This window comes from Pelmatolapia mariae, linkage group LG8 (assembly GCF_036321145.2).
Source record: "Pelmatolapia mariae isolate MD_Pm_ZW linkage group LG8, Pm_UMD_F_2, whole genome shotgun sequence".
NCBI lineage: Eukaryota > Metazoa > Chordata > Actinopteri > Cichliformes > Cichlidae > Pelmatolapia > Pelmatolapia mariae.
Window position 1 is genome coordinate 21,565,176 of NC_086234.1, and position 64,812 is coordinate 21,629,987.

Here is a 64,812-nt window from a genome sequence, read left to right on the forward strand (position 1 = left end):
GCCACTTTCAGTCATTATGCAAATGTACTGTTTATAAGGCTGGGAAACGTTTCGTCACTTGGATGAGTGACGAAACGTCCCCCCCAGTGAAAACACTACTTCCAAATGAACAGACACAAGTTTTTGGCAGGCGGCCTTTAGTAATTTTTTTTTTTTAATCCAATGTTATTTGCACAAAATCACAACAACTTTAGCCTGTCATAAGTGTGTGCTCCAGGTGAGGCTCGAACTCACAACCTCGGCATCGCTCTGCAGGTTACTGTCTTATAAGTACCACGCGCTGACCGATTGCGCCACTGGAGCCCTTGAAAAGTCTTCTCGAGGTATAGACTCGATGGCTTTCTGAAGGTCTTTCAACGCTTTTCTTTGGACATTGGCTGCTTTTTCATTCATTTTTAGCCCAGTCATTTTATTTGACCATTTCGATAAGAAAGAAGTCACTGAATACTAAAACATCAATCATTCAAGTATAAAAAGACACCTAACTATAACAGACAATTTAGCACAGAACCAATTTAAAACAGGTTCTTTAGGGACTTTGTTACTAGTACATAATTCATTCCTATTTCTTTACTTGAATCTGCAGAAAATAAAAAAAAGCTTGGGCTATCTCTTATGGTGTGCAGTGTGCATTTAAAAGATTTGAAACAACTGAAGATGTCGTCGACAAAAGATGTGGCATGGGTAAAAACTATCCACAGGACATGAACGGTAACTGGAAGAAACAGAAAAGAATTCGAGCCTGAGAGATAGATTTGACCCTTCATTTGATCAGAAAAGGAAGGGAAACAGGGAGAAAAGGCTGAGATATGGCAAATTACACAAGGACTGGACTGGAAATGAAAGTTATTGGGTGTTTTGGAGTGATGAATCTTTGAAGTCGTCATAAATATTATTGAAGCAGCTTAGGATCATCTTGACAGAAAACAGAACAAAGAAGAGCTTTGAATTTCCTTCAAGAAATCTGGAGAACTATTCCTGAAGACTACTTAAAGAAATGAAAAGAAAGCTGCTTAGAAGAAGGCTGTGCTGAAGAATAAAGGCACTCATACCAAAGACTGACTTTCAAGCTCATTAAAATGAGCTCGCCATACTCCGTTTTTGCCTCATATACTGCATTTACATGGTTATTTGCATGTTTCAGTAAATCATTGCTTTAATTTCCCATTTTCCTTGCAAAATATAAAGAAATGAGGGGTGGCTCAAGACTTTTACACAGTATATTCAGAATTCCTTACATATTTATATCTTCAAAATTGGGTAACTCACAGGAAGCGAGAGGCACACGGATGTATAATTAGTTCTGAAAACCACAGAGGAAAAATGTTGGATTGAACTGTCCCTTTAGAAACGACTGCCCCTCACCAAGCCTGGTTCTGCTGGACGTTTCTTCCTCTTAAAAGGGAGTTTTTCCTTCCCACTTTTGTCAAAGTTCTTGCTCATAGAGGGTCATATAATTGTTTTCTTTGTGTTATTTTAGGATCTTTACCTTACAATGTAAAGCGACTTGAGGCAACTGTTGTTGTGATTGGGCACTATATAAACAAAACTAAATTGAATGGAATTGAAAGTATGAAAACTTTCATACTGTTACCAGTTTATGAAGAAAATTATATTCTTTTCCTTTTTTGTGTCCGTCTGTGTTTAATATATAATGATACACTGTCAGATTTTCATATTAAACATATTAAAATAATCAGTGAAAGTAACGTAAAGGTAATCTGAAATGGAGATAATGGCATTTTAGGGGAGGGACTTCATAGAGTAATCCGTTCATGGCTGAAGTGAAATAGACAGAATGAGATTTTTTTAAAACATGGCCCGTTTAAAGCTAAAGTTTGAACTGCTTTTGTTTGATTCTTTTTTAATCACCAAGTTCATCAAGCAGACCCCAGTTTTTATAAAAATGAAACACCCTGGGGAGGGATCTACATGCTGCCGCCTGCAAAGGTGACCCAGGAGGAGAGCATAGAACCCGAAGACCCCAAAGACCCCGAAGAACCTGAAGAACCTGTAGAAACTGAACCTGAAGTAGAAATACCAGTAGAAATACCAGAAGATGACATCGCTCCAGGTGTGTTACACTTTTCCTCTAGGACACAAACTAGTGTTTATATATGTCAACACTTGGTTCCCTCTTTCTTTGAATATTGTGTAACTTTTTGGACAAATATTGCTGCAACGAAATATTTCCTTGTATACTGAATGCACCTGTTTACCTAGCTGTATGTACACGCCAACACCTGCATTTGAATAAACCGGTGGGTTGTTTTGGTTTTTAGTTAAGCTCATTCCAGTTTTTCTCTCTTTTTGTCTCTTTCCCTGGGAAAGTTGAAACTCTGTGCAGAGACGCCGGGCTCACCCAGTGTCCGACCTGCAATGAGCTCATCATCACACAAACCCAAAGGAAAGTGGGCGAGACAACTTGGTTAGCGTGCTGCTTGTGCTCCATGATAGGGTACGTCTTTTACCTGAGCAGGATGATGTCAAAAAATTCATTCATTAAGAACGCATGCACACGATACAAGGCACACTGTAGCACTAACTAATAGCACCAAAAACAGTCGCCTCAGATTGATCTGTGACCTTTCCTTCTCTTTCTAACAGCTGTGTTGGCGGCTGCTGTATAATCCCTTTCTGCATGAAGAACTTCAAAGACGTTCTTCACCAGTGTCCACACTGTCAGTCCACAATACACACCTTCAAGCCATTCTGACAACAAGATTACTGGAGTAACAACAATACAATCCTCACTTCCTGCACTCGAGAGACCTTTTCCTGCGTCTTGGGGCTGCTTGGGTCCAAACAGCCTTTGTTGCCCTGCAGTATTGCTCTCAAACTTTGACCTGTGAGCTGGAATAATATGGGACTGTGGACAACACCTGGAGAACTTTAGAACTTTTGTTTTGGCATTGATGCTACATCTGTACTGTCCAAAGGCTCAGGATAGGAGAGCTGCTGTAAATAGTTCCTCTCCCTGGGAAAATCTGCTCATAATTCAGTGAGATGTAGCTAAAGGAAATATGTGTTTGCTGCACAGTTATCTGCTTATTCTATCTTCCAGTGAGCAGATGCAAATAGTGGTATTCAAATATTACTCCCTTCAACAGTTTGACCGCTTCATGTTTGTTCATCTTAGCCAGAAATAACTTTGAGCAAACTCAAATCTAGGATCAAGATCTTCATGCTGCTATTTTTAGATCAATTATCTGACCGGTTTCCATGATGAATGTATTTGTTGTACATACAGTTCTGTACAGATGCAAATGATTCACGCAGTGCCACAACAGCTTCACAAAATGCTGTTTGCTATGAGATAATCACTCTAACTCAGTGACTGAATGATCTCCTATTACACAAAGCGCTTGGTGATAGTAGGGAGGAAGAACTCTCTCTTATTGTGAAAAAGTATTTTCTCTCTTCCTGATTTCTTTTCTTTTTTCACATATTTGTCACACAAATAAATTTTAATAGTAGTCAAAAATAACCAGAATAATTACAAAATGCAAATTTTTAATGATTTCATTCAAAAAGGGAAACGGGCTAACCAAACCAGGCTGGCACAATGTGAAAAACTAATTGCCCCCAGTTTTTAAATCATGAATTAATTACATTTTTAGCTGATTTCAGTTTGTCTAGCTACACTGGAGGGCAGCACAGTGGCACAGTGGTTAGCACTGTTGCCACACAGCAAGAAGTCTTTCTGTGTGGAGTTTGCGTGGGTTCCCTCTGGGTACTCCGGCTTCCTCCCACCGTCTAAAGACAGGCAGTTTGTGGGGATAGGTTAATTGATTAGTCTATATTGCCCATAGGTGTGAATGTGAGAGCGAATGGTTATCTGTGTCTCTATGTGTTAGCCCTGTGACAGACTGGCGACCTGTCCAGGGTGTACCCCGCCTCTCGCCCTATGACAACTGGGATAGGCTCCAGCACCCCCCGCGACCCTGAAAAGGATAAGCAGAAGCGAATGGATGGATGGATAGCTACACTGGATCACCACTGGAAAGGTTCATGATTGAACCATAAGAAAGAGACTGAGCAAAAATGGAATCCACTGCTGAACAAAACGGAAAGAAAGGCTTCATCAAACGTTTTGATGATCCCCAAGACTTTTGATGAAAAGATTCTCAGGATTGATGAGACAGAAGATTGGAGTCCCATTACATCTGGTGTAAAACCATCACAGCATTTCATAAAACATCAAACCAACAGTCAAGCATGGAGGTGTTGTGTGATGGTCTGGGGCTGCTTTGGGACCTGGATGACTTGCTGTAAGTGACGGAACCATGAATTCTGCTCCCAGGAGAATATCCCTCCATTAGTTTGTGCCCTGAAGCCTAAGCAGACTTTGGTTTATGCAGCAGGACAATCGTAAATAAACCAGTAAGTCCACCTCTGAACGGCTCAAATTACTAGTAAGGACTCAAATCCAACTGACATACTTTGTAATGATCATAAAGAGGACATTAATGTTCAAAAATGTTCAAATATGGCTGAATAACAACAACTGTTCAAAGAAGAGTGGGCCAAAATTCCTCCACAGCGATGTGAAAGATTCATTGATTACAAACGCTTTACTGCATTTCTTGCTGCCAAGTGTGGCACAACCAGTCATTAGGTTTAGGGGTAATACTTTTTCACACAGGGCCAGGTAGGTTTGGATAACTTTTTATACCTTAATAAATTAAATAATCTTCTAAAAACTGAACTTTCTATTTAGTTGGGTTATCTTCCTTGAATATTAAAATCTGTTTTTATGATCTGGAGCATGAAGTGTGAGAAATATACAAAAAAATTAAGGAAGTAAAAATACTTTTTATTGACGACACTATATATAATACTGTATATTGACAAAGCTGACCATCTGTGTGCGTTTTCGTAATTGTTACTCTTGATGCAAACAAATGCACTCACCATCCACTTTGATACACCTGTACAACTGCTTGTTAAGATATAGGAGATTTAATCGGCCAATCACATTGCAGAAACCCAATGCATTTAGCCAAACACATTTGGGGGAAAAAAAAAAACTGCTGAAGTTTAACCTCAGCACCAGAATGAGTTAGTAAGGTGTATTAAATGAGTGTGACGTAGTTGTTGGTGCCAGACAGGCTGATCTGAGTATCTGACAAACTGCTGATGAGCTGGGATTTTCCCCACACAACCATTATTAGTGTTTACAGACAAAATATTTTTCCAATACAGAGAAAGTATCCACTGAGCGTCAGTTCTCTGGGTAAAATGCATTGACGTCATTTAAATGTCACAAAGCTCAAACAGGCTCTCTAAACATGACAGAGGTTACTGTCCTCAAACGGCCTTCACAGTCAGCAGATCTCAGTCCAACAGAGCATCTTTGGGACGTGATGTAGAGTCAAATAGTTCAGATAATGTCAACAAATCTCAACATGGACCAAGAGGTTTTCACAGTACACCAATTTTTTATTGACACATAAAAGCATACAGTACTTATATACATCTTTTTGAGTATTTACAAAATAGAGAGCCCATGGATGTTACACATGTATAAAAATATGCATTACATCTATATAAATATGTACACAATGTGCAAAACATATGGCGTTACAAACAACAAGAGGCATGGCATGGGAGGCGGCGATAAAGAGAGGGGACTGGAACTACTAACAATGCGAAGCCTTTGTTTTTAACCTTTCAGCGTCAATCTGCGATTGAGGATGGAGCCTCTCAGTGCCTCATTTGTAAATTAAATATCCTCCACAGAGCTTTGTTCCACCAACAAATATACAGTGTTCACAGGATGATAAACATAGCAGGTGAATAAAGAGAGCAGGAGCAGGCAGCTGAAGTCTAACAAGCAAACGGCAATGTTCAGAAAACCTGCAGGAATTCTTCCACGAGAAAAATGAGTCCCGACACATCCCTCCCTCCCCCTCCGGGATAACGAAGTGCGTCTGAACTGTATTACTCTGTAGTAAAGGCTCTTACACGAATAAAATCAAGGCAGGATCTGACATACAGTACAGCATACGTCGAGGGAGAGCAGCTATTATTGCTTTTAGCTGTCCTTGCCTGGGCCAGTCAGCAGCCACAATAGCGAGCTGGGAGTTGTGTCGCATCACAAACGTGTGGATTTACTGCAGCAAAGAGATTTATGTTTATCTGATATGAAAGATTTTGTCTTAGAAAAAAACCAAAAATATACACATAAAACAAGATTAAATGTTTAATCTTTTACTTTTATTCTACAAAGAGAAAAGAGATACAAAAAAATAAAAAATGAGAGTGAGAAATGTAATAATGTTTCACTGCCTTTTTGGCAACAACGTATCGGACGTGACAGCCTTTAACGCTGACAATCAAAAGGAGGAGAAACGCGGTGAACATGAATCAGCCAGTGACTTTCACCGTACATCTTACTCGTCGAAGTGCGCTCCACAAAGCGGAGGTAAACGAGAGAACGAGCTCATCTCTGAAGGAGCGTGGGCTTGACGAGAGTTTGTTAAAACAAGCTGAAAGACGAAACAGCAGAAGCTGAGAAGAAAGTGTGTGCAGCATTTGGCGTTTCGCTTTTCGTTTGGGATCCAAGCACATCTGCGAGTCCTGGCCTGATCAGGTGATACAATGTGGGACCGCAGCAGGAAGAGAGTCCGCTCCGGCCTCCACATCACTGCTTTTACAGGCAAAAAAAATCTAAACATTTTTGCCTAATTTGCTAGTTTTTTTTTTCCCCTGTTTCTGTTACCCTGAAGTATCAACAGCTGCTGTTGACGATGTGCCGTGAAGCCACAAAAGAAGTGAAACATCGCCCTCTAGTGCCTACGACCATAATAACAGGATAAAGTGGTTAAAATGTAAACGTGATTTCACTGACTGATATAAAAAGAACATTAAAAAAAGTCTTATAATATAAAAAAGTCCCACACAGTTACACTGCATCTGTCCCAAAAACATAAACAAATACAAAGAATTAATATTCAGGTGAGTGAACTTTGATGCCTTCAATTAAAAGGCCGCCTTCACTGACTACTTCCTGCTGTGCATCACACTGTAAAGGTGTCTGCGTTTCTCTTTTTTTAAAAACTTTACTCCAAATGAACGACACAGATAAAAGAAAAACAGTAAAACAGTCATCGGGAGCCTTACAAAGAGACAAATTTGGAATATGCAAAGCAGGTTGCAAATGATTGGACTTGGGAGATGTTTTGCAAATTCCTTTAGACAACTTCAGGGTGGCAGCTGAGTTTGAAGCAGCCAGAGACCAAACGCGAGTACGATCATGCACACGGAGACACGGCTGTACATGCAAGAGACTGAAAGACAAAGACAAACAAACACAGTCACACACACACACAGACACAGACAGGCATGCTTCTCTCACACACTGCCCGGAAACTGACTTTGTCTACAAGCCACAGCAGCTGATGTATCGCCCTTAAACCAGCGGAATATTATTTTAGAGTATTCAGATTCCTCCAATCAGCAGTCGATCCCGTATTGAAAAGGCTTGTGAACCAAAGCAACCCATCTCTTTTTAAAAAACTAGAGCAATTTCCTCTCCTGTCTCACACACACACACACACACACACACACAAAGTGCAGGCATACTGCGGGACACCCAGATTTAAAGCTCAAAGACATCTTCCGATAACTGGCAGCACACCTATTACAGATGTGTGTCTGCAAATTGATACTTGTTCCCTTTCCCGTTTCGCTAATCAGAAGAAGAACGAAAAAAAAAGCTGCCAACTTTTTTTTTAGAGTCAAGTCCCACTTTTTGATATTGTTAAAAGTACATTCACAATACGCGACTTGGACAACTGCAGTATCTGCGCAGCCAGTGGCAACGTGATCTTATGTCACAGTTGTGACGATCGCCTTGGATATGCAGCGTTCACATTTCCTTGTTCTGAGGTCAGCAAGGCGCGTCGTCAGATTTGTGCGCCTCTTTAGTGCATAGCTCTCACGTCGATGGGAGGAGCCGCCGCCTCCTCCTCTCGTCGTGTTGTTCTTTAGAGTCATTGGTTGATCAGCTTGACTGACGGGAGTCAGGAGAAAACAGTCACATCTGTTACAAACAAATCACGGACCAGTGTGAACAGAGGCTCGACTTCATTCAGACATTCCTTCACACCTCAGTCTGGCAGCTAGCTGAGTGTATAACCCCAGGCTTAGCATCGGGTGCGTCGTTATAGAGAATCAAGTCTCCTTTTACTTTAGTCTGAGCCTCCAGTCATGTTGTAATCACCAGATTTTCTAACCCTGCATGTGACAGCACTCACGAGTGTAATTCATATCAGACCTTCAGGAACTGTCTGACACGTTGATCTATCACGATGAGTAAAACAGACGCAGTTTTCCTCTACCTCTACTAGAAATGATCCCCTCAGCTCAGTTTTCTTAGTGTGGTTTAAACTCTATTTACAAACAGTCTGTTCTTCCATTCAGCATTTGGCTCTGTCTCCTTGGCTCTGTTTATGATTGCTAAAATCATGACATCAGACACTAAAAAGTCTATTCTGATTAAAAATCCCTTTATTGCAGCGCAGCGTGACCGCAGTCACCTTTCGGCGGACGCTTTCCTGGCCACTGAGTCGTTACGGGACTCTCTCCTAAAGCTGTGCAAACTCCTGCTGTAGTTCTGCTTGGATCAGCCTCTCTTCCTCTAGAGTAGTGGGAATATTACAGATGGTATGGATGTACTGGTAGAGTGGTATGGCACGTAAAAGCCATGTTTTCTCCTTTTATGTATTATTATTACTATTCTTTTTTTATTTAAAATCTCTAAAGCTTTCCCTTCATCCATCCATCCATCTTTCACACTTCTCCATCTTCATCATCAAAGCCTCCATCAGTCCCAGTGCAGGTCATGTGTATCCAGGAAGTCCGTTGGGATCCCCAGTGGTGTAAGCATCCCGCCAGGACCCGGCGGCATGGTGAGGTCCAGCCACTCCATGTTGTCCAGGGCCGGGTCTGACAGGCCCATGTTGAGTGAGGACGGGGGCGAGGAGGAATCGCAGAAAGACAGCTCTGACGTGTCCATGGGTGAGAAGGGCTGCTGGTCCATGAGCTGGGCCTGCAGCTCCTCCATCAGGCCCTGCGTGCGAGGGTCTGACGCAGACGGCGTCTCGGCCAGCGTCCCCTCTAGAAAGGCTTCCAGCTGATTGTCCGTGGCCAGGGACGAGAGACTGGGCAAGCACGGGTTCACAAGTGTGGAAGGAGGGGCTACCTGGACCTGCGGGGGCCGTCTGGACAGGACGGTGTTGACTGGAAGGGTGGTGATGCTGGCTGTGACAGGGAGTGTCTTGGGGTGAGACACCGGTGAGTTCTGCTGGATAAACGGAGTGATTTCTGCAGGCGGGAAAACAAAGATCAAATAAGGATGCAGATTAAAAACTGACATATTTAAACACGTTAGTTTGTCCACAGTGGATCTAAAAAAAGAACTCATTTATAAAGTGATCTTACATCGTATCAGTTTTTAAACAGAGTTCAGGCTGTAGAAATAAATCACATCCTTTAAGATCAGCTCAGGTAACCAATTATGAGGCTTACTTATGGGTCAATAACTTTCGGGCTACTGCTCATGAAAAAACAGCCATTTCAAAGGATGAATTTCCTTCTTTGATCATTGATCAGCTCGTGTGCTTTAAGTTATCGTCTTATTGCATCAACCAATCTCCCCTAAGCTTCAGGATACGGACTCTTTCCCTGATCTCTCCCTCAAATTACAGTTTTAAATGATTTGTTCCTTTAATGCTCACAAAGCATCCACACACTCATGTAGCAAAGCAGCACCGAGCCTTTGCCCCTCTGAAAACATGAGCGCTTCGCAGTTAAAAGAGTAACATGTGACTCTCACATGTCACACAACTTTGTTCTGGAGTTGTCAGCTTTGAACACTTGTACAGAGTTTTTAGTTGGACACACCAACAAAGATTTCAGAGAAGTTATGGAGGTCGGTGTGGCTGTGTTAGTGCTCTCTTTTAGTTCTTCTTCACTTCTTTCAAGATTGTGTGTCACTCTCTTTGTGCCCACTCACAAGCAGAATAGCAGTGGTGCTTTGTGAAGTGGATTTTTAGGGATGTGCATCTCTAATTTATTGAGGAGGTTTATTTTTAAAGGAGGAAAGCCTCCACGAACGCCCCTTCTAATCTCGTCTCATTAACCTTAAAAACAACTCCTAGAAGCTTTTATAGAAGTCGCTGTCATGGTGAATTCAGAGATTCTCTCGCTTTTTATTAGTCTACAGTGTGAGGATGATCGGAGCATTTTATGACTCATCAATGCAGAAAAAGTCAAATTCACATTTCCAAATTACTTGAGTAAAAGTAACCCCTTTTGGCAGTCTGCGGTTTACACGGTACGTGTTCTCTGTCATACATAATATCCAAAAGGCTGATATCAGATCAGCCGCAATCAGCTCGAATCTGCCAATTTAAAATGCGTGCTATCAAACTGACATCAAATCTGCCCACACAGCAGCTTATTCACTGTTTCTCTGACACTTGGGGCTTTTTAAACTTCTTCACACTGAACAGAACGTTTTGCTTTGCACCGTCAGTGTGCACCAACTTACCTCCGCTCTCTATAAGGATGTCAAACAGGTCGTCCATTTGCTGGCTGGTTGCTGTGGGAACCTGAAAAGACATTTAAGGACGTTAAGAGACTCGACGCTGTAATCAAAAACGAAAAAGCTGCTCAAGGCTGGAAAAACTGGAAGTATACGCCTACGTTTTTTATGCTTCTCTGTACTCTGCACACATCAGTTTCAGTAGTGTGTGTGTGTGTCAGCTGTGGCTTGTTTTCATCTAACCTGTGAAACGTTGTTGATGTGAAGACTGCGGCTCTGTTTGATGGCCTCCTCATAGCGGGGAGGCTCTCTGGTCTTAGGAGGCTGGGGAACCAGGGAGGTGGGCTGGAAGATGAAGGTGGGCTGAGGAGAGGAAGGCTGCAAAGATGACAGAGAAAAGATCGAGTCAGATAGAGAAATATGTGAAGATCTGAAGAGTTTAGTTCAGAAAAATGCTGAATTCCTTATAGACACCTTATTGAGGGGCCCGTTGGAGATTTGATGGTTGGGTGATGCTCGTGGAGAGAGCTTATTCTCTGGGGAGCTCCTCAAAAAGCAGTGGGGATTCATCTCAGGTCTACTCTGGTTCTCCAAGCCAGCAGTGTTATTGCACATAGTCAGAGTCTGCCAAGACATGAGAGAGTCTGACATCAGACCACTGTGCATCACGGGTCTTTGTGGCTTTTGTATAGAGCTATAGAGAATAATTACTAATCTAACTGGAACTACTAATGAGACGTGACTCACTTGTAGCAGCGGCTGCTGGCTGGGTGCCATCTCCACCTTGGTGGTCTGCAGCTGAGGGACTGAGGAATGGACCAGGCCTGGGTTTGAGACTGTGGCCTGGAGAACAGGCTAGTGCAGAGGAAAGACATGCGAGATTTTAAGACCTTAACTTTACAGAGGATGAGTCGAGATGGTTCTTTCTAGGTTTTATATTAAGATTATCATTAATAATGCCAAGATGAGTTTATAGTAGATCAACACGCGCTTACTCTGTGACACCCTCTGCCATGCTACGCCACTGGCTCACTCACCTGCAGGCTGACGGTGGTGCTTGGCAGCTGGATTGCAGTAGCGTTGTTGGGCAGTGACACTGGAAGGAGGATCTGTGTTCCAGCTTGGCCAGTTGCTGTCAACAAAGTCTGAGGCTGACCCAACACCTGGGAAACACCACCCGAGTGGCTGATGAAGAACTGCTGCAGGCTGGGGGGTGCGGGCTGGGACTGTGGCTGGGCTCGGAGTTTGGGACTTTTCTGGGACTGCGAGAGGAGCTGTGGGCTGCTGGTTACTTGAGGCTGACCTGGGGCCTGGATTTGTGTGATGAGCTTGGTTTGGGTCTGCAGCGGCTTGCCAGAAGAAACAGTCACATCCTCCAACTTCACCACACCTGCCACAGGTGCTGAGAGTGCCTGTGAACCCAGGATTGAGCTTGGGATGGCAGCAGCAGTCGATGAACAATTTGACAGGACTGCACCTTCGACTTTCACCAGGTTAGAGTTGAGGACAGGAGGAACAGAGTTCACAGCAGCTCCTGGAGCGATCTTGGGGGACATAGAGGCAGAGTCACCCTGACCTCTCTTCTCCACTTCCAGTTGCATCTTCAGCTCCTCCACCAGCTTCTGCTCCTGCTCCAGCTTCCTCATCAGCTCTTCTATCTGCCGCTCCTTCTCGTGGAGCCTTCTGTCCTTTTCCTCTGGGACTTTGAAAGACGGTGAGGACTGTGGCCCTACCGAGGTCAGCATTTGAATTTCAGACAGACCCTCAGACATCCCTACATCCTGCTGGAGGGTGGAGAGATCAAAAGGAACAGGTGAGACAGGCGGCGTAGAGCTCATGCTCTCTGGAGCCACCTGCTGGACTGGGACTACAGCAGGTGTGGTAGTTGTGGTAACCTCCATGGGGATGGCAGATAGGGTAGTAGCGGCAGGAGTGGGAATGCTGGCAGCAGCAGTGGTGCTGGGATTGTCCTGGAAAGGCTTCAGTCTTTCTATCAGATCCGTCTTTGTTCCCGACACTGGGAGGCCACGAAGCTTCAGCTCTAGTTTCAGCTCGGCCACCTGGGAAGACAAAAGGAGGATCACGTCAGCATCAGATTTTAGACTTTAGTAGTCTATTTTTACAGGAGCAGTTCACTCTCTTTGGAAATGTGCTCATTTTATTGCCAAGAATTAGAAGAGAAAACAAAGATTAACATAATTCACGTGTGTTTGTTAAATTTGTAGCTGGAGACAGCAGATGGTTGGCTTTGCATTAAGACGCAGAAAACTTTGGAAACATGTTGGCTGTGCTTCAAGGGACAACAATCCACCAAACAGCATGTCTAAAGCACATCATATCTTGCATGACTCATGCGATGATCCATCATAAAACCAACAAATACCAGCCACAAGCGCCCGACTTCATACGTGCTGCAGTTTTCAGGCTTTATGCGAAGACACGCTGCTTCATGTTGGAGTTTCTGATTTAGTGCACAGGCATCATAGTGGCATTAATCTTCTCTAATAACACTGTAATAAAGCAAATACCACACTTCAGCACATTTCTGAATGCTTAGCTTTAGGATAGGCAGTTGAAACACACAAAGGATTGTGTTTTTGTTGTTGTTCTACTTCTTCTGTTCTCTGGCAAAATGAAAGGTTTCCACCAGAAAGGTTAAGTGTAGTTTTCTCATTTTAGAAACATTATATGTTGGACTTCTTTATTATTATTTTTTTAAGATTTATTGAAAAATGACAAAACATAATGGGAGTGTGGCGACAGCGTAACTGAATGCTGGACTTGATCGATGGAGTTTTGCCTACCCCACTACAATCATAGTTGTGAGTCGTGGACAGCAAAGATTTCACTCTTTTCACTTGTGTGCAGACACAGAGGGTGAGAGACACCGATGGGTTTACTTTCACCTCCATGGATTATGCCACAGTCACACAGGGCGATGGACGATTTACCAGACTGTAGTTAGTCAGTGGACGCATCAACGCTGTAGTTACTGAGTCAGCAGAGCACAACTTTACACACTTTGTGCATCGGCACTCTGCAACTTTACATGATGTCAAGTTTTTAAAGATTCAACAAAGATCGCACCCACAGGAGCTGCCAAGCAAACCCATGTCAGGAAGCTCACGGTGCACCGTTTTTGTGCTGATGTTAATGCCAGAGGAGGGTAGGACTTCCTCTGCCAAGCAAGCCAGACTTTTACATCTGCTCTGTAACTTTACATGGTCTGACACTTTGTGGCTGAGCCGCTGTGCTTTCCACTGAAAATATGATTGTGGAATATCTAGGAGGAAATTTCAGGAGAAGACTTGTTGCAGGGTTGCATCTTATTATAGCAAAACACTTCAATTCAGTCAGTTCTTTAGAAGGCCCAGTTTTTTCACAAACATTTATAAAGGCTAAATGCATAACTAGGTGACACCTGCAGCAATGGGACTGAAAAAAAATGAATTCAAAGATTAAGGAGTAGTCGCCCAGTACTTTTGTCTATGTTATTTTTCTCTGGGTCAGTTAAACAGAAATTTCCAAAGTGCCTATGAATGTGATTTTGAACAAATACCTTCATCTCTTCCAGGTTGGCAGGCAGGACACCGGGTTTGCGGTTGGACAGCGAGTTGTTTGGCCGGGCCAATGCTGTAGGCAGAGCAGCAGGGGGAGGTGCAGTGGGCAAAGACACCACAATAGAAGTTGGCAGTGTACTCCCACCGTTATTCTGACCCTCTGCCACAGGTCTGCAGCAGAGAGGGGGGGGGGAAGACAAACAAAGATGAGGTGATTGTTTTTTTAAGGAAATCATTTCTGAATTACAGGAATATGAAACAAAAAAAGAGGAAGTGGAGGTGGGAGAGAGGGACGGTGTTGTTATAGAGACAAGAAAGGCAGAAAGAGGAAAACAAGGAGAGGAAATCGGTTCAAACAGCCCATCCATCCTGTTCCTCTTGCCTCACTAACAACGCCAGTCAACCAAATCACAGGCCAACAGCGATTTCAAAGACAGCTTCGCTACGCCGCTGCTGCCAAGACTTTCACGAAAACAGCAGCTGGTTCATCAACATCCTGTTAGTTATTAATATGATTAGGCACAAGCCTGTTATTGGCGCTGATGGCCCTCTGTGTTGTTGAAAACAACAATATTTGGCTTTGTTTCATGATTAAAAATCAAATGTCAAGCACGTCAAACTAGTTTAGAAACACAAAAAATAGAAAGAAACCCGTCTGAAGTACAGGTAGAAATAAAACAGCAGAATAACACTGGTTTTAATGTTTACACGGGGGGGGGGGCTAGTATTTGTAATTTGCTTTGCACACATACTTGAGCGGTGCTGGTAATATAGTTTGGTAGTTGTAATGCTGCTGCTGCTGGCTGAGGATCTGCAGCTGGAGAAACAGCTGCTGTTGCTGCAGTAACCGGGCGTATGAGGAGTCCATAGGTGCTTCGCTGGCCTCCTGCTTCTGGTCTGGGGGAACATACTGGTGGTACTTGAGCTTTTTCACCCTCGGCTTCGGCTCCTTGCCCTTCTTACTGCGACTCTTCTCTGAGGGAGCTTTCTGCTGACTTTGCTTTGGTGGAAGCAAACGTGGAGGGAAAAAGTATTAACATGTGTTAAACTCAACAACAGTCAGAGAAAAGCAGAAAATGGAAACAGATGCGTTGTGCTTACTTTCACCAGTGTTGGGGCTGGTTTTGGAGGTACAACTGTAGCGACTGGATGAGTGAGGGTGACAGCTGGGTGGCTGGCAGGCGGCTCATTGGTGGCGATTACTCTCATGAAGTCTGTTGTTGGGAGGGGCTGCAAAGAAATAATGGGTGGAGGGGGACACACTTAAAACCTCCAATCTCACTGTCGTTAAATAACAACAGTCTGGGCCTCCAGCTGACCTGCAGGATGGTGCTGGGCAGTGCTACTGGAGAGGGCGTCTCTGGTGCTCTGCTCTCCACCGGTGAGGGCGCAGAGCTCTGGGACTCCTGGCTGGCCGGTTGCTCCGGGGACAAAGCGTCGTTGCTGTCTTCCTCAAGAACCTTTGGATAATTCACCTGGCCCACTGAAAGATGATAAAAGATTTGTAATTTTTACTATTATTCAAAGGATCAAACAAAGACATCTTTTTGTACAGATGAATTTAAACGTAAACTAAAATCATGTATAAAGAGGATCAGCATCACTGTGTCTCTGTTCTCACCGATGATGGCTTGTTTAACGCTGGAATCCACCGGCAAAATGTTTTTCTCCACCAGCTCCATTGGGCCTGGTCGCTGGGCGATCTTCTCGTTGAGGTTGTCCGCTAGTCGGGCTCTCTTCAGCTTCATCTGAGTGGCCTGTAGTGAAGGTTCTGCTCCGGTCTCTGGGGATGACAATAAAAATTGTTACACAATCAGTCATAAATCAAATCAGCTAAATGCTCTAACATCAAGTTAAAAATACATCCTTTCTTGCTTAGATATGACATCAGTCTTTCTATTTCAACACTTTAAAGCACCACAGGAAACAATACTTAAAGCCTTGTTAAAAAAAAGTTTGTGCATTGTGAAATAGACAATTATTAGAACCTTGCAGGATGTGCATCCTGACCAGCTCTGCTCTTTCTGGACGACTGCGGATCTTATGTTTGAGAAAATTCTCAGTCTGGAGAGGAAGGCAGACACAGATCAATAAATTATTTAAATTTTACTGTTACCAACAACAACTCAAGTTTACATTTATGTAGTTTTTTTCCCCAAAAACTTACCCGGGCTCTCTCCAAGCTGCGAATCTGCCCGTGGAAAGCTGCCGGACTCTTCAAAGCTGCAATACAAAACATTTTCATCAATCTACTTTATTCACAAATTATTATCATCATTTTTTTAAATGTCTCCTGAGTTATTAGTATAAACCAGGGTACCACTATGTTATTATTTCCCACCCACGCCACAATACCTTCCAGCGGGTGGCTGTTGCAGTTACTCACGTGGCATAATGCCCTGGTCCACCAGCTGCTCCCGGGTTCGCCTCTGCTGGAGTCTCAGCTGCAGCACTGAAAGCAAACATGGAAAAGCAAATTTAACTGCTATGTAGAGAAAAAGATGAGAAATCTTGCTTAATAAGAACTACGAAAGCGGGGAAATAAAATAGGGAAGAAAAGCACAGAAAACTCAAAAGATGACGAGAAAAATTTCTCACTAATGCAACTCATAGCATACTCATCGTGCTGACGTTACGCATATTTTCATGTTTAGGATGACTGCGCAGACTTTCACGCTAAATGCTCTGCAGCTGATCACATCTTTACAAACGGGGTTAAACAAGGAGGTGCACGCTAGCGTGGCGAGTCTCTCCCAGGTATTATCATTCTGGCGTTTTAGGCTGTTGAACCAAAGACCCTGTTATTGTTTTGTTACTTCACTCCTCAAATCTCCCTGGTAAGACTCCAATAGTGACTGTAACAGTCGCTGCTGAGGGATGGGAGGCAATAAAAATTCCCCTGTCATAACTCATCACTGACAGCCTGCAGTGTGAAGATCTAAAGCACAGCTATCTCTTAGTTAAACAAAGACACAGACAAAAACACTCACGACTCAATACACAACATTTTGTTCAAATGTTCTAAACTACATGAAAAATCATGGACAGGAATATTAATAATGGAATCATGTGTTTAAAGATATTCTATCAACCATTTATTCACCTTTGTTTAAAAGCTGAAAGCCAGTCACATCCTCTTGACCACAGAGTAATAAGACCATCCAAAGAGCTTGTCCTCCCACAGTGGTATGTTTATGTTACAGAGCCTTTAACCCCTCCTCCACCTCTACTCACACTACTCCCATTTTCACTGAAACCAATTTGAGATGAGTTTGTTTGCCTCGTCTGTATCGTCGACACATCATATAAGACGTAAAAGTGTTTTTGTAAGACTGCACTCAACACTAATGAAGAAGAACGGAGCGCGAAACAGGAGGCTGGAAGAAAATGTTAAAAATAAAAAATAAAAGTTGTTTTTTTTTTTTTTTAAATGTAAAAGCACAGAAAACAAAGTTAAATGCAGAGAGTGCAAAGCATTGCTGCTGCTTCATTACAAGCATTTAAATGCCGCATACGGGGGCTGTGATGTCATCACTGAACGGCGCAGTTTTAGAGCGCGGAGCGTTGATACCTCGTTTATGCTGCTGTTTGTACAGTAATGTTTATGTTAGCTTACCTGTAGGTAGCTTCTCAGAATGATGTTTGCTAAGCCAACACGATTTCAGTTTTGTTAGCTAATGAGTGAAATATGATAGTAAACCATTAAACAGGGACACCTGAAAAGAATCTGCACCTCTCAAATAGCTGAAGTCACGACAGATAGCATTGTTATCAGCAGCTGGGGACATCGTCTCAAAGATAAGAGCAGGCCTCACTCCAGAGCACGTCCAATGAATCATCTGTAAACTTTGGAAACTTGTTATTTTGGACTGGAAAATAAAATCTTTTTGATTGAATTGGAAGCTTTATTTGAGCTTATAGACGGCAGCCATTTTTACTTTCCTATTTGCACATAATCTTTTGCTTAAATACTATGAAGACTTTAATTTGTATTAAATAAAAATATTAGCCATTTCATTTTTATTCTGACGGTCTTATCGAGCAATGTTAAAAACACAGCTGATTATTTAAAAATTCATGTTTCCTGGGTCATTATTTGAATTTGCTGTGAGACGAGACAACAGGGTGATTTCACAGGTGGGCAGACTTCAGCAGGTGGAGCCTGGAACACGAGGTTTGCCCAAAGGTAGCAGAGATAAGAGTTATTGAGATGACCGTCGACTAATTGAAGAAAATTTGCAGATTAGTTGGAGCCCTAGACCAGACTGCACTAGTTCCTTAGAGTTTCAAAGCAAAAAAATCAAGTTGCTGACTCAGCACTGCCAGACACTGAACGTAAAAAGGCAGCAACAACTGCATGCTCAGCAGAAATTGCTTCTCTCAGAAACACCAGCACACAGCTTTAATGGGATTTCATTAAGAGACAGTCACACAGGGACGTATACACTGAGTGGGAGTTGCAAATGCCCACAGGTTAAGCACCGGGCACAAGTACAGTCACTTCTGTATTCACAGGAAGGGACACGTCAAAATTACTGTGAAATACAAACTCCTACGACACAACAGGAAACAGCTGCCTCACCAATATTTTGTCTTTCCCATCTGTTTACCGCCTAATCGTTTTCATAACTGATGCTCATTTTACAGACGAAACTGGCATTAAAGGCACCGCAGCTCCGGTCAAACATTTACAGAAATCATTGCCGATTCAAAAAAAATCAGCAACGTGGACTCTCACTGCGCTCTGTAAACACTGCGAGCGAGGTTTCGGTGGAGGCATGTATGCTTAAGGTGATTCAGTTAAGACTTCCAGTAAACAACATTGTCCCCGAATTCCTCCGGGAAACGGCGCTCAGACTGACAAACACAAGATGACCTGTGACCTCAGCAGTGTGAAGGGAAACTGTGGATGATATGAATGAGGCGTTTATGCGCACACACAGAAATAAGGAAGTAAAAGAAACGAATGGTGTTAAACCAGTACCAGTACCACACACAATATATATTAGAGATTATGTGTAAGCAGGCTGACGCCAATAAAACTTAGGAAAGAAACACTTTGGAGACACAGCAGCTTTGACCGCCTTTGTAAAGCGTTTGCTTTGCCTGCGCCTTCAGTTCAGCCTCTCTGCTCAGATTTGCTAAACTAAAAGAAATTAAAAGATAACTACTGAAACGTTTAAAACTCAGGACACCTTTTGATTTTAAGCCCTTCTTTAAAGTGTTCCTAATGACGATCTGCAGCAATCAGACACTGAAGGCAAACTCGTGAGATAAGAAGAAATGAGACAGGAAAAAACAGCATGGTTATTGTTAAAATATTTGAATGCTGGACAGTGTAAGTGTTTCAGAGTATGGAGGAAGTGGAGACAACCAGGGTGGAGTAAAAGATAAGGTCTTTATCACAGAGTCCCTGCTAAGTTCCAGTATTCTGTATGAATCAGGCATACTGATTGCTTCCCGGCTGCAGCTCCAAAAATGTGGGATAATTTGCCTTTGCACATTAGACAGGCCTCCTCTCAATAGTTTTTTAAACCCACCTTTGACACCTTGTGAGATGTTTTAATCTTATTTTTGTTCTATTGTCCTTCTCGTTTTACGTCTTTCGTGTATTATTCTGTACAGCACTTCGGTCCTTTGTGGCTGTGTAACAGTGCAGCCTGCTCTGAGTGTCTTTGAGTAGTGTGAGCTGTCCTGAGACAATTAATTGCTCACAGTTGTTAATAATTTCAACAGTAGGGAGATTACACAGCCGCTGGCAGAGGCGCACATTAGCAAACACCCTGACAGCTGCTTAATATGACGATGAAATGAAAAGTGTTGCTGGTGAGCTCAGCAGTTTGTCAAAAGCACTCCTAACCACCGCTGTGTATTTATTTGGACAGTATTAAATGAGTAATGATAACATCCTAATGAAACCCATCATAAATAAAGATTATATACTTTTTACTTGCAGACAGCACGCTTTTTTTCCCTGAGTGACTGCAGGATTTCAGCAAGTATGAAACCACAGCCAACATCCAGGAAGCAGCACAGATGGGACGAGCTAAAGTTTTTACTAGTGTTCAAAGCCTTTGTGTTTCCTTGATAAGGATCAGTAAGAAATACAGATTCTTGTGCAGCACAGCTTTTCCCCTCCCTGTGGGCTTCAAACTATTTTACATGATCTATATATAAGCTTCAATATGTGATCCTAAAAGAGAGAAGTCATTTGTGGAAACGTGGCCTGTATTCATTTCTTTACTTGCTCTCAGTCTGATAAACAATAATTTCATAAAATACTCGATTAAAATCAGTCAGACACGTCCACACCATCTTCTACCAAAACCCTGTACAGGGTGGCAGGACAAACTTCACATCTTAGAAGAGAGCCAGAGATCAATAATAACTACTGATAAACACAGAGTGTGAAAAGGTAACTTAAGAAGAAACACTCAGTGCATTATGGGAAGTCCCCAGCAGCCCAGGCCTTTTTCAGAACAACTAAGGGAGTGTTCAGAGTCACCTGATACAGGCCTAACTATAAGCTTTATCAAAAAAAGTAGAGATGGTGTCTGTTTCCTGTATCCAAACTGGTTCCACAGCAGAGGGCCTGAAATCTGACACTGATTAACACACCGTTACCCTGTTGATCCAAAACTGATATTTCTGAGAGGCTTGTGAGCTGCCCACGTGACAGACCATCCAGCCATGAAACAGTTGTGCATTTCTGTATTACTCATGCTTAGGCACGTCAGCCTGTCATGTGACATTCAAACGGAGACAGAAAAGTTTGTGAGTTGCAAGAGATCAGCCAGCGCTACACTTGGCTAGAGAACACGTGCGATACGCGTCTATCACCCGTTCTGGTCCATTTCTTAAAACTGCGAATTCCAAAAATAAACACCTCAAGTGAGATGGACTTCCTGTTCAGAGAAGTCAGTCACTCAAAGCTAATTATAGGTAGAACTCACAATTTGCAAACATAAAAAGAAAATCAACAGCTTGGTGGAGATTCGTTTTATTCTTATTATTTGTTTGCATATAAACTTCTGCCTACCAACTTCAATTTTTAGGCTACTTCCTTTTCAGACTCCTAATCTTTGTCAAAACAACCTCAAAACCCTTAATCTCCAAACTCCATCCTGCTGATAGTGGTGCTGTAATTCTCCTCCTCTCCCTCCAGACTCTCTGAGCTCGACACAGCTTAAGACTCAGAGCCGTCTGATGGCAGACAGATTAACACCTGCATGATAAAAACCAATATGAGAGGAGGGACTCTGCGGTTGGCAAAGTGCTGTGGAGGGCTCAGAGGGTGGAAAGTATGAGGTATGTTTTCTCACTGGAGGGGAAATGACAAAAGCCGAGATGATGAGTGGGTGCTACTACTGTTGACATTCCACAGAAATTTTCCACCGTCGAACCGTTTCTCTTGCGAACTCCTGCTGCCGTACACGGCAGCGCAGAAATCCTACAGTCACCCAGAACGTGTTAAATCCAGTCTGGAGCAGCTTTGATTAAAACCCACTGCATTTGTTCACTTGCATCTGACGAATTAAGATTTTCTTGGGAATCATGATCAATACCGCAGTGACTGGACTGAATAGCTTAACTGGTCTCCATACGCCAGTCTAAGCCACGATTAGAAGCTGGCGGTGAATCGAACCCGCTCCCAAAGCCTGGTATTTGCATAGCCATCCATCAGTGTCATATTCAGTCCCATGTGGATGCCAAAACAACACTGACACTGTGAGGATTTAGAAGCCGAGCTGGTGGAGGAATCAGGAGTTGAGGACTGAAGCGTGATTGGCTGATTGAGTGGAAGTTAGTGATTGCACATCTTTGTATGTACATTATTGGACAGTGTGTGCGCTATCAACGAATGCAATCTTCAAATACAGTATTTGGCATCTTCAGTTTACATGGTTTCTGCTGATTATATCTACAAAACTATTTTGTCTGTGTTTTATCTGTATGCATGTTTTATCTGTAGCTGATAATAATGCTTGTTATTCTCTAACACCTTAGAGAATAACACAGAAAGAGGGATTTACTCATATCACTTTTCTACGTTTTTCACTCCTTTTTAAATAATGTCACTCAGTTTGTGCTGCAGCAAAGACAGGAAGTGTGGGAAGCCAACAGAGATGACCTGTGGATGTTGTGTGGCAGCAGTGTATCCTCACCATTTTTGCGTTCACTGAGCGGAGGCAGGCTCTGTGTGGGCTGCAGCGACAGCTCCTCCATCTCATGGGTCACAGCCTCGCTCTGGGGACTGGGCACCAGTAGATTTGACATCTCACAATCCCCCTCTGCTCCTAACTGCCTCTGGGAAGCCTGGGGCTCCATCCTGCCTCAGAAGGGGATTGGGGAGGCTCTGAGGCAAGCAACCGACGGGTCACCGTCCCTGTGTGTAATGTCTCCCTGCTACCTGTGTAAGAGCAACAGAAAAGAAGAGATAAAGAGGAGTATCAGTTAAAATCCTTCCTCAACAGGAGGAATGCGTCACTCAACGATACTTTGTGGGCTCCTCGAAAATAACGCTAATTCAGAATAATCAGCATCATCATCCTGTTGGTATGACTGCTTCACCCAACTGGTGAAATGCTAAGGGTGGCATTTCATTTCAGCCATCTGGAACAGCTCAGTCGCAGCCCAAATTATTCATTAAGCCAGCTGGGTTGGCTATTATACTGAATAATCACTTCAAACCGCTGCTCAAGAGAAACAACGCCAATTTGTGCATGAATGTTCCCTCTGTTCCGACAGGCTTCATAATCCGGAGCATGACGTCGTTGTGGTGGTTTCGAACGGAGGGAACGGAAACATTTTGGGGAGCAACACAAACAGTTTAGTATCCATGGCGTCCCAACAGTCTGCTCGGTCTGAGCCATTTATCGCTCTCCAACAGCACCCAAATCTATCCATTCCTGGACCTAAGCACTCTTTAATAACCATCCTGATGTGCTGCTTTTGGCTGAGAAGCACCCTGTTCCTATTGCTGCTTTCTTTTCTCCCCTCAAGTGTCAAAGGCATCACACAGACCACAAAGACTGCAGCACCATAAGACATGCAACAAATGCTTGGACTTGAAATCAGTTGCTCTCGCAGCGCTCCACTACAGTTTTCCTTCAAGATCTGTGCCAGTTTCACAGACCAACATCAAGAGTCTGCAGCTCCATTAATCTGGCATTAAGTACTAACAGGGGAGTCAGTGCCAGTTAACTTGACATTTATTCTCAGTTGGTCCATGTTAACTGCTGCAACCACTACAAAATTCACCCCAGTCGCCAAAACTTTGGTTTCTAATCCATCACCACTCACTGCCTCTTATATGATGATTATGTGCTATTAAAACAACCTGGTTCAGCGATAATTCACGCCTTGAAGTTCAGCAGTGTAACCTCAGTGGCTTTCTGTGGTAAAACTGCAGAAACAGTGTTTCACACAGTGACTGTAGAGGTCAGACATTTTCTAAGAAGGGTGCATGCATCTAAAGAGAGACATAAGCCTACTTTTTTAAGTTAGCAATTTAAATTACCAAGTACTTTGGAACAAAAAGCAACAGGGCGACATACTCCAGTGCATTTCCATCGAGTCTCATCCTCTGGATGGACGACACACTCCTGGACTGGTTATCCCTGCAGTCTGTCCAAAAGACCACACTTCAAAACAAAAACAGCCTTGAAATAGAGAAGTGATCAAGAAAAACGGATGGATGGATACTTGTTCCCACACTACTTGTTAAAACAAATGCAGTTTGTCTGTTAGCTTGCTGGACACAGCTGGGATGCTGATGCAAAGAAAACCCATCGCCTTGGGTGGTAACTGTATATCAGCTGTTGATGGGACCGTTCCTACCTGAGGAAGCAGCAGACAAGGGACGGAGAAAGAAGTCTTGGCTAGTTGCTGTGAAGAGTCACACTAAGCCATTGAGTCGAATCTGGAAGGAGAGAGAAAAACAAACATCATGAGATGTGCATCATTTTTTCCTTTTTTTCAGATGACTCAGTGACACTGGACAGTCAGTGTATAATCCTACACCACATTCAGTGCTAAGCCTGTTTCACTAAAACTCTCTTCTGTTTCTGTCTAGTCATAATGGCTGTTACATTTAAAGAAGAAAAAAAAAAGCAGCAAGCTTTATTTTCCTTTATTTCTGAAAAGCAGTGGCTGAATATTAGTGTGTTTTCAGACCACCAGACCAGAGTTTAAGATAATAGAGGGGCAAGAGAAACCACACTGGGAAACAACTACTTGAACCTAATGAGAAATTCGATCTGCAAAACATGGTGCCACTGTGATGCTGCTTTAAAAGGTGCGGCGAATAAAACAGATGGTAAGCACCACTTCAAAATGCTGCAATGGATGTGGCCGACACTCAAAGCTTCATCTGGGTCTGAAAAATCACGTTCAAAGGTCGCAGGGAAAACATGCACACTATGATCGTCTATACAAAGACAACAGAAACTGCAGCTGTAGTGCAGCATCATACTGCAGTATGAGGCAGAGAACAGGAATCAATCAGCCACACAAAGAAGCTTTTAATCCTCTCTGAGATGTGTGCAAAGTAGATAACTTAATTAGGATAAGACTCGTGCATCAATTCACTGACACTCTGGAAAGATAATAGCCTTGTGCCACATTTCTCATACTGCATGCCCATGTACATACCCGTGCTTCTGTATGGAGTGTTTGTGCAGTGAAAATGATGCTTTTATAAAAGGTATTCTACGTGCATAAATGCTAAAAGTTGGTTATTTTAGCCCATTGCTGTGTGGCTGCTAAGCAGTATGACAAGATCTTAATACAACAACCTTTAGGCACCTGTGTGCCACATCACGTTGCTCAACTCTCCACCATGCAGGGGCCAAACAAACTGATTTTGTGCATTACAGTAAGATTGACAGTTATCTTGTTGATGCGAGTTCCTCCTTAACAGCAGTAACAAATGCAGTTTAGCATATTTTAGCCTGTTCAACAACTTCACTTCAAAAACTTACATCGGTCAGACTATAAAAATGAAGCTAGATGGATTTCGTATCACAAGAGTGAACGGCAGGAGAGAACAGCAGGGCAGCATTCCAGCAGCCAGACCTCAGTGACATGTGCGAGTACATGTTGAGCGAACAAGTGAGTGCGAGAAAGGGGGAAGTGAAAGAGAGAGGAAGGGCCCAACAACTGTCGCAGCTGAAGAGGTTTTGTGGGATAAACACCGGTGGCGCCCCTCGCAGAATCAAAGAGCAGATCCAGATGGCAGGCGCAGCATGTTGCTGTGCCCTCTGTTCTTTTAATGGCACAAGGCAACAAGCGGCGCATTTTTCATCAAAGGGTAATGTGCACAAACACACCTCTAGAAACAAAAGGGTGCTTAACATTAGCGAGTGAGCAGTCGCTACTCATTCATACAGGTAATAGATGTGCCGCACGACTGGCTTCAGCTTCCAGATGCAGAAGCTGCATGTATATTTTACTGTTTATGATTCTGCCCGTGGGCGTGTTACAGACACACAGACCACTGTTCGGTGCAATCACAAACACATAAACAAGGACACCCTTCGCTTCCCTGTCTGCACACATTTGTCATCCAGTTTTCTCTACAGTAATGTGCAAAATAAGATCTTGAGCAACGCCTCACTTCTTTATATCATGATAGGAAAATCGGAAATGGGTGCAGTAATTTATTGAAATGTGTGCAAACACACATGGAAATAGATTATAGGAGGCTAAAACAATTTTTACAATTCCAGTGAGCTTGAAAGTCAATATTTGTTCTACTGCACAGGCCGAACTGTCTTTTTCCAGGAACAGTTCTCCAGGCTTCTTGAAGGACACTCAAAGCTCTTCTTTGGATCCTGCACAAACACTGTACAAACTACGAATGTACAATACATCAGTTTGAGTTAATGCTGGGCTTGCTGATATTTACAGATGGCAGTGGCTGAAAAGATAAACACTTTTCACACGGGAATTCTGAACAATGATGCAAGAACCAGGTTAGCACACCGACTGCAGTCGTCTTCACATGTAGCGCACAACACGGGATGGTCACCTTAAGACAAGTACACGAGGGAGCTGCCTGGGTAAGACATGAGCAGGCGGGAATTCACCGAACAACTACCACTGCCGTGCTCACGTGTACTTTAACTTTGCATTTGTTTTGGACAAAGACCGTTTAATGGTTGACTTGCCTGCATCAGATTTTTCCCTTCTCACACGCAGCACCATTATGCAGTATTTACGAAAGTTCAGGGCTGCAGCGCACATGTGCAAACATCCATTTCAAACCAGTTTAGACATGATTATTGTTACAATGTGTTATTTTGAGGAATTTCCCTTTCAACGACAACAAAAAAAAAAATGCCTGTACAGGGCGATGACGACGAACACAGTCAAGTTAACTTTAAGTATTTGCATAGGTAGGGATGAAGACAGCGAAAGGGGTTTTCAAAGTATTTGGAGCTCAGCCGAGGTACCATGGAAATAACAGCCTATGAATGACTATGCCATCCTTAGATCACTGCGCTTGCTAAACTAGAGCTAAAAACAAATCCTCCTGGTGAGACTTCTGAAAAGTCAAACAGATTTCAGTTTTCAGATGGTGGTTCGGAGGCATTTCTCTACATTATCAATGCTGACTGGAGATGTTAGCACAGTGAGGTGTTCTCAGCTAAAGCCAAACGAGCCACAGAGGATTTTAAGATTAACTAAACTAACACTGGCTTCAGGTTTTATCTGCGTGTGATTATCTGCAGCGTTATAAAGGAAGATCAATTAGGTAATAAGTCAAGTCAACAAAGGTGTCCAGGTTGATGACAGAATGTGGGTGTGCCCGCTGCCTTAGGCTCTTGTTTCTCTTTCACTGCCTTATAAAAAAATAAAATAAAAAACAGGCTACACTCATGCCATGCAGGTGACATAATTTATGGCATTTTACCGGGAACAGTGTCTTGATTGTCTTGAGAGAAAAAGGCCTATATAGAAAAAAAGGACAACATTTCTTAATCAAGAGAGCAGGATTCTAGAGGTAAAACATTTATACAATATTAAAAGCAATGGAAAGTAGTTTACAATCACAATAGTTTTGCAGCCATCGCTGCAGCCACACAGATATGTACCCACAGCAGTTGCAAACATGTCTGAAGAGAAGGTCATGGGCCATCTTACAAATAACCCTGTAGAGAATCCCAGTGATAAGGCAGCCACACACACCCATTCTCTTAAACAGCCTGAGATAACTGAAATTGTGAAACTAGGTCTGAGACCTAGTGTCCACACAGTCTTCATAGAAAAACGCACAGACTGAACATCACCTCCGATGAACTGCCATGTCATGTAGTCCTGTTTAGAACAGGCCTGTTTGGCATGGCACAGCAACAAAAAGAAAATCAAGTACTCTTTTTTTTTCTTTCTTTTTTTTTTTTAAGGTCACAGCATGTTATTCTTCAGTATGAAACCAGCTCAAACACTAGAACAATGTGTAGGGCGTACGTGAGAGCCGCTTTTGAGCAGTTTGAGTCTGCAGATTTCTGAGCTTTCAATAGACCAGGTCTGCAGGACAAAAATGTCTGCTTTTAACCAGAGATAAGACAGGAATTATGTCATCACCCTGCCTCATTCAGTCACAGTCACTGCTCTGCTCTTGTTTCCCACAGACACACATGTGGTGTCGTTTCCTTCCTGGCTGCCTTAGGGGACTTTGCTCAAAAGATCCCCTTCAAAAGAAGGAAAGAAAGAAGAAAGAACCCGTACAAATAGACCAGGTAAGCCACACTAAAAGTTTCAGTGCGGTGACACCTAAGCAAAATTAAAACTGCGACTCGGAGGATTTATAAAAGCCCCTAATTTCCCAGAGCATTGGTCTGCTTCTTTGGCCTGTTCTATTTTGCACGACAAGCACCGCAATACTGGAAACCGCAGTACTGTTGCAAACTAACCCTACACTAAAAGGCAGAAAAAAATAACCTACAGCCTCCGTATATTTCCGTTCCCATGCAACCATATGCACAATGTTTAAGATAACGTGAATAATTCACACTTTACAGTGACACGCTGACTCGACAGAGCCGCCTCTGAATAGACGCTTCCTGCCAGTCTGCATGACTCACACACAGGCTGTTTGGATTTGCTGCACCACAACCTCTAGACATCTTTATTTTACTTCTATTTATTTTTTCACTTCATTAGACTAGGAAGGCTGGAAGAGAACATGCCGGTGTTTCCGTAAGCCAGAAGACTCAGTACACTGCGACAGTATTAGTTGAGAAATTGGCCTGTCGGCTCACTAACACACTGTATGCCATGCCTTGCAATTCAGACAGTATCCGCAGTTAGCTAGAAGGAAATAGCTGAAATAAAAACACACCTTGCACAAACACCATACTCACAAAAGGCTAGTCTGTTTAAGCAGCAATAATAGATTTTCCCGAGGGAGTGTTACTGAGTGAGACGGCTGGGCTGTTATCGCAGCGGCAGAGGCGAGTGGGTGTGGGATAAGCTAAGGCTGACTAGCTACTTTAAATCTGACAGGTGAGTGAGTTACAGACAGCGACGACCATAAAATATAATGAAGCGCTTTCATGACTGTCATTTCTAGGAAAGGGAATAAATACACATCAAGTTACAGCCAAATGACCCTTGTCCATGCTTTCCTTACCAAGCCACGCTCTGCTGTCTAGGTCTGCACATCACGAATGCTCCTCAACAACAACCTCCTTACATTTTCTCCAGTTAGCTCGCTCCAGCTAACATGGGCTAACATGCTAAAAACAAGACAGCGCCGCCCCGGGTTTGTGCTCTTACCGAAATATGACGACTTGAAAAGCGAATCCATCCGAGCCGTGGTCCGCAACGAGGTATCCAAATTGCGTCAACGGAATTATGCTAAGTGTTCAATTTTTATTCGTCTAGCTCTGAGATTGAAGTTTATTTCGCGGACTAAAATGGCTGCGACTGGTCTAGGTTCGGATGCAGAGTGACGTAATGACGTTATCGGACAGGAAGCTCGGGAGAGGTCGGCAGGAGAGGCCAGGGGTGGTCCTCTTCACTGGGCAGCATGGTCACTCCTTAAAAACCGGAATTTCTCCTTCAAAGTACAGACGATTGCAATATCATGGATACGTAATGGAAACATATGTCAACAAGAGCAAAACGAACAAAAAGAAAAAGAAAAAAAACAAACATAAAACGTGACTTTAGTCCTTTGGTATGTTTTGAATATGTTGCATAACTTTCCACAGTGTTGACCTGCACTGTGAAGAGCTGAAATCAGATCTGAAGTGCACAGTGTGATATTTTTTTTAATAAACAAGTCATGGACACAAGATAATTATCACTGTACATGATTTAGAATGGCCCCACTGTCCTGGAAAACCAGGTTTATTCTGATTGGCTGCCCCTCACAAACAGAAAGTGTAAAAACTATTGGGTGGGGCATCTGTGCTCAAAGAGTCATGTCCCTGAGTTCTGATCACTCACATGACACAGAGCCAACAGCATTTAGCATAGAGGGGTTACTTGTACATATACTGATATCATTTTAAATAAATGTTTGCTGTATTAAATATGAGCATCCCCCACTGTAACAGTATGTTATGTATATATTATTACTAACAATCCACTCTATCATTCCTCTCAAAGGAAAAAAAAAATCACGTTAAAGGTTTGCTTAAAATAAATTAAGTGCATTTTATTTTTTTTAAAGTTAAATAACAGTTTTTTATTAATTATAAAAAGACAGATTTTATTCTTCGACAATATAAAAACAGAAAAACGATAAAAGTCACGCAGTTTTACAAAAAATGTGTATCTAAACGTAACATCTGCATTTTTTAAAAAGTTAATTTTGTATCCGAATATGTCAAATACTCTTACTGCAATAATTTAATCACAGTGGCAAAATATTCCTATATCGATATAGTCTGCTCGTCATGTCTGTTTGGTCTTCTGTATGGGAGCAGGGACATTAACTACATTATGCAGGAACTCGTACAGCAGCTTGGCATTGTTGGCATTTCCGAGTATTTCCGCTAACTTGTCCTGGCTGATTTTGGCTAAGTCAGCCAAGCTGTCTGCGTTTTTTATAACAGCCCTGTAGTTTTTTGTGTTGATCCCAGGCATTTTCATCAGGAAGTCATAAGGTCCGGGATTGTAGAGGTCTGCCGATTCAGCCACAGTGTCTGACTCGGCTGTTACCGCCTGAGCTGCTGCGGCGTCAGGTTCGGGCTGGCCTCGCTTTAGTTCCAGGAAGAGCTCGGCTGTGGCGTGCGGGGAGGGGCACCACAGTATACGTAGTCTGGGGAAGTGTAACGTAAGCAAGGTGAGCTTTGAAGAAACATCATTTGATGAAATCTCGTGACGGAAATCCGAGCGGGCCGTTAGGGAAAATGGCTTAGCTGGGTCAAACTCAATGAGCAGCACAGGTTTCTTGTAGTAGCGGGTCATCGAGAGGCACTGGGTGTAGAGGCGGCCGCTCTGAAGCGAGCCGATCAGGTCGCTGACGCTTTTGCGCTCGACGCATGCGTCCGGCGTCAGAATGTAGTCGCCTACTTCAAGGGTGACCGGCTCGATGTCCAGTCCGCGACGGTGCAGCAAGGATGGCAGCTCACTCCGGAACTCGCGCATGTCCACAATGACTCGTGAGGGCTCTGTGGGCTGCTCCTGGCCACCTGGTTATTGGACAGAAAACGGATATAAAAACACAAACTGGTCCAATGCATAGTGAAGACGATTTAGCACACAAAGGAGAAAAAAATTCAAAAATGCATAACAAGCAAGACTTGCCTGCTTTGCGGGTGTTGGTGGTGGCATTGGCGGGATCTAGATTCCTAGCAAGGTCTAGGTTGGTGTCTTCTCGCCCTTCTCTCTCCTCTGGGATCACCATAGTAGCTTTTTCCCTAAACAAGAACACAAATACAAGAAATGGTGAGCAAATGACCCTCAACAAAATACACTTCACACGCTTAACGGGAGAGTAACAGCTCTGACCTGATGAGGTGTTCAAAAGCCTTCTTTTCCTTAGACAGAGCTGTCAGGTACTTCTGTTCTTCGGTCGAGCCACCATAGATGAGGAAGTACACCCTAAGTTGCTTTCCAGGCCGGTTAGCTTTGTAGACCTCAAGCTGGCGCACAAAACTCAGCTCGGCATCGTAAAGCACCACAAAGCTGGGCTCCACCTCATGGAGAACCCGGGTCAAACTGTGGGGATCGGTGCAGCCTTTCAGCGGGTGGATGACAGTCAGCGGTTCCTTCAGGACGCCGTAATAAGCATCTGATGGCAAGTCTAGCTTGAGCTGCTCTTCCTCGCCTCCGTCTTCATCCGTCAGTTCATCCTCATCTCCGCTGCTGCCCATGACTGCCGCTTCGCCCGTCTCCTCCTTCCCCACCATCTGGGTCAGAGTCAAGGACGGTCTGCTTTTGCCTTTTGTCGTCTTTGCATTCTTTTTCTGCGCAGGTTGCTTTCCCTTCGTTCCTTTTCTGACCGGACCCTTTCCCTTTTTTTCCAAATCCAGTTCTAAGACACCCAGTGCAGCAGAGTCCCGTTTCCCAATCGTGCGGTGGTAGAGCCGGTTGAGCAGCCAGTCAGAGCCATGCTTGATGTACTGCTGCAGCTGAGCACAGGTCCGGTCGTCACTGGCACAAATCAGGACTCGACCTGAGGGAGGAATATAAGGCAGTTAGAGAAAGATAGATCTTTACAGAGAGATTGTCGATTATAAAAAAATGTAAAAATGTAAGGATTTGGAAAAAAATATTCCCCTGAAAGACTAAAAATACTTTAATGTAAATTGACAATGAAAAGAGAAGCTTTTTTGATTTAAATTAATAATAAAATAACAAATAAAATGACAGATATGGATATTGACAGGTGCTTTCTACACCACCAAGACAGCATATTTAGGCCGTGAACTGGTGCACCTAAAGTGAGCTCACACAGAATCCTAACACTGGGGCTAAGGCCAAAGATTTTCCTGCTTCGAAAGCCAGTGGGTCCACGGGGGATAAGGAGGCCTACTCTATATTCTGCAATTGACCCAAATTTTGGTGGACTACTTTTCCTCAGTGTGTACAGGTGTACTGTCAAGTACTGTGCAGCTTCAAAGCAACACCACAACACAGTGAAGCAGGACAAATCAGCCCGCCCTGAGGATGACTTTGTAAAATGCGAGCTGTGGCTCATGCTTTTCTTGCTGCTAAAAATAAATAAATAAAAATAAGAGGAACACTTTTTAATATAGCACTGAGTGAGTTATACTTCTGGGATATTGATCTGCTCAGTTTATTAGCAGAGGGGGTTGTTAATCAGTTTCAAGATCATGGAAGAGATTCCAGGAGTCTTACTGGAGGAGAGCTGGACAGGGCCATAGAAGGTCCTTAACCCATCAGCAGGACCATTATCTGCTCCTTTGTGCAAGGAGAAACAGGATGAGAACTGCCAGAGCTACGAAATGTAGCTTAAGGGCATCCTTTAGTGGGCTCCGTGTCACTGCCTGGCACTTGCCATAGAATACCAGAATTGGCAGGTCCACTGGCAAGTGGAGACAATATAAACTATTGAGTACTATTTTGAGTTGCTCCGATACAATTTCAGCAGATTGCATTAGCCTGCAACATCATTTGATTTTCAGGGTTTGTTTGAATTCAGCCCTCTGTAGTCTGATAATTTTCATTTCCATCAAACGATGGCATCCTTTCATTCTTAACATATTAGCCAATCTGTATCAGTATAGATTTCAAGCATGATTCTTTTGCCTCATTGAGCTTTGACGTGTTTTCAAAGTGTTGCTTTTTTGGCAGTCTAGATTTCAAATGAGGAGTTTAACTGTGGGCTAAAATGTACAAATCTTTAGATCTTTACAAATGACAGCAACACTACCTTTTAAAAATCAGATCATATTATAGAAAATCATTTTCAGATTCATTCATGATGACATTGTAACAGTTGAACATCACTGAGGTCTAACCTGGCTCATGCTGAGAGCTCTTGTTCTCCCTCTCAATCTCCTCCAGGACCTCAGTCAGAGCCTCCCACTTTGGGCTCTTCTCCAGCACCAGCTCCCGCTTCACCTCTGAAACCCACACACAGACTGAGCAGTTAGTCATGCCAGCATGAATACACAGACAAGTTCTGTGGATATCTACTCTGATATCACCGTATCAGAGATTGGCCAACTACGCAGTTACCTGAGGCAGAGGATGGCTTCTGTTTCTCTGCCTCTGCTCCCACTTTAAGTTTCTTTTTGCTCTCGGGAATACGGTAGACTCTGCTCCTGGCGTTCACAAACATGGATGTACTGGAGTCCAGGAAGAGCCAACCTGATGGTAAGAGCGAGGTTGAATGCAAAGAATTACAATTAATTTAGACATTTTAAACTCTTAATGGCCTCCAATCTGGCATTTAAGGGCAGTCAAATAAATGTAGTTTACCCGAATTAGAGCCAAAGATCTTTTGGCTGGAGTGCAACGACTCAAGGAGATTGAGGAAGGTGACGCAGTCGTACTGGGTTAGGTAGAGCAGGAGGACTCTCAGCACCTTCAGATCCTGAACCAGTGCTTTGGTCTTTGCTCCCAGCTGATGCCACAAGGGGTCCAGATAGTGACGGATAGTCTGAATGGGAGTACGGCAAAGCATACAATTGAACTCACCTACAACCAGAGGTGTGTTTTTCTAACTCTCATATCAGGAGAAGTCACACAGATGTGCTCCAGCTTATTCAGCCTGCAGGACGCGGCACCATTCATTATACAAGAACTTGCAATACCTCACAGAAGAGTAAACATCTTTACCTCTCACGGCCTTGCTTGGATGCTCTTTCCATATCCAATCATGCCACTGACCTGTTGCCAATTGACCTAATTAGTTGTGGGATCATACTGTATTTGTACTATTTTCAATTTAAATTTAAGAGGGTTTAAATGGATTGCAAATCATTTTGCAGTGTCCTGAATTTTCTTTTAGAAACTGGGTTCTCATAAACGCTGTAATAACATTTAACATGCAAATTAAAGAGGCTCATCTCAACCTGCTTTTTTCTCGGTCCAATTACCATAAGCCTTCTTAAAAAACAAAAAAATCCTCCTTTAATAGTTTAATCAAAAATGTTTTCACACACTGAGGTAAAATTTGTCAAGGCAGCTTAAATGTGTCGTATATGTTAGTAACACACTGTGAAACCTTTTCAAAAGAATTCCCCAGCGTGTTCTCCAGTGAGAGGTCCTCAGCCTCTAGAGTGGGGTTGTAGCGTTTCAGCTCCTTTAAACAGGCGGTCATGATGTCCAGGATGGAGCTCTGGATGGCCCTCATAGCTGGAGTTAGGGACACGTGAAGCTCCACCACTTCTGGTTTGTGCCTGTCCAGTGCTGTGTTCACTGATGCTTGAAACCTGAGTGCAAAGGTTAAAAAAAAGAAAAGAAGTAGTAAAAGAAGTATTATAAATGTTACTACAACAACAAAATACACAAGACAAAACATCTACAGTGAAGTTGTTTGACAGTACCTGGGCCACAAGTAGAGCTTCTTGACAAAGAGGTTTCTCATTACACGCTCCACTTGGCAGAAGCCCGAGGAGAAAGCCGTGGCCTTGTCAGTGAAGGCCTTAATGAAGCCTGTCTTATTCTTTTGTCTGAACAGACGCAGGATGAAGGCCTCCTGGCATGACTCAATGATTTTATGGGCACGATAAACCAGAATGCCTAAAGGGAGCGGAACAAATAGACAGTGAAGGTAGAGTCTGAATAATATATCAGCTGGCTGTTTGTTGTTTGATTTTTAGTGACTTTTTCACCTGATAAGTTTGATTTTTCGTGCTCATTGTGGTTTATGCAAAACTGAAATGGCTAAAGTCAAGCTTTCCAAGTTGGTTTTCTTCACAGAACAGCTAATGGAGCTGACTGTTCTACTGAGTGAGGCCTGTAATCTTGGAGCAGCTACAGAGCAAACAACAGTGTTTCAGTGCTGGAGCTGTTCCAGCGAATGAGTGGTTCACCAGAGGGGGAGGGAGCTGAATGACTGAGTGTAGTTAGATGCACTTTAAGCAGGATTGCATTGAGCTGTTACCACTATCACTTCCTGGATACCAGTGAGAGCGTGCATGGCTTCAGGACAGTTTAGGTAGAGACGTTAATCTGACAGGTAAGAAGAAATGTGAAAGGACTGCACAAGTTGTGATAGAAAAGTGATGTCATCCATTGCTGGAGTGCATCCATATCATTCGCACAACATCGTTGTTGTTGTCTGAATCCAGTTTAGATCAACACACTGTTTGGATTCCTCCTTTAGCTCACACAGAGGTCATCCTAGTGACTGTAGATATAGTGAAATGCGGATGCAGATGAACGCGTTCTCTAACATCTGCCATAAAGACAGATACAGAAAATCTTTATCGACTTAAACCACAACACTTGTTCAATCTCCTTACTGTATCACATTTTGATTTTTGATTAAGCTGTTCGCTTTAACTGCACTCATTTTCCCTTTAAGAGCCATTCTACGCTGCTATATTGTATTTATTTTTTGGAGATAAGTTGTTTTTGTCATATTTGAGGCACTGTAACACAATAACTTACCCACATAGAGATAAATAAATATTTCTCATCTTATTATTTTCCCACAGAAGTAGATTGTAACTGTGGCAGTAGTAAGAGGTGGATGTGTATGCCAGAGCATGTTTTCAAGCTTTTTCAGCAGTTAATAAATAATACTATAAATACTTGACAATATAACAATAATACACTGCGTCACTATAATGACATCAGCTGTCTGTCCACCAACTTCCACATCCTGTGAATGGACTCCAACTTCCCAGCCTTAGACTGCAGCCTATTCTCTACCCGCTCAGAGTGACTCTCCAGAGCAGAACCAAGACTACAGTTGCCAAATGCAGTCCACAATAGTGCAAGAAACTCAAAAGAGCTGAATGACACCATGAAACTCTCATAAGACTGCAACAGCTGCAAAGTAACCAGGCAGCATGCAAGAAAACATTAGATGGGAAAGGCCAAAGTTAGCTGTTAGGAGTGACTAACCTTTGCATAAATAAGTAGTTTAACTATATGTCATTCAGTCAACATGCTGCCACTGAATTTTACTGATAACTCAAATGCATTCCATATAACCATATGTTGCAACTACAAGTACTCAAACAAGTATTGCAATCCAATTTGGACTGCTAGTGATAAATAAGGCTGTGAATAAAATGTTCTCATATGAATTTAGCCATGTACAAGTCTGACCTGTTATTAGATGAGCAGGGATGCGGTCCGTGAGGAAGTCCACCACCAGGATTCTGCTGGTGACAAACAGCACCCCTCCCTCAGTGTAAACACTGTAACGCTCAGTGCTCTGGACATCACTGGTCACCGTCCTGGGCAGGTGGGTCACACCCTCCACTCGCAGCTGCTCTGTGAAATATTCCTGAGAAGAGAGGATGAAAAGAAGCAAGCTTCTGGTTAAAGCTGTATGCTATGTTCCACACAAACAAGAGGTAAAACTCAGCGGTCAGCCTCTCCGATTATCTGAAAAGGGTCTTCTAACACTTATTTTAATAATGAGGCGATCATGCTTCTGAGGTTGTAGTCCTCAGCCCGTCAGGTTGGCTGACTCAACTTGTTGGCTGAAAAAGTTTTTTACAGAATAATTATTCCTTAGTCTTTCACCCATTATTTTTGGCTCCTGTTCTTCTAATGTGTGTATGCAAGTGTTTATGTAGTAACTGATGTAAGGACATTTACACTTCTATCTTTAATGTGTGGTTTTATACCAACTGAACCACTTTGTAATTGTGTGTTTTAAAATGCAATACTTCCTCTTTCAGCTGCTCCTTTTTATGAGCATCATCTGCCTCCTTCTCATCCTATCCCCAACATTCTCCTCTGTCACGCAAGCCCTCTCCATGTCCTCCTTCACTACACCCATGAACCTCCTCTGACGTCTTCTTCTTTTCCTTCTGCCTCCAGCTCTATATTCAACATCTTTTGTCCTCTGCACACGTCCAAACTCTTTCAACCTTTCCCTTCTAAATTTCTAACCCAAACTGCTCAACTTGAGCTGAAGTACTCATTTCGAAACCTGTCCATCTTCGCCACTCCCAATAAAAATTAGAGCGTCTTCATCTCTGCCACCCCTAGCTCGGCTTCCTGTGTTCTCGTCAGTGCCCCATTTCCAAACCACAAATCACAGCAGGTCTCACTACCACCTTGCACCCTGACACTCTTGCAGTTATCCTTCTGTCACAAATCACCCTGACACTCATCTCTACCCACTCCACTCTGGCTGCACTCTCTGCTTCACCATCTGTTGCTTTGAATGGTCAACCCAGGTATTTAAAGTCATCCACATTCACTACCTCTATTCCTTGCAGCATCACTGCTACACCCCTCTCCCTCTTATTCACACACATGTATTCTGTCTTTCCTTCGTCTCCTCTCCGGTCCTTCTTCCACCTGCTCCCACTACAGATCGTAATGTCGTGTGCCCAAAGACACTCCAGCCTGACTTCATCTGTCCATCACCATTGCAATTTTAAAAAAAAAGAAAAAAAAGACGGGGTTTTCACACCTCACTGCTTTCTCGCTGTCCTCATGCACGATAAACTGACTTCCTCATGCAGTACCAGTTCCACAGATAGTTACTGTTATTAAAATTATCTTTCTTAGACGAGCTCCATCACAGAGGAGGATTCTATAACAACTTTCAGATGAAAATAATAAACTATAATACATTTTTTATATTACAAAAATGTATCAACAATTCCATCTGAAATAATGTATGAAACCGAGATGGCGCCAAAATTGTTGGCAGGTGCACATCTCTTTTTATCTTCATCTGTTTTAGCCACCATGTCTATGGACAAAAAAGTGGCCCCTTCCAACTTCTGACATTTTCTTTATATATATTTTTTAATGTATGGTTTTAATGTTAAGGCACTGTTAAGTCACTTTGCTGGGGCACATCACCTCGCACCGGGTAAAGTGTGAGATAATCATGAGCTGTGCCTCTAGCTAATCCAGCCTCTCCTAACCTGTTCTGGTGTGGTTGTGTTGAGCAGAAGGACCAGGCTGCCCGGTTCCGAGTAAACCCGCATGAACTGCAGTAGGATTCGGTCTATCCCCAAGCCTTCAGCCGTTACTAGCAGCCCGTCACTGCCGAAGACACTCAGGAACATCTCGGTCTCAAACTCCAGCAGCGGCCCCGCCATGTCGGAGTTTAAAAATGTCCCAAAGCGCGGAGGTAAGTAAATTATCCCCGACTTTCAGAGCTAACTATTTGCCCAAAGCGGTCGAAGTTACTGCAAGACAGCCATTGAAGTGTTTTGAAGCAGCATTTCCGGTGACGCTGAAACAAACGTCAGTGCAAGCGTGACGTTTACGGGCAAGAGCGCCATCTAGTGAAAGGGAGGTTTATAGCAGGTATCATCAGGATAATGTGATGCAATAAAAAAGGCAGTGATGACCGTTCAGAGAGACTCTCAATGTGATTTAGAGTTAAGTACCAATTTGCACAAAAGTATTTACATTTCTAAATGCAAGTTTTTATAGGGATAACTCTCTCTCGCTCTCGGTAAACATATCATGATGTTTGGCACATGCAGCACATAGATTTAAACTTATTTATTAGTCTACATAAAGCAAAAAATATCTGGCTTTTTTGTGTTGGTCATCACCAGTTGCTATTTTAGTGGCAGTTGTAATGCATTTGGCGGTTGATTATTCCTGTAATCGACTAACACACACAGAGCTGCAATGTGCTTACATAACAAAACCTGGTGGATGGGCTTTAAAAAGCTCTGTTGTGCCAGCTCTCATGTCTCTGTTAAAGAGAAGGCAGAGGGGACTAGAAAGGATCTTTGCCCACAGGATAATGCTAAGCCAACCGCTATACTCGGGGGGACATACTCATTTATACCTGTGAGACTTCAGGCTTTAATTTAGCCACCTTGATTTTCACAATGCGATGTACCTACTCCGAGGGAGTCGTTGTGAATTATCTCTGCAGGTCTTTTCTTTCTTTCTCCTCTGTTCTGTTGTATTTGATTAATGATAAGGTTAAGTTATTTATTAGCTTATCATTGATATGATACAGAAAACGTGCATGTTTGTTAACTCTCTGTCTTGTGAAACCATCAGGAAACAGAATATCTTCCAATATTCTGATTTTGAATAAATGAACGATAAAGAGCTGTTGCAAACAATAACTAAACACTAATTAAAACCCATGTTTCAGTGACTGTTCTATCACTAAAGGATGGTATTAATGGTGTCGGTTGCTTCTCAAATTTTTCACCAATAACAACTTTTTACTGAATATTAACTGATTCTACTTAAACATAGGTTCAAATCATAAAAATAGCATGCTCTTGACACTTCCACAGGCACCAATTCACCACTGCACCATCAGAGATGCACGCTGATAAGCCTGAAGATCACAGGCATACAATAATGTTTCGCCTTCTCTTTTGTCCTCTTTTGTACAAATTATGTACAGTCAATGATGAGCTATTCAAGGTCTTTTTATTTTATTCCGAAATTGTTCAATAATTTGTAGACACATCTTTAGGTACGATATGTTATCAGTCAGTACACTACAGTCATATATGTATGTGATTCTTCAAAATCATACTAGAAAACAGACCTACTGTCTAGTATGATTAGGACTTCTAAATAAGTACGCAGCATAGAAACTGTTTTCTCGATCTAACAAAAGACACAAAAGAGCGCCTCAGTACATCAGTCCTATGTTTGTCGGCTCAGCAGCTAAATCAATAAATACAGAGTAATGCATATTTGAAAGCACAACAGTATGCCTGAAAAACTACATTTCAAATTCTAACCTTGTGCCTGAATTTTGTATTTACACAAGGATATTTACACCACAAGCAGTGAAGCAAAAACACACATTTGCACATCAAATTTCACCAGAATGCAGAAAACAAAGTGTTTACTTTAAAAATTGACGTTGCTGCCAACCATCTAAAAGTTTTGAGCTCGTGCAGAATAAAGAGTTAATCACAGATGCAGAAAAAGTGTAATTACAGGTTTTAAAAAATAATTATTTAATGTTTTCCATAGTTTAGCCGTAGCTACATGTATAGAGTACCTCTTACATTATTGCTAACCCCACAAAGCTGTTGTGTTTAATGGAATTGAATCATTACACTTCCAAAATCTTATTAAAAACCTTTCCTCAAGACTGGATGTGAATGTAACAATTTCTATTCCATTCATAAACCACACTCTGCAAGTATATGGCAGTCTGTCTGTACCTCAAGGTCTATTAGTAGTCTGTGCATATAATCTAACGCTGACATTTCTCTCAAACTGAAGGCTTAGAAGATGTTGTGTAGAGAGAGAAAATATTAAAGCGGGAGCTGCAGCAGTGCAGCCAACATCACAGGTATCTTTGGTGCTAGAAGGGGACACAGCATTCAGCCTGTGCTGTGTGGACAGAGTAATGCTGCCGGGAAGGTTTGTGCTTTGAACAGAAACTGAGCTCTTGCACCTGTTTTGAATGTTATAAGCCTATTAAATGGCCCGCATCAGTTGTTTTCACTCCTAGACATATTGCCAGTAGGCGGCCTCCTCCACCAGCTAGTACGCTCTGCAGCCGCTATGCTCTGCTAAAAAGGGCACAGCTTGAACCTCTGACCTCTGACATCAACAAGACATTTCAGCCCAGATCTCAGTGGTTATTTTCTCTTTTTCAGATAATTCTCTGTGAACCACAGAGATTTTTTTTGTGGTAAAAATCCCACTAGATCGATTTCTGAAATGCACAGACCAGCCCATCTGCACCACCAACCGTGCCACATTCAAAGCCACTTAAATCACCTTTCTTTCCCATTCATCTTAACCATGTCTATCAAAGTGACCGGTGAGTGTACATTTTTACTTAGGATTATTTTGGATTTGAATTCCATTCACATTGCAGTTTAGTCTGTAGACCTTCAACCTAGCTGTGAAATTGAATAACAAATAATCAATGTATGACACAATGGGTAAACTGAAAGTGCAACATTCTCATTGTTTAACTACAATGGTGTCTTGAATTGAACAGCATAGTTAATGTTGTTAGTAGTAGTGTAATTAGCTAACTATAATGGCCTTACAAACAACTGCCTGTTAGCTTGCTGCTAAGCTAACTGGTAGCGTATTCGTTAATTTACGTATATTTATTAAAATGTTAATCAATTCTAGCCAGCACATTATGTGAACTTAAAAGAATGTTGATAGTATTTATATATTTAGGCAACAATATACCAACAGTAGCCTGCTATATTCAGCATCAAGTATATAAATTCAATGTTTTAAAAACCTAATAATGAAGCTAGGCTAGCTGCGTATTTACATCATAATATGTTATTAAGCATTTACTTAATTTCGAAGATGGTTTTATAGGTTTGCAGGTATTTTTGCTTATTCACCATAGTGCATAGTGTTTACATTTTTTGCTCACCAGTCTTTCAAATAAATGAGATCTTTTGACTGCAGTAGAATCTTTATTTCACATGCTAATGAGCTAGTTATTCCAATTATACAAACTGCCCGACATTCAAATCAACGTTTTTTGCACGGCAGAATATAGTGTTTGTAGAGAAGAGTGAATCCGGCATTAGAAGAAAAGTATGCAGACTCCAATGTGAAAGGGTTAAATGAGGTCATTGCCTAGAAATGTTAATGTAAGGGGACATTATTTGAATTTTAATCATATAAAATGCCTAAAAGAAAGGGGGAGAAAAATCAATCAAAGAAACTTAAATTTTTAATTAATCGTTATTTTTAGATCAAGTTTCTTTAACTTGAAGGGGAAATAAGACATTAAAAAGAGGATTTGCTACATCTCTTGTCAAAAGTAGTCCCTGGTAACTTAAAACAATGAAATCTACTACACTATTGCAGCCAATTAACACAAAATTGTTGATACTGGTTTGTCCATACTCTGAAGACTGAAGTGCTGCACTTTCACAAAAAAGCCCATAGAGAGCAGTGGAGCGCTTTCTTTTGCACACTAATACATCTTCCAAGACGTGTCTATCTCGTCTGATCAGTGAGTGAGAACGTTCATGTTTGTCCAGCCTCTTTTAGGGAGACGATCCACAGCTCAATGTCAGTATGAACACATGAAGCAGGCAGCTGTGGCAGTGTGGTTGAGAAAGAGAAAGACAAAAATGCAACATAATTGATTCAGCTGTCACTACTGTTTCAGGCCACATGAAATTAAATCCAGTGATCCATAAATGTGTTTGAAAGAATGAGCATGTTTCCACGCATGGAATGTCAGGTCAGCTGGCTCATGTGAACAATTGTGCTGAAAACTGTTCATCTGCCTCTCTTTGCACTAAGCCATATGAATGAAAGGGTACGTTTCATAGCTGATGCAAATCCTGATATCGTAGTTGGTGTGGCACCGATGTAAATGAGAAGAGAACAGCTTGAAATTGATGGCAGCCCAGAGGATAAAATAAGATGAGATATTTAACACTGCCTGCCTGACTGCAGTGTAGGAGGCAAAACAGACAGAGAGAGAGAAAACAGAAAGAGAAGAGAAAACGGCTAAAGGCCTGATGCATTCTTGCAGCTCTCATTAGGGAAAGAGAGAAACAGCAGGGTTAGGTTGTAAATGGGGGGTGGGGGGGTGCCTGAGAGTCAACAGAGCTCTAAGGTCCAAACTCAAAGCCTCCGAATGTTAACAGACACACTCACAGTTTCTGAAGAAATGCAATTCATTGCTTTATTATTTCTACAATAAATATGCTGGTAGAGTCAGCAGCTGCTTAGTTTAGCATAGATATCAAAAATGCAGGGAAAAATGGCAAAGGCACAGACACTGTCTCTAAAGCTCAATGACTGCTGACAATGCTTGCGAAAATGTTGTGGTTTTATAGTATATACGGTTTATTCTGCAAGACTGGGAACTAGCGATTGAAACCATAAAGTCCTTAGGTCAAAGATTAATTCAAAGGGTCAGCTTTGTACATTTCTGTATAACCAGATTTTTTTCTTGAACCAGTGTATAACATCCTACTTTGGCTCCAGCCCTTTAGGTCTAGAAAGCTGTTGGTTGCTGGGGAAAATTGGCCAGCCCTCTATGAGTGGTTGCTGAAAGTTGATGACAGTTTCCATTCTGGAATTGATTGCTAAAGCCCCAGTCACGCAGGCCTAAAGACCAGTCTTTGACCATCTTGTAACCACTGGTTGCTAGGTAAAAAATAGATTTTCCCTGACTTGTTTGTAAGTGGTTGATGGAGGTTGCTTGTTGAGATTGGTTTGGGAGGGGGATATGGTGTTGTACTGAAAATGTCCATTGCTTTGGTCACTAGCATGTTGCCATAGTCACCTGTAGTCTGCATTGAAGACAGTGACTTGTCTACAAACACTCGTCAAACACTCACTTAGCAGTAGTCACTTTGTGAAGAGCAAACGCAAACCGCGAATAGAGACAGTTCAACTTTAAAGTAAAAACTGTGCTTTTGAAACGTGCTTCAGTGATAAGGCTCTCTTAATCTTACCCTCTCTGCAACTTATTTCACTTGGCAACAGCCGGCAACAGCCAGCAACCTCCGGCAACCACTCACTAACCGGTAAGGGGAAACACATTTTTCCTGAAGTCAGGTGGTTGCCGACCGGTCACTAGGCCTGTGTGCCTGATTGTTAGTAGCAATGGTAAGTGTAATTTGTTACTTTTGACAGAGCCTGGCTAGCTTAGCTAGGCTAATCTTATAGGCTGCCGATGATGGTTCACTATTTATGCCTTTCTCAGTGCAGTAGAAATGTAGATGTAATATTTCTGAAACTGAAACCAAAACAGCCAAAAAATCTATAATATCATATCAGAATTCCATGTTATCGTCTGGTGACGCCCTTGTGGAGCCTATAGCTAGCTCGAGTCTAGCATAAACTGGCATGATGTTAGCTTATAACCAGTTCATTGTCAGCTCTCTGGAGACACATGGTTGACTATCTAATATGTCTGTAATAAGTAACTGAGAATAAATTGATATTATTAAAAATAATATGTAAGTTTTAATTTGTTAGAAACCTGACTTCAGTTCAGGAGATGATACTTGAAGTGAAGGAGGAAAGGATGGCGTTTTATCCAAATGCTGGTCATTTTGTGTCTTTCCTTTGCGTTTTCACTTCTTTGGTGAAGAGGACTCCTTCGTAGAGGATAACGCATGGGTATGATCATTCATATCTTGAATCTGAAACTGCAGACACAAATTAAAATTTGCTTTCTCAGCACATCAAATCAAATCAAATCACTTTTATTGTCACGTCACATGTGCAGGTACACTGGTACAGTACATGCGAGTAAAATTCTTGTGTGCGAGCTTCACAAGCAACAGAGTTGTGCAAAAATACAATAACGTAAAACAAGCAAAATATAAGAATGGCTAAATCAAGAGTAATAAATATATGTACAATATAAGAGTGTATGCATTACTGGATGTGTATACTAAATATGTTTTTTGTTTTTTTTTTACGTGTGTGTGTGTGTGTGTGTGTGTATACATATTTTACAAATTAAATAGATTAAACAATAAAATAAAATATATAAAATAAAATAAAATATACAGAGGTTGGTGGTTGGACATGTGCAAAACAAGTGGCATTTATATACAGTGTGGAGTGCATAATGTTGAAGTTCTGGTAAGTGAGGGTGAGGTGTCTATGAAGTGTTCAGCAGTCTGATGGCCTGGTGGAAAAAGCTGTCTCTCAGTCTGCTGGTTCGGGACCGGATGCTGCAGAACCTCCTTCCTGATGGAAGTAGTCTGAACAGTTTATGGCTGGGGTGACTGGAGTCCTTGATGATCCTCCCCGCTTTCCTCAGGGACCGCTTCCTGTAGATGTCCTGGAGGGAGGGAAGCTCACCTCCAATTATTCTTTCAGCACACCGCACTACTCTCTGGAGAGCTTTGCGGTTGTAAGCGGTGCTGTTGCCGTACCAGGTGGTGATGCATCCAGTGAGGATGCTCTCAATGGCACAGCGATAGAAGGTCCTGAGGATGCGGGGGCTCATGCCAAATCTTTTCAGTCTCCTGAGAAAGAAGAGGCGCTGCTGCGCCTTCTTCACTGTTTTGTTTGTGTGTACTGACCACGTGAGATCCTCGGCCATATGTACACCAAGGAAGCGGAAGCTGCTCACTCTCTCCACAGCAGCGCCGTTGATGGTGATGGGGGTGTGTATTTCTCTGTACCTCCGGAAGTCCACTATCAACTCCTTTGTCTTTGCGACGTTGAGGGTGAGATGGTTGTCTTGACACCAGTGGGTCAGGGCGCTGACCTCCTCCCTGTAGGCCGTCTCATCACCGTTGGTGATAAGACCCACCACTGTAGTGTCATCCGCAAACTTCACAATGATGTTGGAGTTTCTAGTGGCCGTGCAGTCGTAGGTGTAGAGTGAGTACAGGAGAGGGCTCAGTACACATCCCTGTGGAGCACCAGTGTTCAGTGTGATGGGGGATGAGGTGATGCTGCCCAGCCTGACCACTTGGCGTCTGTCAGACAGGAAGTTAAGGATCCAGCTGCAGAGGGAGCTGCTCAGTCCTAGATCCTGCAGTTTCCTGTCCAGCTTCGAGGGAACGATGGTGTTGAATGCTGAGCTGTAATCTACAAACAGCATTCTCACATACGTGTCTCTCTTCTCCAGGTGTGACAGGGCAGCATGGAGTGTCAGGGCTATGGCATCATCAGTGGACCTGTTGTGGCGGTATGCAAATTGTAGTGGGTCCAGTGAGTTGGGTAGCGCAGAGCAAACGAAGTCCCTGACCAGCTTCTCGAAGCATTTGCTCACGATGGGGGTCAGGGCTACAGGTCGCCAGTCGTTTAATGAGGAGATGGTGGAGGATTTGGGTACAGGGACGACAGTGGCCATTTTGAAGCAGGCTGGGACTACAGACAGAGAGAGGGAAAGGTTGAAGATGTGTGTAAACACTCCAGCCAGCTGAGCCGCGCATGACTTGAGGACGCGGCCGGGAATCCCGTCCGGATTCCCGGCCGCGTTCACCTTCCTGAAGCACTTCCGCACATCCTCCTCAGACACAGTGTGCGCACTGACGTCATCCGCGGTGCGCACTCTATCCGGTCTCATGGTGTTCGCTGTGTCGAATCTAGCGTAGAATACGTTTAGATCCTCACACATGAACACCTACGAGTTCCTATGGCCAGTCTTTAGCCACATACATGGGAACACATGGGAAGAAGAATTCTGTTTAAGTCACCTGCAGTTAATGCAAACTACAAAAAATTAAAACTTAAAATCATAAAATAATGTCTATACTTTTTTTGGGGACATTAATAAGGTCTTTGTAAAATTTTCTATAATATTGGTAACATGACTCGCTGAAAGTCTTTTAGCAATAAGAGCAGTCACGGCTTCAGAAATTGTGAAGGCTAAGCTGAGCTTTTAGAGGAAATAAAAGTACTCCAGCAGCACAGGCGATAGCTGCTGCAGACAGTGCATGTACAGTATAGGCTTTCAAGCTGTCATGACCCTTGTTCCCTCCAGCCCCTTAGCAGAATGTGACTAAAGATTATGGTGCTTGGAAATAGCAGAGTGGCACCACTGCATACTTGCAAATTGGGATTATTACAGAACACCCTCGGTGCGCTGAAATATAGATGAGGTGGAGGAGCATTTTGGCACTCAGAGTTGGGTCAAGCAGCACCAGTCAAGCAGCTACTGTGATGCTCAAATGTAATGACATGCACAAAAGCAATTTCTTTGTTTATGTAATGCTGGGAGCTGATTATCAGAAGCAGAGCGACCTACGTTTTTTTTTCCAGGTTGCAATTTGCATATATTATCACTGAAAAAAACCCCATAGGCATAGACATAAGAGCAGAGAAGCAGAAAAACCGCAACACATTCCTCTCTTGGTCCAAGAGTGCGAAAACAGAAGAAAGTTAAACATTACTGAAGCAAATGTATGGCTTGTATAAGAAAGAAGCGTGAACAAGACTTGCTGCCTTTCACATCCACTTTAGCAAATCACTGTGACGGCGGATGCTGATAAAGAGGAATGGAATGTAGCGTGAGAGCTGAGGGATGAGGGACAGGAAGTTAAAGAGCAAGAAAACATAAACAAAAATTTCCTGCTTCTAATGTTTGCTGAACTAAGTGAAACTGCTGAATTTGTCAAATAGGCATATTAGATGAATAATTCAAGGCGGCTGGCAGACTGGATGTTTGGAGGATGGTGTCAGGAGGTGACAGGGGAGCCACGTTACAGGCTGGAGTGGATGTCAATGACGCATTAGAGAGAATAGCTTCTGTGTGTGTGTGAGGGAGAGACAAAGGAGGAAACACATGAGACTTGTTTGGTGAGAATATGAGACACGTATACAGAGCGAAGAAGGGGTTGTGTGCTTGTGAGATTGAGGAGCATGCACAAACACAGAAATACCCACACTTGCAGAGGGACTCACACACAGAGTTTTCAAGATTTATTAGCATATCTCACTCACTACGGATTGGGAAGCTAACTCTGTGTGCACACCATCCCCACCCCTACCATTCTGTTTGATGTTGATGTGGACTCACTTTTTCTCTCATCCATAAACCAATAAACTCTTAAATCCCAACAAATCCGGGGACTGTTATCGACCAGTGGACCCAATGCTACACTTCCTGGGCCAGATATAGAGAGATGAGGAAGAACAAAAAGCACCAAAGGAGAGAAGCAGAGATCAAGGCAGCTCAAAGGCTAATTTGATCTCTACCAGTGATTTCCTGGAGAGGCGAACAGCTAAATTCTGTGATGGTGAGGAGTAGGTAGAAGTTAGGAGGATGCTTGCGTGGAATGAAAAACCCAAGCACAACTGCTTATGTTAACAAAATACATCTAAAAGCATTTTATAGTCTCATAACTTTTCTAGATAGCTGACTCATAGCTGACTTACAGTAGACACTTTCATCCGGTCTGCCCGCCATGTGGAATAATGGCAATGGGTTGGTCTGCTCCTGTTTGCCCAAGGTTAGCCGCCCATGTCAACTAAAAATGACTCAAATATAACAACTATGCCACATCTCTCACAAATGGTGCCCATGTTTGTTTTGTTAATATTGGGCAAAAATCACTGATAACCACATGAGCCACTTCAGGGTGACATCCAGATTACATATTGCAGAGTGCACTGCATGCTAAAAACACTCCCCATTATATTTGGGAGTTTCAGCCCATATTTGCTATTGTACATGTGGGCCATTTGTGGCTTACATCAAATCATTGCCTACACGCGCTATCTGGGTTTAATGCCTTTAGTAATTTTGTAGCAACTTCAGTAAAATTGTCGTGTATTCTATCTGCCAATTTGCCTGCATATAGATGCTGTGCTTTATTGTCTGTAGCGTCTCATCACATTCACATACAAATCTTCCGCAAAATGAATTGAATACAAATGCCAGCTTCTTAGATGAAAATGTTCATCAGTATGCTGCTGATGTGCTGGACTTTACAAAAAGGTGTAGGTGTTTTGATGCCCATAATACACAGGTGAACTGCATCCATCTCAAAGAACATTATTCTGAACTCGGTTTCACCTTACAACATTTATAGTGGTTGAGAGATGAATACACAAGTCAGAGGTTATCAAAATTTTGAGGTATTTGGAGCAAGTTTTAAATGTGAATGTTTTGTGTCTTCTTGATATAAAGCAAAAATGTCCTTTTAAGTACCAATTAGTCTCTCTTTTTATCTGTGGACAAGTGATAGTGATCATAAATCATCATTAAAAGATCACATCTGAAACCTCATTTCAAGTATGTTTTCATTTTGCCTAATTATACCTCTCATTAGGACTGTGTATATACCCTCAGATTGGACCTGATCTCTCTCACACTACTTCTATTTACAAGAAGAAGAAAAAGCAACACAGGTACAGTAAATTAATAAATCAGAGCCATTATAGATACAGCACTAGACCTTGTTAAACCAAAGTGTAATCAAAATTAACAAAATTAATTTGTTTTACAGTGTGTTTTATGATCTATGGTCAAAAGGTCTTTCAAATAAAGACATACTGATTATTTATTCCTACTGTGTGAAATCTCTGTAAGCAGTCCTATGATTGCAAAGAGGAATGTTTCCACATTAGAAGCCATGGTGAAGCAGGCAAACAGATATATAGACACACCAAAGAAATCAATGTGAACAATAGATTGCAGTGTCTCAAAGTCACGTAAAGTCAAGCCTGCTTCCAGAGACAATGGGTAACTGCAGCCACAAGATAGCAGTAAATTACTGAATGGAAGCAAGCAGACAATAGGAGATGACTAGATGAACTAACTTTGACTGTGGTAGGTTTTCATTCATGTTTTAGATTTCACATTTTTAGATTTCAGAGGGCAAGCACTGCTTGCCTTGATTGCCCCAGTGAAGAGGCATGAGAGTTAGTGGTGGAGTATGCAGCAATCTCTAGGGCTGACAAAATGCATTTTCTTACCACCTGGCTTGGTAAAGTTGCCTGGACCTGGCACATATCACAACTGTTACTGGGTGGTCAAGTACTGTGAACTGTCAACTGATAGGTCTTTGTTTTTGCTAGACAACAATACCGTCCTATTTAATATCAGAATAAATTATGCATACATCTTGCTAACCTACTTAGCTAGTCACTTCTAACCTCAGATCATAACTCTCTAGCTTGATCAGTCATACCTAGTCTAAAAAAAGAATCCAACAGGGTCAAAACAGTCAAAATGCCAGTTCAAGGCTTTAAAAGTTCTGCATAGGTATACACTTATCTAACTTGCACACACTATTTCTCTAGTATTGTGCAAGCTGCCTCACAAGGTTTATTAGCACTTAAACCATTCGTAAATTGTAACACCTGTGCTTTTCCTTGTGGCTTTCCTTTCCTTTTGAATAGCAAAATAACAGCTATTGGGAGTCAACTGCAGGCCCTGGCAAACATCCAGTGAAATTATTAATTTTATTGGTACCTTTATCTTTTATTCATATCCACGAAATCACTTTGGAAGTCCACCAGGCTCGCTTATTATCAGTAATGTAAAGAGCTGCAGTGTATGTCTAATTTGAATTCAGGCCACCAAGCCTAACTAAATAATGGAGAAAATGTATTTAGATATAAATGGATTTTCAAGACTGAAACCTATTTCTAGAGTCTCAAAGGAGGTAAACTACGGACAAAGTTCACACAGGAAACATCTAAAAAAAACCCAACATATATTCTCATTTGGATATATCTCAGCTAAAAAGAAGGGCTGCAGAATGGTGCAAGGTGTGGATGAAGTGTATAATGAGTGTCAGTTGAGGTGCTACCATGCAGGGAAGATTTAGGAAAGATGTATATGTGAATTATTTAATAAACACACAGAAATACACACTTATTAAAGCTAGATAGCTGTCAAGTGTCCAATGCAGTAAGTCAAAGGCAAAGGAGGATTTCAAACATTCCTCCATAATGCCTCTTAATCCAAACACTAACATAACAGTAGGAAGTTCAGTCTAATTGAGAAGAGGATGAAAGCCAAAGAGATCCTGTGTGGGAAAAGATATCTGGATTAATTGGTATTGTAGTGCTTATGTATCTGTGTGTGTTGATTGTTCAGCTGTTTGTATGGGGTGTGTCTGTGTAACAGTGTATACGCGTAGACCTGTGTTTGTGTATTTGACAGGATAATTGTTACCGTATTATATCCCAATGTGTGGAGCCGCCACCTCATCAGTGAACGTTCAGTCATAAGAAGCATGTTTGATTGGATTTTCTTGTTTTAATCACTCTGCCTCTATTTTTGCTTATGGTAGCGGTAATTACAAGGATGGATTAAATTTAAATGGCAACATGTTAAAGGCATGCAATCACCGCCATGAGCACCATAAACACAGAGGGATCTAGAGGCATCGTTTAAAATGGAAAATAACACATGCTTGCGTGCACGTGTGCACAGATCAACTACAACACTGAAACTGCTTGTTGTTGTGTAGGTCCTCTTAAGTGGATGGCACATATCAAAGTAAAACCCAGATGAACTTCAGGATCAAAGTTTCCCAACAAAGATTTCATTGTAATAGGATGCTCTACATATACATGGGGGGGGGGGGGGGGGTTCCCCTGATGCACTGAGCATTTCTCCTTCACTCACTTTTTCACTCTCTGTATTTCTCTTTCCTCTCTTCTTTTACCCTAACCCCAGCTGGTCTTGCCAGGTGGCCACTCCTCTTTCAGCATGGTTCAATCAGAGGTTTCTTCCTGTTAACAGAGAGCTCTTCCTTCCCACTTTCACCAAGTCCTTGCTCATAGGGTAAAATTTTCTATCCTGTGTTGTTCCATCATAACAATGTTCCAGGATCAATATAACAACTGACCAATCATGTTGTCCGAGCATTCAGTTAGCATTAGCCAAAAAGTTAGCTAATGCTATTAAAAACTATCACTATCAAACCTCAGTAATGTAAATCTGACAAACAGGAAACTTAACTTGGTAATATATTTATGATATTGTATAAATTAATAAAGAACAAACCTGAAGTGCTTCCAATTTGTTCTAGAAGAGCATTTTATAGAAACATTTTAATTCTTTTTTTTCTTGTTCCTCCACATTTCAAAGATACAGTCCTGATCAAAAGTTTAAGACTACTTGAAAAATGGCAAAAAATCCTATTTTGCATGGTTGGATCTTAACAAGGTTCCAAGTAGAGCGTCAACGTGCAACAAGAAGAAATGGGAGCGAGACAAAACATGCAATTTATTGAAAACGACGCTTAAACTGAAACAGGTTGTTTGAAAGACACATTTGTCTTTCAGACATTTGTCCTTGGTGATTTAATATAAATTGCCAACAAAATAGCAAATATAAGAGTGAAACCATGCATGAAGATTTGTGGATTACAAAATGAAAAGCAGGCTAACTTGTAGGCTTGATATTAAGTACAGCGTTTCCCTGGGGTGTATGTCCTTATTATTCCCATTACTCCCCATATTTTCTACATGTTCCCGTTGACTCAAGCTCTACTACTTTTACTGTTGATAAATGTGACTGACTGAGCAAGTACATTAGGTCTGGCCTTTTCTTCTTTTCATCCTTCTCAGAGAAATTGAGGTATATTAATATCTAGAATGATTGTAACCTTGCCTCACAATGCCTCGCCCTAGAGGCGCTTTCAACGATGCGTGGCAAGACAGCAGCCGTCAGTTTAGTGTGTTGTTAGTCTGCATCTTGGGTGTTAATGTTCCCCTACAGTTTATTGCTTAGTGAAATGGCTCCATTAATGTCAAAAGCCACAATAATGGCAGGCAGATGGGCTGCCATGTGCTAAAACCAGCTAAAGGTGGTGAATGACTGATAGACACAAAGTCAAAATATCTACCTGGCTTTATGTGTGTGTCTTTTTGTATGCATATAGCCTTCATGTGTGTGTCTTCTTAATATAATTAAGCAAGTTAACACTGCGTGTGTGCGTGTGTGTGTGTGTGTATGAGACCATATGTGTGTTTATGCATGTGCCGTGTCCTGGGGGACGGTAGGCAGTTTTGAGACGTGCTCACCTCGATTCAGCTGTTACACTCTGCCACTCCTTGGGGGACACACTAGTGAAGGCAGAGTGTTGTGATGACAGTGCGAAATGGCCACCATGCTACAAATAGCTTTGCTTGGCAAAAGAAACTTTAAGTTAGTTAGCAGTGGCCTGAAGGAACGCTGAACTTGATGTGAAATATATCTGCCTCTGCAACTGCAGCATATTGATGAAAAAAAGAGAGAGAAACAAGGCACAATGCTGTTTGTGAGAAATGATGTGACTTCTGAGACTGCTGACACTGATACTTAGGATCATAAGGGTATCTATCTATCTAGATATAAATATATACAAAAACACACATATACTCTATTTACCCTCTTCCCTAACAATAGTCCAGCTGTGGCTCAGGATGTTGGGCAGTTTGTCTCCCAATTATATGGTTGGTGGATTGATTCCCCAGCTACTATCCTTGAGCAATACAAGGAACCCCCAGTTTCCCTTGATGTATCCATGGAGTGTGCATATTACACAAAGTGCTGAGGTATAGAAAAAAGTGCTTGTATGAATGCGGGAGGCTGGGTGACTGAGGCTTGTAGCAAAAAGCTGTGTATATATGTACAAGTATATTTAACATGCACATCTACACTGTAAAATGTAATATTGTGTTTAATTAAAAATATTAAATAGGCTGAACTCAATTTTTATCAATTTGTTATTAGAACTCAATTTAAATAAGTTACCAGTTACTTTTTATGCAAAAATGCTGATAAACTCGATTAATTTGAGCTGTCCTAACTTAGAAAAACTAAGTAAGCTGGAAGTTTTGCTTCTCAGGGCGGAAGGATGAAAGATGTGTTTTGAAAATGCCACGTGACTACCGTCCTCCTCCCTCCCGGATCAGTCCGCATGTTCATGGCGCCAGCATTTGTTATGGAATATATTGAGCAAACCTGGAGATATTATTGTTGTCATTGCTGTGGATCTTTACTGACTTGGTGAGTAAATGTTTACTCTTATTCAAACTGATTTTGTGGCTTCTCTTAGTTTAGCACCAGGTTTATAATCTTGCTAGCTAGTTAGTGTTAGCCTAGCGTTGCTGCTGCTGCTGGGCTCATGTTACTTAAAAATTAACACCACAGCCTTAAAAACCTTACATAAAACTATGTCGGTGAATTTTTTTGTTGATTGTTTGAAATGAATAAGTGAGATAAGAGTCCAGACAAAATTCTTTGGGAGGTGCAGCCGTTAGGGGTGGGGTGGGTGTGGGGGGTGGATAACAGAGCTCTCCGAAAACGTGGAAGCACTTTTGCAAATATGTGATATTTTGATAAATTAAGTAGCTATTTGAGCATTACACAGCTACATTCTCGCCTGAAAATATCTTAAAAGGTTATTTTGTGACCCAGAAAGGGTAGTCTGGGGAAAAAGAGGATCGCATTTGTCGGCCATGGTTGTCGGAGCCTGTGCGCACTTTTAAGCGCGGCAATGGCGGAGGAGCACTGCTGAAAAACGTATTACTTTTTCTGGGTCACAAAATAAACTTTTAAGATATTTTCAGGCGAGAATGTAGCTGTGTGAATTTCAAATATCTGCTCGATTTATCAAGACATCACATATTTGCAAAAATGCTCCGACGTTTTCGGAGACGTCTATTTTTTCATGCTTTGTGGCAGCTTTTGAACATCTGTGGCATCTATTAATGTCAAATCTAGCCTTTATTTAACAACATAAGCAAACTCTATGTTACAATGATTGCACAGCCATTAAGGATCAAATCAATGTTCTGTTTTTTCTCCCTCTGCTTGCTTCTTACTGTCTTTGAGGCTCGGGACCAGCACTCCTGTTGTTGGACAGAAAGACATCAACTCAGTGGTAAGTATTTTGGTTTTCCAATATATTAGCAACTGTCATGACATTTATATTAATCAGGCTGAACTTTAATCATACTTTAGATCAGCCTGTTTTACTTATTGTTTTGTTTGTGCTTTGGTTTGGGGAAGTTGTTTCTTTACTGATCTTTTCCTGTCTTCTGTTATTAGACTTGAGATATGACTGCACTATGCTGTTGCTGGTGACTCCAGTTAATTCTACAAGACATGCTGTGTAAGTAAACAAACAACAACAGTTTGGTCTGCATTTCTTGAAAGATCACATCCCAAACTTAGTTTAGAGGGTCTACACTGTATATAGTGAAGTCTGCAAGTTTTCTAACAGCAAAATTTGTTTTGTGCCCAAAATCATTTTGCACATCATTAGAATGAAAGTTATTGGCCATGTTTGCATAGCCCTTTTTAAAATGATGCTTTCATGACAATATTGTGTGTTGCGTGGTGGTCACGGCTATCTAGACTGAGAATTTGGGACATTGAATGTCACCTCTCCGGCGGGGAGGGAGCCTGAGATTGTCTAAATTGGAGTCTGTTCTATACCAAATGCAGAAAAAAATGTTTTAAGATAGCAATTAAGTTGATGTTCCAAAAAATATGATTGTTTGCTTGCAGGACACCAGGAGAGATGAGTCCTCCATCACAGATGGTGTGGTCAGTGAAGGTGGTCACCTGCAGGTTCAAGCTCATTGCATCTCCAACCCACATCCACTGCAACTGTACTTAAGGGAAGTTAAAGACTTTCTTCTGCACCTACATTTGGATCACCTCGATCCATGACAGTCATTCAGGCAGTAATGCCTGGACTGGAAACAAGCCATCCTTAAAATATTACAACATTCCAGCTCCTGTGTTGGAATGAAAAACGAATGTGTTGTTTAAATTAGAGACTGCACTTGTGAAAGAACAATAAATATTTTATTTTGATTATATAAATAATGTAAGTACAAAACAAACTTGTGGTAGACCTAAACTTATTTTCAGAATAATTACATCTGAGACTTTGTTTCATTGTAAGATTATAACAGTGATGGCAATATAATTTTTATTCAGCAGAACAGTGTCCAGTATGTTGGCTCTTGTACTTTGTTGTGTTTGAAAATAAAAGTTGTGCTCATTTTAACATCATTACAAAAAGTGTTGTTAATTATTTTTAGTCATATTCAGGTTACCACAAATTGTTTTTTCATTTAGTTGAACTTGAAATGTTTGTCAGTAGGTAAACAATTAGTATTGTACAGTCAGAAATATCAAGTTATTCTTAATACTGCAGACTTGCAATGTATAAGTTGTCCTAACAGTCATCCTAAGTAAGCTTTACTTAGTTTTTTTGAGGCAACGAGTTTCCATAATTTTTTTGAGTTCTGGGAACTAATTAGATTTTACAGTGTATATCTTCATCATGGTAAATGGACTGATTCTTATATAGCGCTCTTCTACTCTCCCAGAGTACTCAAAGCACTGTATACAACATGCCACATTCACCGAATCACTTTGTCTATACATAGTGCTTTCTAACTACATTCATACTCCGACAGATGCATCGGAGAGCATGGACTTCTATCTGTGCAGATACATGCTGCAGTTAGTGATCACATTTCAACACAGGACCTACTACATACTGTAGACTAATTTGAGTACTTGATTAAATTCATTTCAATTCAATTAGATTTTATTTATATGGCGCCTCATCACCTCAAGGCGCTTTATATTGTATGGTAAAGATCCTACAACAATACAGAGAAAACCCCCACAATCAGAAGACCGCATGTTAGCAAGTCCTTGGTGACAGTGGGAAGAAACCTCTGGCAGAACCAGGCTCAGGTAGGGGCAGCCATCTGCCATGATCGGTTGGGGGTGAGGGGAAGGAGACAGGATAAAAGACACGCTGTGGACACTTAAAGTTTGACTTGTCGAGCTGTCTCACTGTACCTTTTCGTACATTAAATGGTAAATTGATCATATAATTCAAGCCTCACAGGAAACACAGTGGGTTTTACCTCTGAAACTGATGCACAGGCATCAGGCGGTGGCTTTGTAACGATGAAACGAGGGTACTTAAAGGTTCCAAACAGTATAGCAACACTTTGAAAAGCTTTCTTCTAGTTCTGGGAGTTTATGTGTCCATTAATGTGTGAAAATGCTGCTTAGCTCCAATTGCTTTCAACAGGTGGCCGGTCTTTGCGACTGAGCTAACTTTAACATATAGCTTTGGTTTTGTGATCACAGGAATCGCAGGAGGCCGGGGCCAGATTTGCACATCAGATGGACACAAATTCTGCACGAATGTGGTATTTAGGTGCAGCGGTAGTTTCAATGATCCAGCATACCCCTCGTCTGGGATGCCTTCCAAGCTTTAATGAATTCTGGTTTTCATTTGAAATATTAGCCCTCGTTACGCTGCAATTAAAGTGGATGTTTCTCAGTTTCGTGCAGCTGTTTCGATTCATTGTCTCGGACTCACAAACATCGCTCTCGGTGCAACTCTGACACGTACAGAGATCTGCAGCCAGGTGGGCGCAGGTGCTCCTTATTGTCCTGATGAAACACTGCTGTCTCCGTGCGCCTCGCAGCCACTACGTTCACATCCTGTGTGCTGGTAAATAACAGCACTCGGACATTTTTAGTCAGCAGGTGGCTAGTTGAAACAATCTTCCTTCTTCACTTTGAAAGAGAGTGGGAGTCCAGTTGGTGGTGGTGCGAAGAACAGTATTGTGGGTAAATGTCACAGAGAGCCTTCTGTTCCATATCTGACTAAGTGAACGAAGGAGAAAAAAAGCACTTTGTGTTGGCTATGACAAAACAGGCAGATAGAAAGAGCTGCTGCTGAGTAGGACAACAAGCTGACTTAACAAACACATACCTGCAACTGCTGATTATTTAGTGGGAAACATCTTTTTAGGGAAAATTGACTCCTGCCTCTTGCCTTAAGCATCATTCCATACTGTACAGTATGTCCCCTCTGTGCTATGAGCACATGCAGAAGGCACACTGAGGACTCATCCAACCAGTGACTGTTGCAGACATATGGCTCACTTCCTGTTTTTGTGTCTAGTGCTGCACTCATGTCATATGGGATGGAGGGCAGACATGGAAAGTTTCTCATGTTCGCAACTTCCAAGCGCTATTATGTTAGAATTATGTGCAGAAGCTGGCGGTGTGCTCATCCCAGGTCAGCTGGCACTTTGTTATCTCTCTGTAGTTACACTGCTCCACGACTATGCTCATCTCTATGCTTTTCCTGTCATAATAATATCTTGAAGTATGGACTTGAAACAGCGAGGTGATTTGACCTTTTAAAAATGACCAGCAAGAGGAAAAAAACAGGTTTATCAGCGCTGCTAAAATGTTCACTACTGCAACTGCGGTGCCTGTAATATAATTAAAAGACTGAAATGAAAATTTGTACGTTGTGTTGACTTATCTTAATATTAGAAATGTTCAGAATTCATCTAGAGAATGGGTGCTTTATGAAAAATAGCCTTGGTCCACTCCATCATTATGTTTATGGTCGTGCCCTTTCTGTCTTTCATTCTGCTTGTCTTCTCTCGCTCATAATATCTAACGCCAGCTTCTCAAACACTCATCACTTATTTATTTCTTCTTTTTAGCCCTCAGCCCTTTAGAACTGTGTATTCTGAGTCTCAGAGCAAGGTCAGATTAGAGATATGGTCAGTGCATCAGATTAGGCTACTAACCGAACGTCCAAAAATATTGCATTTTGTGGGACTGATTGACCACACGTTGCTCCCCAGTCAAATTCTGTTCGCTCCCTTTCATGACTCTTGAGATATGGATGGGGATTCAAAGGAAAGGAATCAAAACAGTATTCCTCTTTAGCTTTGCCACATTTGCAGCTGTACAAAGCTGAGCGGCACTCGACTGTTAGCGGAGCCTCTCTTTTCACATTGGTCAGCTTCAAAGAAGTGACAGAACTGTCAGATGACCCCAAAAGACTCGAACTTGCTAGTCTTTCTGTTGGGAAGTGTCCAGATTCAGCATCGGTTTTCATCCCATTATGACACACTGGTCAAAATCAACAAAACGTAGTCTTTTCCCGACCTAAACTAAAATCCCACATTGTCTGGGCCAGGCTGGATGATACTATATATTCTGAACCCAGCATTAGTTTAACTCTGTTGCTCATGTTCAAGATCAGTACTGACCCAGCCTGATCCTCTCTCAGCCCAGCTTCATCTGACCCCAGCCCGTCTGCTCCACACTCAGCGTGCCCCTGTGTGCTCTCATCCCCGACTTGCCAATCTGCTCCCTCAGCCAGTCTGTTCTTCATCCAGCTAACCCCTGCCAGTTACCATCTCCCTGTTGCCCACTGCTCCATCTCTGACTTTCAGCCACGACATCACTCAGCAATTAGCTGACACAAAACACAATCAGATCTTGTCTGATCTGATTTTAACGGTGTACCCATGCACAAATCCATGCATCAATCTTAGTCTAAAGAAGTACTTTTGGTTTCTGTAGAAGTGCAAAGCTTGCCTGGAAACCAGACTTCTGCACTCTGAAACCCAGAATTTTACAAAATTACAAAATCAGTGCATGAAGCACAGACCCAGCAGAAGTCAGGGGAGCACTTGAGGTGCATGTTGCACACATGAAGACCATGAGTGGGTGCAAAAAAACATGACAGTACAGACGCAGCTCAATGCTAATTTTGGCCCATCCTCTCTACTGTTATTAGACGGAAAACCTTCCTTTTAGATAGAACTTATAGCTAGGGCTGGATCCGGTGACCCTGAATTCTCACTTAGGCATAGGCTGCTGGGGGCTTCCCATCATGCACTGAGTATTTCCTGTTCACTCTCAGTGTGTTTGTACACCACTCTGAATTTACTCATTAGTCATGGAGGATTCCTGCCCCTCCCTGAGCCTGGTTCTGCCGAAGGTTTCTACTTGTTAAAAGGGAGTTTTTCTTTCCCACTGTTGCCAAGTGCTGGCATGCAGAGGGTCCTCTGATTGTTGGGGTTTTCTCTGTATTATCGTAGGGTTTTTACTTTGAGATGACTGTTGCTGTGATTTGGGACTATATAAATAAAACTGAATTTAATTGAACTGAATGTCCCCCCCACTGCACCCCACTGATACTCTTTCATTAGAAACTTCTTACTTATACTTCATACTTATACTGATACTATACTTATGTACTTATATACTGAGCCACATCTCTAAGTCCGACTTACGGCTAGACGATGAGGCAGAGAGTTTTTTTTTTTTAAATTAACTTTTGACTTAACAACCACACAATTATGCTTTAGACAGAGAAACCAAAAACAAGCCGGTGACGAGGCAACACCTCCGTACCTAGAATCACACCGTCGGCACGGCTGAGAGGTTTGACAGTTGAAACAGAGCCCACTTTAGTTTAATGCCCGTTTTGTCAGCTGTCTGGCAACAGCACAGCACCTTTGAGACTTTGGAAAAATCTCGACGTCTCGCTCCCAGACTTACCAGCAGGGCACATGTCATAAAGGTTTAAAAATAATTCTTTTTAGTATACTCTATGGACTGCTTCAAGTGAGTCATTTGAATTCAAAAACTTTCTTCTGGAACTTGAATGAGAAAACGGCAGCTTTTAGTTCAGGAAGGAAGACAATTATCATTTTAATTTTCTCATCACACCCGGTCTCCACCTCTCAAATATTACCCACAGAACTCACTAAGTTACGTGCACGTACACCACTGTCGACCATGATTAGCCAAGCTGGAGGGCACACTTCTTTAGTGTCTTTGCTATCATTGCTGCTTCACTGCTCCACGATCGGGGTCTCTCGCAGACTTTCATTGCCGTGACTGCGGGGTATACGTGTAATAAGGCCAAATGTGACATATCTTTTAAGGCGTATCAAAGCATTTTCATGTTGAATTTGAGGAGCTGTGGCCAATCAAGCAGTGCGCAGGCCATTCCGTACTACTGTGTCTCATCTGATATCAGTGAAATAAGAAAACAAGGAATATGAGTAACATTATTTATGGCATTAATGCAACAGTTGGGATACATCTGTGACCGGTCAAACCGAGTGGGTGAAACCAAACAGTCGCATTAAATAAAGTGAATCGTGCTCATTTTTGACCCCAGTAATTTGTAGAACGATCAAAACACGCCTCGGCTTGGTGAGCGAGCGAGCGAGGAGCGCTGATCCCGGCCAGCTCTCACAGTCTGTCTCACTGGCTGCAGGCCCAGAGGGCAGGGCACAGGAATGGATGGGCCTGTCGCCGCTTCTCTGCTGCCCAGATGGTTCGCGCTGTCAGCGGGCCCACCGCCATAATGGGTGGCACCCTGACGTCAGGCCATGATTCGATACGCCAAGTTTCATTTGCTCCTACCCCTTTCCCCCAACACCTGTGGACAGCGTGGAGAAATGAAGGGGTGGCGACACTGGAGCCCGGCCAAGTGTGTGCATCTCTGTGTTCTCGTACTCGTCTCCTTTTCCGAGCCAAGTCTCATACTTGCAGCAGGAGGATGCAAGTAGGCTGATAATTTACAATAAATACGCGAGGTTTAATGGTATTGCACCATCTTCTGAGCACGTTATTGTCATTCAGTTGTAGATATTCACATCTCCATTTATGGGCTGCTGTGGACACAACTTGCACAGTAACAGTGGAACAAATTATTCTATGTAGCCTGAAAGGCACCAAATCTTACATCAACTCTACATTTCCCATCAGCTCACTGCTATGTTTGGTTCACAGAAAGGAGAATGAATGTTGGGATTAAACCTGGTTCTACAATAAAAATAAAACATATTTTTTTCCCCAGATTTATGAGGTTCTCGCTGGATGTAGAGAAATAGCCTTTTTATGTATGTTTGTATGTGTGTTACAGCCCAGACTTCAGTTCAGGAGATGGAGGGGATGACGTTTTATCCAGATGCCGGTCGCATTGTCTCTTTCCTTCACGCTTTTGTTTCGGTGGTGAAGGGCACCCCTTATCAGGTGATAAAGCAGCACGTGAATGCTTATGCCTTTGGCAATAATACATATGTGGCCATCTTTATCCAAATACATGAAATGCCATTAAGTGGATCCACAACCTGAAACTGGCTCATATCTATTTTTAATTAATTAATTTTAAGTTTATGGAACACATGAGTTTGTTAAAAATGTAATCACACCCTAATCAATGTATATTTATTCTCAAACCCAAAACGTTAGTAACTGTCTCTTTAAAGCTGCTGAGTTATGTGGTTAAACTGGAACTTCTGGGTAATACATAGCTGTTTCTAATGAAAAGGTTTCTTCCTGGGAGCAGAGCAGACGTGACCAGATGTTCAATTCAAACGAACCGCTTTCTTTTAAGCTAATAATCATATCACACAATTATCAGGACGTATGCCACAACCAGACAAATCCTTTTAGAGAGCAATTCTCAGCCTGGGTCTAATTTTTGATAAAACTCTCAGTGCTCTCATTGTTTACAGCACAAATCTCCCATTTACTGCAAGTCCCTTCAGACTTGCACATGAAGTAATTTTAGAGAGCCAAACAACGTGGATTTCAGTCCTCGAGTATTATAATTCAGAAGATTTGTGTTGTGAAATTAGTTTTTTTCATTACAACAATGGGAATGAGAGCCCTATCTATGGGAGCATGTAATTTAAGTGCCTCGGCTGTCACCGCTATGAGTGTAAGAACTGTGATGAAGGGTGCCAAGCTGAATGTCGTTTCTTTGCTTTGCCGACTGGTTGCTTCACCTAGCGCTCTGTCTGCTTTGTAATTTTCCTCGCGCATCCAACAGCACGGAGGACGGCCAAATTATTCTTGCCACCATGTAATGATCACTTCTTGGATTCCATTAGGACCCAAAATATAAAATAACCTCTTTAGTGTGCCCTTGGTGATTTATTGTTCTCACTTTTGAAATGTCAGCCCCACCCCTCCATTTCATGCTGTCACCCTGCATGTAAGATTCTCACGGGTGTTGGAAAGCAAGTGACCCATGACCCGCGTCCTCTACGCCCACTTCTGATATGCTTTCGTGTGAGAAAAACAGTGTTGTGGAAAAGGCTTCTATGCGTGTGTAGTCTGTTTTATAGGTACGTGTGTGTTTCTTTTCTACACCTGTAAGCATTCCAAGACACTGTGACAGCACTTTACATCAATAAACAGGAACTAGCTTTCATCTGTCACTCTGTCACAGTAAAATAAACGTGTAGGAATTGAGCAGGAAGCACATTTGTACACAAAGCTGTCATCCTATGGGAACTTTGTGTGTCTGTGTAAAAGCCTTTATATTTTTTCAAAGAAATTACACTGAGCAACAAAGAAGCAATAAAAGTATTGGACTAAAAGCTGTGTGTGGGGAATGTGTGGAATATTTGACTAGAATTCCACTTATGTTCGAGGTGTCTGTACTTTCATGTGAAAATACCACATTTTAGCACATCCCTGCTGACGTGGTATGCCTATGATCCCCCGGATTTGAGATTAAACTAAGAAATGATGGATTACAACCATCATTATTCACCTTTCCCTTTGAGCCAGGCATGTTTCTGCTTTGTGGAAAGGCTAAAAATTGGTATTTATGTGCAAATGGTACTCTTAAATACTGGATCAGTGTACATCACAAAAACATGGATTGCATTTTGCCATGAGGGGTATCGTAAAGTGACATGGCATAGGGGTTTATAACATCCCTTAATCTTGTTTATACATTATATGGCCAAAAGTTTTTACTCGACTTTACATCGAATTTAGGGGTTCTAACCACTTTCATGGTCACAGGTGAATCAAATCAAATCAATCAGTTCTACAAACATTTGTGAGGAGCTCAGTGAATTCCAGCATTCACTATTAAATATTCCATAGTCCACTGTTAGTGGTTTGATAACAAAGTGGAAGCAATCGGGAACGACAGCAACTCAGCCATGAAGTTGTAGGTCATGTAAAATTACAGAGCGGAAACAGCAGATGCTGAGGGGCGTAGTGCGCAGAGATCACCGACTTTCTGCAAAGTCAATCGTTACAGACCTCCAAACTTCATGTGGCCTTCAGATTAGCACAAGAACAGTGTGTATGGCTGAGCAGCTGCATCTGAGCCTTACATCACCAAGCACAATGCAAACCGTAGAATGCATTGGTGTAAAGCACGCTGACATGTTCTCTGGAGTGGCTTCTTTGTCTGGCAAACCAATGGACGAGTCTGGGTTTGGCGATTGCTAGGAGAACAATGCTTCTCAGACTGCATAGGGCCATGTGTAAAGTTTGGTGGAGGAGGATTATGGTGTGGGTGTCATGATCCTGGGTCTTTTTGACCCAGCGTTTTGTGTTTTCTATTATTGTGATTTTCCTCAGTTTAGTGTTTATTCTTTTCTGCCCGTGTATTCCTGTGTCAAGTCTGCGTTTCTTAGTCTGTGTCCTTGCATGTGTAAGTTCCTGTTTTATTGTGAAGGTCTGCGTCTCATGTGAGTGTTTTCAGTTTGCCTCCCTTGTCTCGTCACGTTAATCACTCCCAGCTGTGTCCCCCACCTGTGTGTAATCTCCCTGTGTTTCTCTGAGTGTATTTAAGTCGTGTCTTCTGTCATAGTAGTTGCTGGTTCGTCTGCTTCTCTCTGTCCGTCTTCCGGTGTATTTTCCTGTGCCTCCCTGCATCTTCGTTTCTGGTTTGTTTTGTTAGTTTTGCCCAGTTTAGGTTTTCCTGTTTCACGTTCACCCTCGCCATTGCTGTCTGTATCTTCATTTTTTTATTAAACTCACTTGCACCAGAGCTGCTGCTTCCTGGGTCCTAAATAATTCACACACGGCTTGCCCCGGCAACCCGTGACAGTGGGGTTGTTTTCAGGAGTTGGGCTCAGCCGCTTAGTTACAGTGAAAGGAACTCTTAATGCTTCAGCATAGCAAGACATTTTGGACAATTTCATACTCCCAACTTTGTGGGAACACTTTGGGGATGGCCCCTTCCCAACATGACCAGTTCACAAAGCCAGACCCATAAAGACGTAGACGAGCAAGTTCGGTGTGGAAGAACTTGACTGGCATGCGCAGAGTCCTGACTTCAACCCGACAGAACACTGCATGCAAAAAAGTGTTGTCGCTCAAGCTCATATGCGTGGTTTCCCACCTTGTCACACAATCATGACATCTGTTTTTCAGCAGTAACAGATTCTAATATTTACTCAGAAAGAATTTGAACAGTCGATATGCATGTCATACATCAGGTCTGATACATTTTCTTGTGAATCGAGGCGTTGCTCGATCATGTCGCCCTGGGTCTCTATTTTCTTCGATGTCATAAATAACCAGTCCTCGAGGCGGTTTCAATCTCACATCAATCAGACCGCCCGAAATGGACATTCATTTGCTCCGACCTGAACAGCACAATTGTGCTCATGCAGAGACCCTGC

The 64,812-nt window shown here is 42.2% G+C and overlaps 2 protein-coding genes and 1 non-coding gene across 4 annotated transcripts; all 3 read right to left on the bottom strand.

The window, feature by feature from the left end:
• Positions 1-209: 209 nt before the first annotated feature.
• Positions 210-303, bottom strand: trnai-uau (transfer RNA isoleucine (anticodon UAU)). The gene is made up of 2 exons: positions 266-303; positions 210-245 (listed from the first exon to the last, which is right to left on the bottom strand). It is a non-coding gene; the product is annotated as a tRNA-Ile (tRNA).
• A 5,132-nt stretch (positions 304-5,435) lies between these two features.
• On the bottom strand, positions 5,436-29,047 carry mrtfba (myocardin related transcription factor Ba). 2 transcript variants are annotated; one of them, XM_063481536.1, is made up of 17 exons: positions 28,894-29,047; positions 23,953-24,034; positions 22,278-22,522; positions 16,499-16,564; positions 16,280-16,335; positions 16,101-16,176; positions 15,734-15,895; positions 15,432-15,595; positions 15,214-15,342; positions 14,865-15,112; positions 14,112-14,283; positions 11,590-12,612; positions 11,300-11,407; positions 11,027-11,176; positions 10,796-10,930; positions 10,559-10,619; positions 5,436-9,330 (listed from the first exon to the last, which is right to left on the bottom strand). In XM_063481536.1, exons 3-17 carry the CDS (start codon positions 22,438-22,440, stop codon positions 8,831-8,833), a joined length of 3,213 nt encoding a protein of 1,070 aa, XP_063337606.1. In that variant the 5' UTR covers positions 22,441-22,522; positions 23,953-24,034; positions 28,894-29,047; the 3' UTR covers positions 5,436-8,830. The 2 variants fall into 2 exon arrangements, with proteins under 2 accessions (XP_063337606.1, XP_063337607.1); XM_063481537.1 differs by lacking the exon at positions 28,894-29,047 and adding an exon at positions 28,748-28,797.
• Positions 29,048-29,844: 797 nt separating this feature from the next.
• Positions 29,845-38,399, bottom strand: ercc4 (excision repair cross-complementation group 4). The gene is made up of 10 exons (XM_063482130.1): positions 38,109-38,399; positions 36,322-36,502; positions 34,587-34,782; positions 34,265-34,472; positions 33,517-33,697; positions 33,274-33,405; positions 33,054-33,158; positions 31,078-31,744; positions 30,874-30,986; positions 29,845-30,758 (listed from the first exon to the last, which is right to left on the bottom strand). Exons 1-10 carry the CDS (start codon positions 38,283-38,285, stop codon positions 30,019-30,021), a joined length of 2,700 nt encoding a protein of 899 aa, XP_063338200.1. The 5' UTR covers positions 38,286-38,399; the 3' UTR covers positions 29,845-30,018.
• Positions 38,400-64,812: the final 26,413 nt, after the last annotated feature.

Coding starts and splice junctions, on each gene's coding strand:
- mrtfba (XM_063481536.1), bottom strand. CDS start 22,440: ATGGAGCCCCAGGCTTCCCAGAGGCAGTTAGGAGCAGAGGGGGATTGT. Junction 15,113..15,213: donor CAGCCCCAACACTGGTGAAA/GTAAGCACAACG, acceptor CTTCCACCAAAG/CAAAGTCAGCAGAAAGCTCC. Junction 11,177..11,299: donor GCCAGCAGCCGCTGCTACAA/GTGAGTCACGTC, acceptor ATGTCTTGGCAG/ACTCTGACTATGTGCAATAA.
- ercc4 (XM_063482130.1), bottom strand. CDS start 38,285: ATGGCGGGGCCGCTGCTGGAGTTTGAGACCGAGATGTTCCTGAGTGTC. Junction 34,473..34,586: donor AAGCTCTACTTGTGGCCCAG/GTACTGTCAAAC, acceptor CTTTGCACTCAG/GTTTCAAGCATCAGTGAACA. Junction 31,745..33,053: donor GAGCTCTCAGCATGAGCCAG/GTTAGACCTCAG, acceptor TTCCTCCCTCAG/GTCGAGTCCTGATTTGTGCC.